The sequence below is a fragment of the Bidens hawaiensis genome, unplaced genomic scaffold, assembly GCF_021521415.1.
Source record: "Bidens hawaiensis isolate Kalapana, Puna unplaced genomic scaffold, B.hawaiensis_p1.1 tig00002438_1, whole genome shotgun sequence".
NCBI lineage: Eukaryota > Viridiplantae > Streptophyta > Magnoliopsida > Asterales > Asteraceae > Bidens > Bidens hawaiensis.
In genome coordinates, this window is record NW_027491134.1 from 2910650 (window position 1) to 2982738 (window position 72089).

Consider the following 72089-nt stretch of genomic DNA (forward strand, 5'->3'; position numbering starts at 1 on the left):
GTAAGTTCTTTGAAAATTTTGATTTTTAGGCCTAAGCCTTGGACTTGTATGCGTGTGTACTTGTGTTCATGAGACGTCAATGAAATCAGCAGTATAGTAATACAACAATAGTAAGTGCATTTAAACAATCAAGTAAAGGCTCACATAATTTTACTAATCATGCAACCTAAACAAATTAAGCAATTAAACTATAGCTACCTAGGACACTACGTCTAATGTCCTATCTTATAGCCACGGCTCTGATACCAATCTGTAACACCCTGGCTAAAGCGGAAACGCCTGAGTGTGATGTACAGATTGCTCAAATACATGTGACACTATTGGGTGACCATAATAACATTTTTTCATTTAAATCTTCATGTAACACAAGTTTTGCAAGTCATACAAGGTGTAACAAATAAATAAACAATGATAAGTTGTTCTTTGAATATCCTATAGGCATACTATGTGTCTTCTAACTTTCATCCTCGTATCTTTACACCTATAACATATGTATAAAATAAAGTCAGCTATGAACATAGCTGGTGAGAATCCCACAGTTTGATATACTACGTAAAAATCATACAATTCCATGAAACTTGTGAAATGAGCATATAAGGGTTCTTTACACTTTATGCAACGGACCTGAGTGTAAAGAACAAACGAAGGTCCTTTCCAGTTGGGGCTACCAACGTACTCGGACATGAGGTCCCTTTTCCACTCGATACAAATGGACCTGAGTGCAAAGGGGGGCGTATGATCATACTTATTGAGGCAACCACTTGAAATCCACGTATATAACAAATAAGCAAGTAATCAAGTGAACACACAAGTCCATGTAACGAATTGTAGTTTGTATATGACTCGATAAATCATTGAATAAGTAGGATACATATGCTACCCCAAAACATTAAAACATTAAAAAGGGGTGTTGAGAAACTCACCTCGAAATCGAAGGCAAACTTGTAATAAAGCCGAAAGCACAATAACAAAACTGAAGCAACCGAATGTGTGTTAAAGAATCCGAACAAGCGATCCACACGAACTATAAATAAGTAAATGCGAGACTCATTCGATAATCTACGGGATGGTTTTATTGTATAACTTGTAATGAATATTTTATATTATTTTACATTCTTTGGTTGTAATATTACCATTTATGTTTTAACGGAAAATCGATTATTAATTGGTTATAATCATTTTAACGGCATAGGCACAAAGTTTATACTTTTTGATTTTTAATTGATTAAGAAGATTAACTAAACATTAATAAACTGAAATTAATTAATACAAAAAAAAGTGTGACTGACCAGGGTTTTGAGCCCGGGTCCTTATGTTTCTAACTCAGAATGTTAACCAACAGCTCTGGGTTTCATACTCGTTAAGACATGGTTTTTATTACTTAAATATATTAACAGTTTATGATATATTGATTTTAATATATAACAAAAAAAAATGTTTAAGAAAACCGTCTGACCCGGGTTTCAAACCCGGGTCTCACGCGTAATATGAGCAGGCTCTAACCAGTGGACCAACAACGTAATTCAGTTATATTAAGAAATCAATTTATATATACACTAGTCCAGATTCATCTTCTTCCCTAAAACCCTAATTTATCAATCGTTTGAATCCAGCCATGTTCGACTAAATTTTGATATGGGTTTTGTTTATTAGCTAACTACAGCAAAAAAACATATGGCGAATTACCTGGATTGATGCCAGAGAGACAACGAACGACAGTGGCCGGAAAGCGGTTCTTTGAAGACCAATTACGGCTTGTTTAGAGTGTTGTAGTGACAATATAGTTTGTGAATGAGTTTGGTTTGATGAGGCCGTCCTATTTATACTACTAACTGGAGCGTATACGCGTTAATTGCTTTAATTGCGTTGGCCAGAAAATCCGGCGAATGTTACGGGATTCGTTGACGTGATTAACGGCCGTCAAAATACAATTGATTCGTTAATTTAAGTATGATATCGACGTTTAAATGTTTTACTATAATTTATTTGGTTAATAATCGTGGTTAACGGCCAAATTAAGGTCATCGGAAACTGGGTGTCGTCGCCGGCGGCGGCTTTGTCGGGAAACTGGGGTCACATGGGCGGCTGGGTTGGGTTTAATATTAATTAATATAATAATTTAAAAATGTTACACTTAAGCCTTCCATGTTTTAAGTGGTTTTAAAACAAAATTTAACTATAAATTACCAAAAGGTCCTTACACTTTTGAATGTGATAAAAAGTAATAAGAAGGTATAATAACTTGGATATTTCGTACTATACCCGTATTTTTTTGAAGATCTTTTAATTAACAATTTATATCCCGAATTTTTTGTCAATAGATAAAAAGGAATAGCAACGAACGAATGAAAAATGTAAGTTCTCGTGAATATTATATTAGTAATAACAATGAACGTTGAACACGAATAAATTGAAACGACGAATGTGTTGATTTAACGAACGTGAATACGAATACAAATCCAAATACAAATGACACATGAAATATACGCAACAAAACTTGTAATATATATATATATATAAACAAAACCGGAAAATTTTAAAATGGGTCGGGTTTTTCGGTTTGAAAAGTAACGAATGTACACACAATACTACAAATTTTCTGCTATATTTACCTGCTCCGACATCTGACGTTATCCCCTGTTTTGCACCCAGCTTCCTTTCCTACTAGTGTGTTTTACCGACTGCAAATTTCAATAAAACGAGTACATTATCGTGACTGTACACATACGTACATGCGTAAATGTTATATTTACCTATATTAACATACGCTTCATCATCTAACGTCCTCCCCTGTTTCACACCCTGCTTTTTTTCCTTTCTGCGCGTTTTCCTACCTGCAGTTTTAGAAATATATATATATATATATATATATATATATATATATATATATATATATATACTAGGTTATAACCCGTGCATTGCACAGGACTGTTTACCAAAAATTTTGAATTTAAGAATAATTTACAATAAATAAATACATATATATTTAACAATGTTTCATTACAATTACATATTAATTTCCTTTAGTAACAATGTAAGCCTTATTTACTTCTAAGCACTCATTCAAGACCTAATAACTCCAGTAGGCTAAGTCTATATACTACAATAGATGACAACAAATGTCCACATAACATTAAATTATATACAACACAAATATGCATACATTATACACGGGCTGATGTCCCTATATTTCCACATATTCACCAATTGAGAATTGTAGTAACAAACGAAGTACACATACTTAGAGAAAAAAAAATACAAAATGCATCCAAGGGTGAAAATACAAATGCCAGCAACAACCAACTTGCTGGTCCGAAGATTACCCCTAAAAAATAAATAAATAAAAACACCTACTGATGTTGTCCAAGGCGAGTTCATCATTGAACAACTTGGCAGCACCAACATTTCATCACTCGAAGCACGTCCACCATGCCTCACACAACATGGATACAACTTAGTACTTCCTCTAAAAGTGAGCATGATAACCATAACAAAGACAGCTGTGTGTTGGTAATTAAGCTTGCATGTTGCAGGATTTCCATATTATGCGGTTTTGCCATTTTGTTGGTCTTTAATTGCCACCGTTCAAATCTCACCCCACAGTAAATGACAGATGGATGACTAATCATGATAACTAAATATCATTTTCAAGATTTTTATCAAGAGCAAAAGCTAAAGATCTCCCATCAATTATCAAAGCAAACAAACAGTGTTACTTTTATTTTTGGCTAGTTCAAGCTGTGATATTCCTCCCCCAACTGCTTCTCTAGATGCCTACAAAGAATCAAATATCTAAAATATTTATTAAGTGAATAACACAATTGATAATTAAGTTTTCTATTGAAATTCATAGAGAACCTTTACCTTGGCAATGGTCTCCCTAAATGGCCAAATCTTAGCTCTTTTAAGGCATTAACATCGGAAGAATATAATGTGATCACAATCTGTTTCATTCCTTGGACTAGTAAACATATAGAAACCAGAAATACTAAACGTATACATTTTTAAACTTGGTTACTATTCTACAAGGTTACCTATTTTTCAATTGTTTTAGTAAACATCACATTGCTTATTAAACCATAGAAAATTCAAAACTCAAAATATTAACGATTAATTTTAGGTTTTGCTTCATTATGTGATGGTTTCATTTTGACATTTAAGAACATGAACATGATAATAGTTCTAAACAAAGACAATATGAAAATGAGGTTGACTAAGTTGATATAATAGAAACCAATCAAGGTTTCCGTGGAATAAATTGTCTTGAAACTATCTCTATGTTGAATTTCGAATTAAAGCTTCACCTTTTAAGAGTCAATTTGTTTGACTTTAATTTCAAAAATAAGAATAAATTACTTAAATTAGAATATATTGGAATCTAATAGATTTTTAATCAAACTTGGTGTTTGGAGAAATGTCTGATGAATATACTTTTTAAGGTGAAAAGATCAAATTTTAAGAAACACAAATTAACTACGTATAGTCTATTAAAATTCATACCATCTTAAATGTAATTATATCTGCCCACTATGTCTTTGAAACCAAAATTTAAAATAGCATACAATTATTGAGAAATTAATGATGATTGATGATCGAATTCGATGTGAGAAAACGTTCTTACGAGCCAAGATCTAGTCACAAATCGATACGTTAAGTCGTGTTCAATACGTTAAACATTGATACATTAATATGATGGATGAATACATTAGGAGAGGAGAAAATCTGGCAGCATAACGTTACAATGGATAAATATTGTACAGATCTCTATGCAACTATACTATGGAAGGCCTATTTTTAGGCATGGACTCATTCGTTATATTGTATTAACGAATGAGGCCTCTCATTCATTAACTGTACTAACGAATAAGTCATTCCATAACCCATTCGCTAAACAACCTTAGAGAATGGGTGCACCTTAATGAATGAGCCACCATTTGTTACACTGTAGTAACGAATGGGCTCCTACATTAACGAATATGCCTAGCCTTTAACGAATGAGGCCCGTTCGCTAAACATCCTTAGCGAATGTGCCTTTATACATTAATATAAAGACTAAACTACACCTAGCCTATTCGAACAGCTGCGGACACCAAATCCGTGCACTTACAGACTCCCCCTTGTCCGTAGCTGTCGAATGCTTTCCAATACTTTAGCATCTTATACTTTAGTCTTCAATACTTTAGCGTCGAATACTTTTGCGAAGAATATGTTAATGACGAATACGTTAAAGTTGAATACTTTAACCGTGAATACTTTAACTGCATATCATCAGCCGTAATACCAACCTGTAACATCGCGAAAATACCCCATCTAGTTTTGGGCCAAAATTGTAAATTTTAGAAGTTAAAGGGACTGAAAATGAAAATTTTGAGTTTTAAGAATCATCGTGCTACGTGATGATCCCTTAATTAACTTCGTCGCGCTACGCGACAGAGCATCACACAGTTCAAGAAAAGGGGGGGCGCCGCGCTACGCGACGGCCAAACCCAACTGGTCCATCGCGCTACGCGATGACCAGGTTAAGTAACCCGGGACACGTGGCTAACCACGTGTCAACACGTGGCACAATCTGGTTAATTGTGACGTCGCGCTACGCGACAGCCTTGGGGAAAGGCCATCGCGCTACGCGACGGTTCCCAAAATTCAAGTATAAAAGGGCAGCTACGAGTTCAGCCGTTCTCATCCCATTTTCACCTTCATTTCACACACATAACCTAGGTAATTGTGCCAAGGGTGTTCCGAGGTGTCGAGGGCTGATTTCGCGAAGAAACGAGGTTGTTACGTTGTTAAACGAGCTGTTGATCCCGTAGACGAAGCACGAGCTGAACTGCTGCTATTTTCTTAGTTCGTACCTCCCGACTAGCTGTTTAAGGTAGGATTATGGTTAAGTTACTTTGCTATATAGTTATTAGAACCTAAATGTGATTATAGTCGTTAAACTGAAAATGTTTTCTAACTAATGTTTTACAAAGTAAGACGTTACTTCCATGTGAAGTAATGTGACCAAAACTATTATTTTGACGGGCACGTAGTAACCGGAAGGGGGATATCATTAGTAGACTCTTCTTGCCTAAGGAAAGTAATTCGTACACATCCCAATCAACCGCGGGACTCATTTGCTTACCTGGAGAAGTTTGACAAATGATATCCTTTATTAGGCCAAAACGTGCTATTCCAAACGTCATATGTAAATCCAAAGTATTTTCATAAAACGACTATAACTATACTAACATTAGGTCAGACCTAAAAGTCTGCTAAACTGAATCAGACTTCAAGTCTGCTGATCAGACCTCGAGTCTGCTAAACTGAAACAGACTTAAAGTCTGCTGAATATTATCAACTAGGTACTTATGCAGGCCTATTATAATATATAGGTTAACAGCATACTGAAGCCAATGAGTCTGATATTACCTACTGATTTTACGAGGTGAACACGTTAACCTTTTATGGTCTGAACTGATTTTACTCTTGTAGTAAACAGGTTGTTTATTGCAAAGAGTCTGATAAATGTTTGCATGAAATTTTATCTCTAAAATAGTTATAATACAAAATAGATAATAAAAAGCAACTCAAACCGGATACACATTGTGACATTTGAGCCAAAACAAGGTACACCTCAGTACGTATTTATCGATTAAGCAAATAAACGCCTTTTGCGTAACAAACGAACGATTAACCGAGCGGGTCGGGTTATGACCCAGAAATCCCGGGGGGGGCATCTATAAGTGTTATACGTTTAATATAAGCTAAAATATTAGTAATATGGCCTTAGTTCGATAGCAAACAAGTTAAACGAAAACATGCTGGTTTAACTACCCGCTATAGATTTAAACGCGAAAGATAGTTACAAATCAAGCATTGTATCATCCGTTAAGCCGAAAAAGACTTACCAAACACTTCTTTGAAATGTTTTAAATGATCCGTGAAAATATTTTCAATTTTTACAAACAAATACTATGTTTTTATAAATTTACACAAAAATAGCCAAAAAACACTCGTTTTCGCACTGTTTGTCGTACCCGATATATTTTTCGCACTAAAAACCAAACCCGAAACAAATTTGGACTTGGAATTTCACGTTCGGGCACGTAAATCAAGAAAAGTGGGCCAAATGGGCCCAAAAGGGGACCTAACGAGCCCAGCCCGCCAAAGAAGACTTTTCCTCCCTTGGTTTTTCCTTTAAATATAAAAACAAATCCAAGATATTTTAAAGCCATTTTCTTGTGGAAAACTCTGGATATCAACCTGGTCCTCTCAAAACTCAGCAAGAACAAGGTAAAAAGCTTCATTTTTGGCTAAGTTTAACTCGTTTAAACTCGATTAATACCATATAAACATAGCTTGATTGCCAAAAATCATTCCTAACCATGTAAAAACCCTAAAAATGGTCCATAAACATTTTTTGATCATACACATGGTAAGGAACCTGGTTTGATCGTTTTTTTGGCCATAAACATGGATTAAAGGGTTGAAACGGCGTTTTTTACGGTTCAAAAGTTCGTTTTTGTGCACTAGCTGAAACCCTAAGTTAAAGGGCTGTTCTATTGATGAAATTTGCTTGGTTTGTGATATAGAACCTTTATCTAGCCTACATAGGAGCACAAGGGCTTGAAAAGTTGATTAGAAAGACGGAAACGAACCAAAACCGCTAAGGTAATACCGAAACACTTGCTTACGGGCTGTTTAGGTTAAGGTTGTGATGTGCATATTATTAGGACTTGAAATTTTTCAGGGACATCAGGTACCATGTCATTGAGTCCCTGTTCAAATTTGGTAATGTTTTGACCATCCGAGAATATTTGGCGAATTTATTACCGAATTGGAACGTTTATTTGGGAAAAATAGCTAAAATACTTCAAAAATTACAAAATTTTTCTGGGAACTCAGATTTGATGTTTTTTGATCACATATGAATTTTGAGATCATTTGGATAAGTCTAAAGGTGTTTTGTACATATGCGTTCGTGCGAATTTTTATAGCCGAATTTGGGCCGAAAAGAATATTGAACAAGCTTTTTACATTCTAGAATTAATACAGGTTGTTTTGGGACATGATTTGAGTATTCAGGAATTTTGGTGGAATTTTTGGAAATTTTTTAGGATAAACGGACGATTTTCAGGCGAAATATAGCTGATAAAATGAATTTTTATAAATTAATAAATCAGTAAAAAATTCCAGAAATATTTTTATAAACATATTCATATTTTAATTGATAAGTGGCTAAATTTTCATAATTTAATGATTAACGGTTAATTAATTATGTTAATTTAATTATTAAACAAATTTAGTTTTCATAAAAACCGGCAAGTTCGCGATTAACGAACCTGCGGGAATATCAAAACACCAAGAGTGATCAAAAATCATATTTTTGGATTAAATAAGTAAAAACGAACTTTTCTATGAGAAACCTGGACAATCCGAATAGATTGTGCGCGTTTCTTCTTAAATCAAACTGAATAAACGGAAACGGGCCCCGAGGCTAATCCGGTACCCCAGTATGTGATCCTTCTTTATAACTTAATCATTTTATTAACCAATACATTTACCCAAGCTTATTTCCCCATAACTATTTTATGAACACGTAAACAAACAACTTAGCCCGGCTGGGAAAACGGGAATCTGAGCCAAGTTCGGTTTTAAGTATTTGACATTGAACAACATCACAACCTAAGCTTATTGCCACTTTCTGGGTGTTCCAGCTATACCTAGATTAGTTATACAGCCCAGTTTAGTACTGAGATTATAATAATATTAAAATATTAATATTATTATAATATGGACTATAGGGACTAAGTGATAGCAAGGGAAACGAACCCCGAGCTGATCTCGCACTGAGTGCCTACAAAACCGTGAGTTTCATGACCCCTCTTTTCAAACTGTTTACAAACCTTTGGGGTGAAAAGCGTGTTTATATACATTATCTATCAGAAAACGGTTCAGGATATAGATTATCTGAACATGTATATATGAAAAGTCCCTACAACCATAATGATAAACTACGTGCTGAGGAAAGGTGATTATTATCGTGATTGATATATTAAATGGAAACACTACGAATTCCAAAACATAATGAAATCATACGTGACTACCTGTTTATACAAATACACTATATAATGCTAAACACAACGGGTTGAGGAAATAACGTGGTCTGTAATGGCCATTGGTGAATAACGTGGTCTGTAATGACCATGGGACTATTATGGGTGAAAGGAGGGCCACAATAGTACTAAACTAAAGTTGAGTATGGCATATGAGCCAAGTTCTGCTGCAACTCATAAACTAAAGTTGAGTATGGCCTATGAGCCAAGTTCTGCTGCAACTTATAAACTAAAGTTGAGTATGGCCTATGAGCTAAATTCTGCTGCAACTTATTAAACGAACTAACTTGATTATGACATGAATGTTAAGAAAATAATGTGATTATGCGTATTATGGGCGGATGGGGAGCCACAGTAGTTGATGATACGTGATAAATACTATATGTGTAAATGTGTCTATATACATGCTATGTGATTAGCCATAGGAAATACTATGTGTAGAATATACAAATTATTTGCGTGTACACTATATAATGTTTGAGTTTACGTGGAATCATTGTGGGTGGAAGGGGGACCACAGTGGTTGATGTTAACGCGGAACCATTGTAGGCGGAAGGGGGGTCACAGTGGTTGAGTTTATGTGGAACCGTTGTGGGAGCAAGGGGGTCCACAGTGGTTGGTTAAACACGGAAATTGGAAACAGGTAGTACGAACAAACAATCACGATTTTCCCGAAATTTCGAATTCATATTATAAACTTACATGTGTGCATATGCACACACAAGGATATGGCTGTACATATTTATACAAACGTAAATACATATTTTTACATACGCGCGTACATACAAACTATGACTGTGTGATACGCAGAACTGATTTCGTTAAACTTATGAAACTCACCAACTATTCGTAGTTGACCTGTTTTAACATGCTTTACAGGTAATCAGATATGAGAAGTAATTTCCTGTGCATTACGTGTCTGACTGATGATTGATGTCGTGGGCATTTGAATTAGAAGTAAAGTAGATGAAGAACCGGTTTGATTGTATCACCTAGTTTATAAAAAAGATTAGAACGATGTAATATATTGTAAATTAGTTAGTAATGTTACTTTATGAACAATGTATTTGATACCAGTTGTATCTGTTGCATTTCCGTTTTACGCTTCCGCAAATTCGCTTAACGGGGTGTGACACACATGTATCTGGATCCAAACATAACTGATAATTGGCATACAAAACCAAGTCAGTCATAACCGGTTCTCCAACAGGGTTACATAGCCTAGGAAAAGGTTATCTCCGAACAGGGCCTATGTTCACGGGGAACTTTTGAATTGTGTGTGTAGGGCAGTGGTATAAATCCCGAGAATGACAGGCGTTCCCGCTGAATTTGTGAAACAGAAAACTATCTTTGTATTTAACGACTGTTATAAACTGTTTTATCGAGTCAACGTTTCACCAGCATATAGGTGACGTGTTTTTCCCACCCGTGCAGGTAACTAAATGACAATAGATGGTATACAAGGATTGGAGTCATTAGAAGATCGCTATGGATGGCTCGATTTTGATAATTATAAATCCTTGTATTATTAATATCACTGTTTTTGTAAAACTGAAACTCGGGTATTTAATTCCCGAGTAATTTTGATAATGTAAATTAATATTTTATTCTATAAGACTTCCGCTAAAATGAACCCGCTACTCTGATATATTTACAAAACATGTACCAACTGTTGGTCACACTCCTAGGCCCTGGATCAGGGTGTGACACAACCTCCCCCTTGGCTGATGATTCTCGGGTTTGTGCCAACAGACAAAATATAACTCTTTGTAAGCAAACCAACAACTTGTAGCTACTCGTATTAGATATCCCCCTCAAATAAGCATCTCCAGGTGATCATTCCGTTCATCCAACTGGCATATGATATGGATCAATCTAACGAGTCCATCAGCAGCAAGTCATCGACTATCTGTCGCACTAGTAAATTAAAAATGTCTTTACGTTTAACCTCGTCACATATCTTTATGAACAACTCGATCATTCCGCATCTTTCACATCGGTCTTCACTCTCTCGATAACGTCTATCCCAAATCATCACTCGTTGAAGCTCTTCGGCAACCAATACGCTTGGATGCACTATTGTTTTGGGCATATGATTCAGAGTTCCAACCTTCGTTAATCAATCCCGAACGATCAGATTCTTCAATCCAATAACAAGACTCGTATATTCCTCAATCAAATCAATCCATTCAAGAATTGTCCCCTCCAACAGAACTAATCCGCCGAATACTCATAGCCAACATAGCCAGGATCAAAGTCCCTCAGAAAGAAGTAAACGGACAGACACTCGTATCCCACATAGTCAGGTTTCAATCCCGAACAAATCAATCCACAATCGAAGAACAAGAGCAGTCTTGAACTCAGTCAAACGTAGCTTTGCAATCATGAATTACCACCCAAATTGCAGTAATTTTTCAAGAAATCCTTGCAAACGTAGGATGATACCAATCGAATAAATTCTTTGAAATTTTTATCTCCCCCATTTCTTGACAAATTCGGAAATATAACAAATCTTTGAAAATCTTCAATGTTAACTTAATCAGCTACTCCCTCCTTGGCCCCTCGATATGCGTGAAAAGTCGGCCAGAAAATATATCACCAAAATCTGTCAGAAGAGTATCCCGCATATTCAGAATATCCCCGAAAAAATTCGTTTAAGAAAAATTTCCGAAAATACTCTTTTTTTTTTAAGATCCTCATGCGTTATCTGGTCTTCATTCGCTAGAATAGTGTCACATTCGTCCAACAACCATTCATATTCGTTACATATGAATGAATAGGTCTCATTCGTTAATCCCCATAACGAATGTCCACATATGTTATGTGACATCTGCCCCGATCCGACCCGACCCAGGTACCCGTTTCTCTGACCCGATCTCTCTTTTATTATTTAATATTTATGCTTGTATTTTATTTTTTAATGTATTTTCCTTCCCGCCTTTCGTTTCCTTCCCGCTGTCCCGTCCCTCTCCTTTTCTCTCTTTCCGCCTTGTTTCCCTCTTTTTCTTCTAACTCTTTGCTGTCCTTTGTTCCTTCCCGCCTAAGGTTGTCTGCGCAGCTCCACGCGCCAGACCCCTTACAAGGAATCCTGCGTGAAGACCATCTGTTCCTGCGTTACGCGAGACGAACGCTTCCCGCGACGCGCTAAGGATTTGTAGTTCCCTCGACGCGCGAAGAATTATAGTTCTTCCCGCGGCGCGCTAGGAATCTTAGTTCCTCCCGCGGCGCGCTAAGAAATGTGGTTCTTCCCGCAGTGCGCATGGAAATATAGTTCTTTCCGCGACGCGTTAAGGTTGTTTTTGTCTACCTTCGCGCTCGCGCTCTCTTGACCTTTTGTGTCAGCCTTCTCGCGCTGAACCCTTTGAGTTTTCTTCTGTTTAATCTAGCCGTTTGCTTTTGTGTTGTCTTATCTTCTGTGCTGTTGACCTAACCTATCTAATGTCTGAATAGTTACTTTCGGCGCAGCATGCGTACCAACCCCCATTGGTTGACAGAAAAAGTGACTGACATTATCTTTTGAGATCTGCTTTTGCCATGCTTGACCAGTACCTTTATCTGACCCGCCCATGCCTGTTACTGTTCCCTGTCAGCTTTATCTTGCCCCCTGCAGCTGCCATATCTTTTGATATCTTTACTTTTCAGAACTTTTTACCGTTGATATCTTTTCTTTTACTTTTTGAGATCTTTTCCCCTTTTTCTAGGGTTTATGTCTCCTAGGGTTTTCCTATAAATAATAATAATATTTTCATAACACATCACACACCAACACTTAATCTCTCCTGTTCTCTTCCTCCCTTTTTGCTCTCTGCCGTTGTCCTCCTGCCATCTCCTCTCTGCCTCCGTCGTCCTCCCTGTTCTGCCCTGTTTTCCGGTAATATATTATATATAATAACTTACTTATTAATTATGCTAACTTATAATCAAGACTTAAATCAAATCATTAAAACAATAATCTTTAATTATAGGCTAACTTGTGCTTGTTTAAAGTTGGTTCTTGCTTTATCTTACACCGCATCGTTTATCAAGTGAGTAATCTCGTACCTAATCCCTTTTTGCTTTTAATGTTTTGGGATGTTCATGTGTTCATACAAACTTAGAGTCTTAAACTTGTTTATGAACTTTAGTCGCGCAGTATCCCATGTGTTGAGGACGTAGACTTGGCTGTTTATTTGTATGTGTGGATCATTAACCGTCTTGTCGGTCTATTCCGCAGTTTTCATGGTACCATTAGATGAACACGGGAGAACTATCGTTTATGATTTTCTCTTTTGTTACACTTGCACAGTTAGTCTTGTTTGTGAGCGCAATTGTGAGCACTGGCAGTCTTGTCTCTTAGAGTTGGTCCCGATCAGATTACACCCTTGTTGAAAACCAGACATACACATGTTGCGCGCAGATTTATTGTTATCTATGTATTGTATTAAACTTGATTTCTCACCAACACGAAAGTGTTTGACGTTTATTTTAACACATGTTCAGGTTTGCAGTAGCCGTTTTGGGAGCTTAAGGACACGTAGGAAGTTCTTTATTTTGGACCTAGATTAAAATGTATCAAGACAAGTTTTTGCTGTTCGAATATTTTGATTTATAATATATTGATTTAAGTTGGTTTATTTATATCTTATGTATACGTTGCGCTTGCGTGAATGAATATATTTATTAAATATTGACACCCAATAGTGTCACGAGTAATGAAACAATATGTGGCGCCCCGATGTATAATCCGCCTTTGGTCGGGGTGTTACAGATTGGTATCAGAGCTCGTTGACTTAGGATAGGTGGTTAGACGTAACGGCCTAGAATACCTAAGAGTCCCTTCTCGCGCATGAGAGAAATCTCATGTTTGCGCGCTTATTGTTAATTACTCGTTATTTATGAATATGCTCGCGCTTGCGCAGTATATGATTTTATGTTTTATTTCGCGATATTTCGATTTTTGTCGAATTTCGATTTTTATTACATATTCGTTTGTTGGGTTTGAAAATCCGAAAAGTCATGGTGATACATGAATAGTTGATTTTCAATTTCCATTTACGATTATGTTCTGAGGTTGGAGACTTGAAAAGTCATGGTGATACATGAATTGTCAACCTCCAATACTCATTTTCTTGTATATTTTATATTGAAGATTGGAAAGTCATGGTGATACATGAATCGTCAATCTCCAATACTCGTTTACTAGTCATTTTAAATTGGGAATTCGGAAAGTCATGGTGATACATGAATTGTCGATTCTTGATTCGAATTTGTTACCTTTATTAAGTCTGCATTTAGGATCATTTATTTTACTTTAACTTTTGATAGTATCTAACTCCGTGAAACCAAGCTTTATAAGATTAAAACTTTGCGCTAAAACCAAGATATTAACTAAAATTAAAATTTTTATAGAATGCCTCCGCTATCTCGCCGATTTCAGAGAAGAGAAGCCTCGCGCATGCGTAGACAGCAACGTTCCCAGGAAATGGCCGCCGCAATAGCCCAAGCCTTGAGCCAAAACAATACCTCCAGTTATAACATTAAGTCCTTTAACGCGGGTAACCCTCCGAAGTTCACAGGTCTTGAAGGAGCCACCGTGATGCTCCAATGGCTCGAAAAGATTGAAAACACTTTCCTCCATACCCAATGCCCCTCAGACAGACGAACCCTATATGCTTCCAGTGTCCTGGAATCCAGAGCGCTTACATGGTGGAATGGAGTAGCTCATGCGCGTGGCGCAGAGGCTGCTTCTAGCATGACATGGGAGGAATTCAAGGAAATTCTTACGCGAGAATTCTGCCCTCCCAACGAAGTTAAGCGCCTGGAGGAAGAATTCTGGAACTTGAAGCAATACAGCGGTGAAGCGCGCGAGTACGCGACGCGCTTCCACGAGCTAAGCTTACTGGTCCCTCACCTTGTTACCCCTTCCCGCCGAGCCATAGAGAAATTCCTTGGGGGTCTCCCCATGGAAATTCAAGATTCTGTATGGGCCAGGAACCCAGTAACCCTCTCTGACGCCATTGAGTTGGCCGCTGTGCTCAGCGACAACCATGTCAGAGCAGGAACCCTGTTCCTGCGGGGAACTGAGAAGACCAAACCCACCAAAACTGCCCCTGAACCCGCAGAAACCAAACCTGAACCCTCAAACCATAACCAGAAACGTAGGCGCAGACAAGCTTACGCGCTTACCAACCCGCCCATAGTCCAGCAACCCGCTTACCAGCCTCTAGCATACGCCCCTCAACCACTGTCAACCTACCCAACACCTCCTGTAGTCCATAACTATGCCTTAACCAATCCAGCACTCCCTGCCCCGCCAACTAAGAAACCTTACACAGGAAACCATCCCTTTTGCCCAACCTGTAGATTTCACCACCCAACCCAAACCCCGTGTCGACTTTGTACCCGATGTGGCCGTACTGGCCACCTTGCAGAAAACTGTAGAGTCCCTCTCGCCAATCCAATTGCGCCAACACCACCAGTCTACCCGCAGAACCCACAACCAACCTACCAAAACCCACGACCCAGGTCGTGCTATAACTGCGGTGATCCCAGTCATTTCCGGAACGCGTGCCCGAGACTACAAGTTCAGATTACTCAAGCGAATCCGGTGAACCAAATTTCGAACCAAGTGACGCGTGGCCGAGCTTTTAACATAACCGCGCACCAAGCGCAAGCGAATAACGACGTAGTTAATGGTACATTTTTGCTTAACGGATTTTATGCTTCTATACTTTTTGATACTGGCGCCGATCGAAGTTTTATCTCTCGCGCCTTCGAGCAGAAGCTTGCGCGACCGCGCAGCGATTTAAAAGAAGATTTTTCAGTTGAATTGGCTAATGGCGAAACTGTTTTAATAAACTCGGTAATTAAAGATTGCACGCTTAACCTTAACGAAAACGATTTTCTGATCGACCTCATCCCTATGCCTCTTGGAAGCTTTGATGTTATCATTGGTATGGACTGGCTCTCGAAGAATCGCGCCGAAGTTATTTGCGCCAAGAAATTGATTCGCATACCTCGAGAAAATGGTGATCTTCATATCTACGGCGAAAAACCCTCCAGTGGTCTTAAGCTTATGTCTTGCGCCGAAGCCCAAAGACTCATGCGGAAGAAGTGTGTTGCATTTCTAGCCCATGTGGTTAAACCTGCTGAAGAAAAGAAGCTTCGCGATATCCCTGTCGTGCGTGATTTCCCTGAAGTTTTTCCTGATGATCTTCCTGGTATCCCTCCCGCTCGTGAAGTCGAGTTTCGTATTGATCTTGTCCCTGGTGCTTCCCCCGTGGCTAAATCTCCTTATCGTCTTGCACCCGCTGAGATGTAAGAATTGGCCAGCCAACTTCAAGAGTTGACTGCTAAAGGATTCATCCGCCCTAGCTCTTCGCCCTGGGGTGCTCCGGTGTTGTTCGTTAAAAAGAAAGATGGATCGTTTCGCATGTGTATTGATTACCGCGAGTTGAACAAACTCACCATTAAAAACCGGTATCCCTTACCGCGTATTGACGACCTCTTTGATCAACTCCAAGGTGCCTCTTGTTTCTCGAAGATTGATCTCCGCTCTGGCTATCACCAGTTGCGCATCCGCGATGAAGATGTTCCGAAGACTGCTTTTCGAACTCGTTATGGCCATTTTGAATTCTTGGTCATGTCCTTCGGTTTAACCAACGCACCCGCCGTTTTCATGGATCTAATGAATCGGGTGTGTAGGCCTTTCTTGGATAAATTCGTGATTGTGTTTATCGATGATGTTCTGGTGTATTCTAAGACCAAGGTCGAGCATGAGCAACATCTCCAATTGGTATTGCAAAAGCTTAAAGCTGAGCAACTCTATGCTAAGCTTTCCAAGTGTGAATTCTGGTCTGATGAAGTACAGTTTCTTGGTCATGTTGTAAACAAGATGGGTATTCATGTTGACCCATCCAAGATTGAAGCAATCAAGAACTGGATTACGCCATCCTCTCCTTCTGAGATCCGTTCCTTTCTGGGCTTAGCTGGTTATTACCGGCGTTTCATTTCGAACTTCTCAAAGATCGCTTTGCCTTTAACAGCTCTGACGCACAAAGGTAAACCGTATATTTGGGGCTCGAAGCAAGAAGAAGCCTTTCTAACGCTCAAGCGTTTGTTGTGTGAAGCTCCTGTTCTTGCGCTACCTGAGGGTAATGATGATTTTGTCGTGTATTGCGATGCATCCAACCAAGGTCTCGGTTGTGTTCTTATGCAACGAGGCAAGGTTATCGCTTACGCATCAAGGCAACTTAAGGTTCATGAAAAGAATTATACAACTCACGACCTCGAGCTTGGTGCAGTTGTTTTTGCCTTGAAGATCTGGAGACACTACCTTTATGGTACTAAGTGTATCCTTTACACTGACCATAAAAGCCTTCAGCATATCTTTGATCAAAAGGAACTTAACATGAGGCAACGCCGATGGAACGAACTCATCAGCGATTACGATTGTGAGATCCGGTATCATCCTGGTAAGGCTAATGTGGTAGCCGATGCGCTCAGCCGAAAACCCTGCCAACTTAACTGTATCTTGCCGAGCACCCAGCTTCACTTCGCGCCGATTCAAAGCAACCTTGAATCGCGTATTCGTGACGCGCAGCGCGCATCCATCAGTAACGGTAACCTTCGCGCCGAGTTAGCGTGTGGCGCGGAAGCACTCTTTGTCCCTAATCTGAGTGGAATTCTCTGCTATCTCAATCGCATCTGGATCCCTTGTGATGAGAATCTTCGCGCTGATATCCTGAGTGAAGCGCACAAATCTCGGTATTCTATTCATCCTGGCGCTGATAAGATGTACAAGGATTTGCGCATTACTTATTGGTGGCCTGGCATGAAAAAGGATATTGCTGTGTTCGTAGCTAAGTGCCTGATTTGTTCTAAAGTTAAAGCTGAACACCAACGCCCATCTGGTTTGCTCGAACAACCAGAAATTCCTACGTGGAAATGGGAATGTGTAGCGATGGACTTTATTACCAAGTTACCTTTGACAGCAAGCAAACATGATAGCATTTGGGTAATAGTGGATCGTTTGACTAAATCTGCTCACTTTCTGCCCATTCGTGAAAACTACCGTGTTGAGCAGCTCGCGCAGCTTTATGTCAAGGAAATTGTCTGCCGCCATGGTACTCCTTTGAGCATCATATCCGATCGCGATGGCCGTTTTATATCTCGCTTTTGGAAATCTCTCCAATCTGCGCTAGGAACTCGCTTGGACATGAGTACGGCATATCATCCCCAGACTGACGGTCAGTCTGAGCGAACTATTCAGACTCTTGAGGATATGCTCCGATCTTGTGTTCTTGATTTTGGAGGTAATTGGGATTCACACCTGCCTTTGATCGAGTTCTCTTATAATAACAGCTATCATTCCAGTATTGGTATGGCCCCATTTGAAGCACTTTACGGTCGTAAGTGCCGCTCCCCGATTTGTTGGAGCGAAGTGGGTGAAGCTCAAATCACAGGACCCGAACTTGTTCAAGAGACAACCGATAAAATCGCCAAGATCCGTGATCATCTGCTGACTGCCAGAAGCCGACAGAAGAGTTACGCAGATCGTAGACGGAAGCCTCTCGAATTTCAAGTTGGTGATCTTGTTCTCCTCAAAGTGTCGCCTTGGAAAGGTGTTATCCGCTTTGGGAAGAAAGGTAAGCTTGCTCCTCGTTATGTTGGTCCATTCAAGATTCTCGCGCGTGTGGGAAAAGTTGCCTACAGACTTGACCTGCCGCCCGCGCTCAGTAATGTGCATCCAACGTTCCATGTATCCAATCTCAAGAAGTGTTTAGCTGACGAGAACCTTCACATTCCACTTGATGAAGTTCAAGTTGATGAATCCATGCATTTCATTGAGAAGCCTGTTGAGATTATGGATCGCGAGGTTAAGCAAACCAAGCGCAGTCGTATCCCTATCATGAAAGTTCGCTGGGAGTCCAAGCGCGGAGCCGAGTTTACATGGGAAAGGGAAGATCAAATGAAGATCAAGTACCCGCACCTGTTCTCTGCGCAACCTACTTCGAGATAAATTTCGGGACGAAATTTCTTAAAGTAGGGGAGACTGTGACATCTGCCCCGATCCGACCCGACCCAGGTACCCGTTTCTCTGACCCGATCTCTCTTTTATTATTTAATATTTATGCTTGTATTTTATTTTTTAATGTATTTTCCTTCCCGCCTTTCGTTTCCTTCCCGCTGTCCCGTCCCTCTCCTTTTCTCTCTTTCCGCCTTGTTTCCCTCTTTTTCTTCTAACTCTTTGCTGTCCTTTGTTCCTTCCCGCCTAAGGTTGTCTGCGCAGCTCCACGCGCCAGACCCCTTACAAGGAATCCTGCGTGAAGACCATCTGTTCCTGCGTTACGCGAGACGAACGCTTCCCGCGACGCGCTAAGGATTTGTAGTTCCCTCGACGCGCGAAGAATTATAGTTCTTCCCGCGGCGCGCTAGGAATCTTAGTTCCTCCCGCGGCGCGCTAAGAAATGTGGTTCTTCCCGCAGTGCGCATGGAAATATAGTTCTTTCCGCGACGCGTTAAGGTTGTTTTTGTCTACCTTCGCGCTCGCGCTCTCTTGACCTTTTGTGTCAGCCTTCTCGCGCTGAACCCTTTGAGTTTTCTTCTGTTTAATCTAGCCGTTTGCTTTTGTGTTGTCTTATCTTCTGTGCTGTTGACCTAACCTATCTAATGTCTGAATAGTTACTTTCGGCGCAGCATGCGTACCAACCCCCATTGGTTGACAGAAAAAGTGACTGACATTATCTTTTGAGATCTGCTTTTGCCATGCTTGACCAGTACCTTTATCTGACCCGCCCATGCCTGTTACTGTTCCCTGTCAGCTTTATCTTGCCCCCTGCAGCTGCCATATCTTTTGATATCTTTACTTTTCAGAACTTTTTACCGTTGATATCTTTTCTTTTACTTTTTGAGATCTTTTCCCCTTTTTCTAGGGTTTATGTCTCCTAGGGTTTTCCTATAAATAATAATAATATTTTCATAACACATCACACACCAACACTTAATCTCTCCTGTTCTCTTCCTCCCTTTTTGCTCTCTGCCGTTGTCCTCCTGCCATCTCCTCTCTGCCTCCGTCGTCCTCCCTGTTCTGCCCTGTTTTCCGGTAATATATTATATATAATAACTTACTTATTAATTATGCTAACTTATAATCAAGACTTAAATCAAATCATTAAAACAATAATCTTTAATTATAGGCTAACTTGTGCTTGTTTAAAGTTGGTTCTTGCTTTATCTTACACCGCATCGTTTATCAAGTGAGTAATCTCGTACCTAATCCCTTTTTGCTTTTAATGTTTTGGGATGTTCATGTGTTCATACAAACTTAGAGTCTTAAACTTGTTTATGAACTTTAGTCGCGCAGTATCCCATGTGTTGAGGACGTAGACTTGGCTGTTTATTTGTATGTGTGGATCATTAACCGTCTTGTCGGTCTATTCCGCAGTTTTCATGGTACCATTAGATGAACACGGGAGAACTATCGTTTATGATTTTCTCTTTTGTTACACTTGCACAGTTAGTCTTGTTTGTGAGCGCAATTGTGAGCACTGGCAGTCTTGTCTCTTAGAGTTGGTCCCGATCAGATTACACCCTTGTTGAAAACCAGACATACACATGTTGCGCGCAGATTTATTGTTATCTATGTATTGTATTAAACTTGATTTCTCACCAACACGAAAGTGTTTGACGTTTATTTTAACACATGTTCAGGTTTGCAGTAGCCGTTTTGGGAGCTTAAGGACACGTAGGAAGTTCTTTATTTTGGACCTAGATTAAAATGTATCAAGACAAGTTTTTGCTGTTCGAATATTTTGATTTATAATATATTGATTTAAGTTGGTTTATTTATATCTTATGTATACGTTGCGCTTGCGTGAATGAATATATTTATTAAATATTGACACCCAATAGTGTCACGAGTAATGAAACAATATGTGGCGCCCCGATGTATAATCCGCCTTTGGTCGGGGTGTTACATGTTAACTCCCTCATTCGTATGAACAGTACACGAATGAGTCTTCATACGTTAAACATCTCATTCGTATGAACAATGTACGAATGAAGTCCACATTCGTTAAATTCCAACGAATGTACTCATTCGTAAATCCTCCGTAATGAATGAGTTTAAAATTAACGAATGGGTTGTTATCAATTACTGTAGACGCCGGATAAGCGCGAATGGCCGGAAAATTCCGTTATCTTCATCGGAAAAATGGTTATTACGCTGGAAAACGCATATCTTCAAGTTCCTTTCATGGCAGAATCATCAAACCTTCATAATTTACCACCAAAATACATCCGTATGCTTGAATTTTGATAGAGAGCACGAATTTATCAATCAATTCATTATTTAAGCACTGAATCTGGTCTAATTAGAATCAAACCATAACTTAATCATCCATGGTGAATTCTTCAATTCATCATGATTAACCATCAGATTATCACTAAAGACTCGGATTTCAATCACGAACATGAATTCATCATCAAATTCATCAATCAATTCATGAATCTAGTCCAATCCAATACAACTCGATGAACACGAAGAACACGTATCACGAGCAATCGTCGGCTCTGATACCAATTGAGAAAATGTTCTTACAAGCCAAGATCTAGTCGCAAATCGATACATTAAGTCGTGTTCTATACGTTAAACATTGATACATTAATATGATGGATGAATACATTAGGTGAGGAGAGAATCCGGCAGCATAACATTACAATGGATAAATATGGCACAGATTTCTATGCAAGTATACTATGGAAGGCCTATTTATAGGCATGGACTCATTCGTTATATTGTATTAACGAATGAGGCCTCGCATTCGTTAACTGTACTAACGAATAAGTTATTCCATAGCCCATTCGCTAAACAACCTTAGAGAATGGGTATACCTTAATGAATGAGCCACCATTCGTTACACTACAGTAACGAATGGGCTCCTACATTGACGAATATGCATAGTCTTTAACGAATGAGGCCCATCCGCTAAACATCCTTAGCGAATGTGCCTTTATACATTAATATAAAGACTAAACTACCCATAGCCTATTCGAACAGCTGCGGACACCAAATCCGTGCACTTACACGATGTTTACCCAAATGCAATATTAGATTCAGAGAGATGAAGTCAATTATTTGAACAACAATAAGCTGCATAAAGGCACTAATATTATTGAGTTAGCTTAACAAAATCAATATTTTGTCACAGGAAATATGTGTTTACCTTTTGATCAAACGTTCTAGTCACAATATTATATACATGTCATATCTACTAATACCTTGCATGTCATACTACACTAACAGTCTGTGTTGTCAATAATCGAAAGAAACTAGGCTTTTTTCCCACTATCAACAAACTTGTCATAAACATCTAAACATACACAAATAAATTGTAAGGCCCCGAACCCGGTGGCCCTACTTTAGCGTCGGATTTACTCATAAACACAGTTCTTCAAATCAGAGTTTATTAAAACTTTTCGCGGAATATAAAACATCAATCATTTGTTACAAAACATTAAATCTTTTCTTTGATACCATAACACAAAACTTTATATTTAAAACATCTTTACTTCTTTCTTCAGATGCCAGCCGTTCAATCCATGCCGTGTGTCATCCTCATGCTAACTCTATAATCAGCTCACCTGCGTGCATACTAAAAGTCAGCTACGCTGAGTGAGTTCTAGTTAATCGAACGCCATACAATACATACACATACACACATTTCCGTAGATACATATCCATACTTCACTAGTTACCCTTCTGTTCTACATACATACTTGCTACCATACATATATACATATCTACAATCACTAACCTCAGTCTACCGAGAGTACGTTCATAGTTCACCGTCTATACCTGTACTCAAGGTCGTGAACACGTACAAGGTTCGCAGTCCTTACCTATGTTCACCATTTATGGTACGTACAAGGATCGCGGTCCTTCCCTATACCATAGTACATCCACAAAACGTACAAGGTTCGCAGTCCTTCCCTATGTTGCAACCTAATTCATAGCACGTACGAGGTTCGCAGTCCTCCCCTCTGCTACAAAATCAGCACGTATAAGGTTCACAGTCCTTTCCTATGCTGAAATACATCCACAACACGTACAAGGTTCGCAGTCCTTCCCTATGTTGCAACCTAATTCATAGCACGTACGAGGTTCGCAGTCCTCCCCTATGCTACAAATACAGCACGTATAAGGTTCACAGTCCTTTCCTATGCTGAAATACATCCACAACACGTACAAGGTTCGCAGTCCTTCCCTATATTGCAACCTAATTCATAGCACGTACGAGGTTCGCAGTCCTCCCCTATGCTACAAATACAGCACGTATAAGGTTCACAGTCCTTTCCTATGCTGACGCCTATCTACATTACGTATAAGGTTCGCAGTCCTTATCTACGTTTACATATATCATCTACTTCACGTATAAGGCTCGCAGTCCTTAACTACGCCATTACAAGCCGAGTCTATGTCCGACAGAAGCTAGAGGGATTTGCCATCCTAACTTACTATGTCGAACGTAGAACTCACATGCCATTCGTGTACCTATATACACATACTTACATTATAACATAAGAACACTCTAGGCATTCTTTACCTCATTCATTTAACAACCATACCCCTTGTCGTTACGTGCAATATCCGAAGATCGTTCACGCCCCGACAAGTATTCATTTGAAATATTCATACATCTTCGATATATAATATTCGTACCTTTATTTTTAACCTGACAGTACGCGCAATATCCGAAGATCGTTCGCGTACCGACAAACAATCATTCATATCTATCACACATATGACATACACTTATCACTTAGGATAAATGTATTAACAACACATCGAGTATGCACACAGCCCCGAAAACATAACAAGGAATGGGGCTAGAAACTCACCTGAACACGGTTACGTTCACCGTTAATCGTAATCCCTTTCTTCAGCTGTGCACGGCTGACTGTATAACAAGTACACGTATCAAACAACTATCACTACTCATATCATCTTTCCAGTCTTAACTACTACCCACAACGAACGGGGGTCCGGGGGCAGCGCCCCTGGCAGAGGGGTCTAGGGGCGGCAGCCCCTAGCAGGGTCCAAGGGGCAGAGCCCCTGGCTGGGGTCGAGCTGCCAGGTCAGCTTGGAAAAATTTTATTTCCATTAACTGTCTTAACACATGTTTCATTAGATTTTTAATTTATTTTCTAATCGAACTTGACTTTAGGCGAAGTTAACCCTCGGGCGAACTTAGCTCTAGGCGAAGTTACCAGCTAGGCGAACTTAGCTTTACAGCGAAGTTGCCATCAGGCGAACTTGGCTTCAGGCGAAGTTTTCATCAGGCGAACTTGGCCTCAGGCGAAGTTACCAGTTAGGCGAACTTAACTTTACAGCGAAGTTGCCATCAGGCGAACTTAGCTTGCAGGCGAAGTTCATCAGGCGAACTTAGCTTGCAGGCGAAGTTCATCGCTTTGAAGGCGAAGTTGCCCAGTTGCAGGCGAAGTTGTCCAGATCAGCCGCTGTTCGGTTTCTGTCCAGCATTTTGAGCGATTTTAACACCCTTGCTATGGTTCAATATCACCCACTACGCTTCCCGGCCATTTTCGGTCGCTTATACACTAAAAAGCTTGGATCTTTAAACTTCAAAGATCAAGAATCATACCTTTTTGAGCTTGTTTGGATCTCGTTTAACTTGTTAACACACTAATCGCTCTCTCTCTCTCTCTCTCTCTCTCGGATCTGTCCGTTCCTCTCCTCGGCCCGGCGGCGGTGTAGATGGTGTGTGTGTTTTTGGAGTGTGTGTGTAGAAAGTAAGGAAATGAAAATATTTTTGGGTTTAGGGGATATTTATATCCCTGAAATCCCATGGACCTAAGGCCCATTCTCATTTAACCCGTCTCCATTAATCCAACACTAGCCCGACTCATACCAACTCCTACTCTATTATTTATTTCCTGACAACCCGAGTAATTTTCCCTCTATTAGTAAGTAATATAATTAATATCACTTTGAAATTTCGGGATGTTACATAAATAAATATATACATTATATGTAAGCACATAGTATGTAAAAATGAGAAAATTAATCAAACTCACAATGTCTAAGCCATATGCTAGCATGTATATTCATACTTATAGTATATTCATATATTCTTATATTATTAGTTAATAAAGATGAATACAAGACATATACAATCATGTTTGCAATAGCTTTTGAGATGGATTGAAAAGGAATGGTGTGTTACTGCAAACATATATAGGAGGTAAAAAAAGTACATTTTGCGAAAGTTTGATTAATATGGAAAGTATTAACAATATTTTTTCATTCTATTCATAAAAGTTGTAGTTGTATTATGCGCAAATATATCATTTGTAAAGTAAATTGGTCCGAGATTTAAGCCATATTAAGTGAAAGTTGAAAAATGATTGTATTTCTTAAATAGATATAAAAAACATTTGAAAATGTCAAACCAATATTTTAATATAATGATGTTTTAAAGCAAAATAGTCCATCTAATAACTTACAATTAGTGATAGATAGATATCCTAATCATTAACATTAATAACATTAATATATGGATTAAAAAGGGTGGTAATAAAAAAAATATTATTTACTTTTTAATTATTTAATTACCAAAAAAATTTGAGAAGCTTTAGTATGTATGGAAACTATAGTGATTAACCAATAGAAATATCACATTTGTCTAAAAAGCTTATTACTTTAATAGTATATATGTATATATAAGTGGGGAGATTTATTTTGAGAACCACTTTAAGTTTTAAGAACTCGAAAGAACTCAATGTAACAATTTTTTTTAATTTTTTTACATATACGTAATATATGTATGTTGCATGTACGTAAAAAAATTACAGAATTTTTTACGCACCGAATCGACTTATTACATAGGTGTAACGGTCGTTTAAATTAGTGTAACCACTTAGTGTAACCACTGTGAATCTTTATTCTCCCTCATACTTTAATTTTTTAATCACATTTAATCTCAACCACATAATTTAATCTATTTAATTAAATGTGTGATCAAGAATGAAGTTCTTAAAACTCAACAAGGTTCTCAAATTATCCCTCCCGGCCCTCCCCTATATATATACATACATACATACATATATATATATATATGAGATCAAATGAAAACTCATCTTAAAAAGAAAACTTAAAAACTCTTAAAGAATTATTTTTAACTTTAAAAAAAAAATTGTAGTTTATTTTTTTCCATTATTCTTATATGCTAGCGCTGTTATTGTTTCAAAAAAAAAATGTCGGTAACCTCGTCGGTTTAGTGCACGTGTGTAACAGTGTGCATTGCATATATGCAAAAGTGTTGTATTGCATAGAATACAACACTATTGCACGTATTTGATATACACTACTGTATATATGCAATATGAGACTAATACGCACATCGAATACATATTAGTACGCATGTGTAATACAGCATTAACGCACATGTGCACTACATCAACTTTTATTTTTTACTACATAATTGTTTCTTAATTATAAATAATATCTTTAAAGAAAATCGGATATTGATTTTTAGTATATCCCTATTTTATAGGATTTTCATATTAAATTATTTGATGAGATTAATTTAAATATAATGAGATGTTATAACCCGTTTAAGAGCTATCTGGGTTTGGTGAGACCCATACCCGTGAATTCGGGTCAAATGTATGAGAAACCTTCATTTACAAAGAAAGCAATCTGGTGGCTTAAGAGAATTTAAGAATGTTTCGTATATATATATATGTATGCATATATATATATGTGTGTGTGTGTGTGTGATTAGTATCATTACAGAACTCTTAAATTATTTAAGAACTTGAAATAACTCTTAATAACTAACGTTTTTATAAACTTTTTTTGTATATTAACGTTATTTAATTGTAGTTTTATCACTTTTTATATCTATATTTATAATTACAATTATTAACATTAGTTTTTACACATATCTAAATTTTTTATACATATATGTAAGTTTGTTATTACATAAATTTTACACATATGTAAACTTGTAATTTATATATGTAATCAAAAATTTATATATAAAATATGGTAAAACAAGTCTTAAACAATGTTAATATATGAAAAAAATCTAAAAAATGTTTGGTTGTAATGAATTCCTAGAAGTTCTTAACTTTTTTAAAGTTCTGAAATGATACTAATCCTATATATATATATATATATATATCTACCTATTCTAATAAAGTAAAATAATTGTGGACATTTGTCATGTTTTAGTTAATTCTTATAATTTTTTCCCTCCAAAACTAATATACCCTAATATATATGTAATAAATCAATAATTATTCACTTTCCCTTTACACTATATTTATATAATATGTATATATTTTTATAAATATAAATATTAACATATTATTTTACTATATATTTAAAAATACTTGGTGAATTCCAAAAATTAACAACAAATCATGTTTCTCAAATGAAAATTGTTTTCGTTTTTTTTTGTGGAACTTAAATTTGATTTTTATGAGTCAAAAGTTGGTAAATATATTGTTTGGCACAAGTTAACTATATTTTGGTCAAAATTTGTTACGGGTCAAAAATAAAAATTTTGAGTATTTTTAAAAGTTTGAGAATGCAAAATAGATTTATCATCAAATTTGTTATGGGTTCAAAGTGTTGACTTTAAAATATTAAAAGTATGAAAGTTAGAATTTTACACATGATTCTGGTTTCAAATTTATTGTTAAGGGCATTTTTTTGAAATAATCAAAAGGTTTGGGATTTGGCAAACTGACTACTTTTCCCTCAGCTATTAAAATTTAAGAAAAGATTGCGAATACATTCGACATGCCACCCACATGCCTATTAATGCATAACTTTTGTCAAATTTGAAATATTTATATCAACACTAATTTTTCCTTCAATGATGATCAGAACGTTGTATGGGAAGCATGTCATGCAAAACTATACTCAAATGAAACAAAATATTCACAATATTGAATGGATTAACATGTTATTTTTTATGTTGTTATTATGACAAAGTCGAGAAGCCCTCTGAAACTTATCAAAATCTTTTTCATGGTGTAGCTCAGAAAAACATAATTTTTGAAGAACATCCATTGTTACAATTCTACTTTTGTATTTGATGTGTGGTAAATTAATAAATATAACAATACAGGTAACACCCATTTTGTATTTAAGCTGAGTGATTAGAACTACTATCGTATGAGAAGTCTTATTTCTGAAATTGGTTCCTAACCAAAATTCTTTCAATTATACATATATGATACCGAGAATGAATTTTTCAATACAAAGAAGCATTCTCGGGTACGTTTTTGCACGGACATTTTTTTATTAAGTTCATTTTAAAAAATCATTGTACGATATAAATAAAATCAGTTTATGTACACATTGTATAGATACAAGCATAGATGTAATACATTTTTTTCATATACGCTATGTAATTATTTGCTTTACTTATAATTTATAATTTGAATTATCCCGTGTGTTACACGGACTCTAAAACTAGTATATATATATGGTTAGGTTAAAATAAAAACCCACTTGAGTTGTGAAAACTCTAGAAATCCATTCTCAACCACATGTTTTTAATTAAAGATTAAATCTTGTGGTCCATAATTAAAGTTAATAAAAAATGTTAACATAAATATAACTTTTTCTCTCTCCTAAAAACATATAAAAAAATTAGTAAAAAAATGTTAAAAAGTAGCAAAACAATTTTTTTTTAATGTTTCGATGTTTTGTATTAAATGTTACAACATATATTACATGTAACAAAAAAAACGATGTTACATAGGGCTTTCGCGGGTTTTCACAGCTCAAATGGGTTTTCATTCTATACTTTGCCTATATATATATATATAGGGGTGGGATCAAGAGAAAACTCATATTTAAAGAGAAAACTTAAAAACTCCTAAAGAATTATTTTTAATTAAAAATAAAAAAAATTTCAAAATTCTGTTTTTGCCATTATTCTTATATTTTCTTACCATTCACTCGAAAAAAATAAAAAAATAAAAAAAAAACCGTTGTAATGCACATAGATATTACTGTGCGATACCGTTGTATCACACATGTGTATTACTATTTATTTTTAAGTTCAATATTGTTTAATTGTATATATTCAATATTTGTGTATTGTATATGCTTAGTAGTGTTGTATTATATGGAAAAAAATAATAATAAAATAAAAGTCGATATAGTGCACATGTGCGTATTAGTCTTATATTACACATATACAATAGTGTGTATCAAATATGTGCAATGGTGTTGTATTCTATGCAATACAACACTTTTGCATATATGCAATGCACACTATTACACATGTGCACTACGCCGACAAGATTGCCGACAATTATTTATTTATTTATTATTTTTTAACCAATAACAACATATAAGAATAATGGAAAAAAAAGAAACTTCAAAAAAAAAATTAAAAAAAAGTTAAAAATAGTTTTTTAGGAGTTTTTAAGTTTTATTTTTAAGAGAAGTTTTCACTTGATCCCACTCTCTACATATATATATATATGTGTGTGTGTGTGTGTGTGTGTGTGTGTGTGTGTGTTGAGAGAGAGATAGAGAGAATCAAGAGAAAACTCATCGTTAAAGAGAAAACTTAAAAACTGCCAAAGAATTATTTTTAATTAAAAATAAAAAGTATTTTCAAAATTTCGTTTCTTCCATTCTTCTTATATTTTGTTACTCTTCACCGGAAAAAAAATAAAAAAAAAGACGCTGTAATGCACATACGTATTACCGTGCGATACCGTTATATTACGCATGTGTAATACTGTGTATTTTTATGTTCAAAAGTTTAGTTGCATATATTCAATCTTTGTGTATTATTTATGTGCACTAGTGTTCTTATATTTTGTCACTCTTCACCGGAAAAAAAAATAAAAAAAAGACGCTGTAATGCACATACGTATTACCGTGCGATACCGTTATATTACACATGTGTAATACTGTGTATTTTTATGTTCAAAAGTGTTTAGTTGCATATATTCAATATTTGTGTATTGTTTACGTGCACTAGGGTTGTATTTTATACAAAAAATAAATAAAAGTCGATGTAGTACATGTGCATTAGTTTTGTATTATACATACGTATTACTGTATGTTCGATGTGTACATTAGTCTTTTATTAATTACATATATAAAATAGTGTGTATCAAATATGTGTAATAGTTTGGGATTGCTTATTTTCACCAACTTATAACCTATTAACTTTTTGAAAAGTAATAAGGTGTTTGAGATTGTTTATATTATGAGAGGAAAAGTTACATAAGTTACACTTTCGTAACTTATTAATTTAATGAAAAGCTATAAGTAGTTAAAACAAGGAATCATGAGAGGCCCCACCTAAATAAGGAATCATAAAGAATCCAAGGAGAATGTTCATATACATTTTAATCTTAACATAAGAACGTAGGAAATGATATCAATTTATAAAAAAAAAATGAAAACGTAAGAAACAATACCAACTACAATACCAATCTACATAAACAATGATCTATAATAACAAAGAAAAAAAACCTAAAAATTAAAACAAAAGAATCAATATCAATAACAAAATAATAACAGCAAAAGAAAACATTTAATAATAACAACAAAATATAAATCAGTAAGCACTTATGACGTCTTATAATAAAAAATTAACTAACGCAAACAAAAATTAACAACAAACACCTATAAAAATAAACCTAATAATAACACTAACTTGATTTGTGTTTATGAAATACATAGCACCCCATAAATAAGCGGACCTTCCCTCTCACCAGCCACCTCACCACAACTTTACCCTTCAATTCCAAATTTTCGAAAGCGGGAAACTAAAATTAAAATTAACTTGCCCGGAATCATGAGAGGCCCCACCGGCCGCCGCCCTCAACAGCCACCCACCGCCGCCCCTCCCACACCAATCGACCCCTGGCAGTTCTCCGCCGGAGGCCGTCGAGACTCCGACGCAAGCTTCTGCAGCAGCCGTCCCTCCTCCGCCGGCCACCACCGCAACGCCTCCGCCATCACCGAACGCTCCTACCAAAGCCACGCCGTGAACACCATCAACTCCTACCTCGCCGCATCCTCTTTCCCAGTCCAATTCAAACTCAAACCCTTGCCTTCCAACAAGGACATCACCGAAACCCTCAAATTCGTCCTCACGCGCCTCGACTACCCGCCCGGTAATAAGATTGAGGACGATCTCTTCGCCGTCTTGAAATACCTCAATTGCCCCGTTAAGATGAACAAGTCAGCCTTGAAAGCCCCCGGAACGCCTCACTCGTTCCCTAGTGTCCTCGCTGTGCTGCATTGGCTTGTGCAGGCTGCCATCTACAACGACCACTTTGCGAATTCGACTCAGTCGCAGTCCGTTTATGCGGATGGGATGTTCAACTATAATTTGAATTGTTACTTGCATTATATTAGGGGAGATGATGATGCTGTCGAACGCGAAGATGAAAATTTCATGGGGAAGTTACAACAGGTATTGTTTATTTAGTGTAATTAGTAGTTTCATTATTGTTAATTTTATTATTCATATATTTAGTGTAATTAGTTGATTCTTTTGAAAGGAGCTGATTAGAAACAAGGGTTATAGGAAATTATACGTCCTGTTTGTGGTGCGTATATGTATGGACCATTGGGTGGGCAAACCACAAAAGTGAAGTTGCTCTAATTTTGACGTTATTTTACTAATTTCGTGAAAATAGTGTTAAAAGTGGCGAAAGGTTTATCAGGCATCATGTGGTAGCATTGATAGCCGAAAGACAATGGTACATTCACCAATCGGCTGGGGTCCTGATGGTTGAGTGTTATGTGCCTTATGTCCAAGGCTTGATGCAAAACCACTATCGAGCCAAGGGTCTCACTGGAAGCAGCCTCTCTATTCGTATGGAGTAGAGGTAAGGCCGTCTACGTCTTACCCTCCTCAGACCCTACCATAGCTTTGCTATTGGTGGGATATACTGAGTACGATGATGATGATGATGATATTTAGTGTAATTAGTTGTTTTGAATTCGAATCTAGCTCGTAATTTGATTGATACAAGTATTTGTAATTCGATTCGTTGAACACCCATAGTCAAAATTGTGTTTAATATGAATTTCTGATAATAGGAGAAGAATTCGCTGTTGGAGGATGTGAACGTGTTATCAGCACAAGCTAAGGATTTGGAGGTCAACCTTGAGGTTATGAAGAGCGCGCCGTCTTTGAAGGAGTCAAGGGAAAATGTAAAAAATGAGTCAGAAAAGGATATTGACAAGTTTAATAATTTGATCGATCGGTTGCAGCAGATGGATGCTAAGATGCAAATGGAATTGGAGGAAAAAGAGAAGGAATTGAGGTTAAAAGTGGATGAGAGGAATAAGATTTGTGAGGAGAATGAGGAGTTGAAGAAGAAGGTGGAAGAACAGGCGATTAATATGCGGGATGCGGAGAGGATGAAGAGGGAGTTGCAGTTGGTGGAGAGAGATATAGCAGATGCTGAGATTGAGAGGAGCAAGTGGGAAGACAAGTGTTGGGATATTAATGCTGTTATTGGATCAAAGTTTAAGGAGCTCGAGGCACTTCAGACCGAATGTAACCAAGCTATCAGAAGGTACCTTTTATTTCATGTAAATATTAGTATTTTTTATACTGGTATATGATTGACAGTGTAATTGATGATATTTTAGGTTGAAGTTTGGAAATGATATTCAGTATGAGTTGAATACAAAGGGTACAACACCTGCAGAGGTGCTTGGGATGGATTACAAATCAAGACTGGATCCTGTACTAAGCTCCTCGTCTGATGAAGTAAAGAGAAGCTCAATGGAAAATCTTGAAACTTTGATGTCTCTCCAGCAACAGTCCCGTGACATTGCTGCAAAGGTCGATGCAAAAAGGAATCGTATCGCGTTACTTCAATCACGAATTGATGAAGTAAGTCTCGTTTACCTCTATCTCCCTAAATGCGTGTATTTTCTTGCAAAAGCTTATGCACACATCTTAGTCATTTTTGTAATTCCATAATTATGATAAGTATGTAGCTAGAAATAAAGGTTAGGTTCTATTTAATAAAACTGAAAGAATACACACACACCAAAAAAAAAAAAAGTTAGAACACATCTCAACTTTCAGGAGAACAAGACCATTAATCTGTCATCCAGTCAGCTCATTTTTCTGGTTGACTTTTGACTTGAAACCTAATATCTTATGTTAAACATGTACACAACACTTTATAATGACTAAACCAACAATTGCCATTAGTAGTACTATCCACTAATTGTAAACTTCAACCTAGTTTTTCACAAATACCAATCTATTCCTACTTGACCCAAAGTTAAAATGTTTTTGACTTATAAAATCAAAGGTGGACTTTACTTTGAAACTAGACTTGATTATCAACAATATATATACACCTTAGGTAATAGTAGCTTATAGCTTTAGACAATTTGTCAAGTATACATGTCTTTGAGATATTCGCCTGAAATTCTGCACTCAAATGTTGTTTCTAGTAAATTCTAGAATGTATATTTGTCAAAATGGTTAATCTTTGCTTTTATTAGTCAAATTGGAGGATTATGGATGACACGTTATAAAACAAAATGAAGTTACATTAGCAACTCAGGAAATCACAGATCCAGCTTAAAGACTTTGACTTTTAAAGTCTGAACATCTCTGATTTCATCTCACATTCAAATATGTCTCAAATGCTCTCACCTAAATTTCTCAATTCTCATGAATCTTTAGGGGGGGCGTTTGACATTGTGTTTTAATAACGTTATGTTGCATTTGGCATTTGGCCTAATGCCCCTCAAACTCAAGAAACTAATATATAGGAGCCGGACTCAACTCACTTGTAATCCATTCCCCTAAACACACACATTTCACAACCAATTAGTACTAGCAATCATGAACATCTAATCATTTTAAAACTAAGAGTCTGGGGCAACTTCATAGAATAGTAACCAGCTTTCAAAAGTGTTCTAATTAGGTCACTCAACTTTAAAAATTGTTTCAATTAAGTCACTCAACTTTCATGTTTGATTAAATTAAAGGTTTTAACATGTTTTTTTAACCTTTTTCTTTTTTGTTTCACATAGGAAATCTTTTTATCTTTTTCTTGAAGTTGACGTTGAGTGGCGGCGTGAATTTAATTTTTTATTTTTAAATTTTAATATAATTAACGTTTTTTAAAATTTTTTAAATTTAACTACATATATTGCAAATTCCGACCCCCACATCTAATCCTTCATTTCTTTCTTGAAGCACAAAAAAATCGGTGAGACTTGATTTGAAGATTTGGTGACCCGATTTGAGGAAAATATGCATCAGTGACCTAATTGGAAGTTGGAACACTTTTGAAAGTTGGTTACTATTCTATGAGATTTTCCCTTTCTCTTTCTTACAAAATGATAGTGTTATTAAATTTAGTTTTTTACATTCATAATTCTATTATAGAGTTAAACAAGCATATAAATATGTTAATATTGTTTTTGTCTATTTGACTGGTGTGGCAGATGTGAGTAGGCTTTTCTTTCATGTCTTTTAACACAGCATGCGAAGTAAAATAGTGTTTAGGTATAATGTTGCCATGCTGGAATTCCATAGTTTATAATTATTAGGTGCCTAAATACCTGCTTTAGTTTTTTCATAACTAAAAGGTTTGCTACGCTATTATTAGCTAGTGTTTTGGTAAATAGATAGATAGTTTTGCACAATCAATCATTTATTATTGTTTAAAATTTAAATGATGTCATGCTGATTATTTGACCAGGTGGATCATCAGTTAAACTCGATAAAGAATGAAACACAAGATTACACCTCCAGATGTGCAATGGAGGCTAGGCAGTTGGTTCACAACTTTGAGGTCGAGTCTAGTAAAGTTGACCTTGTTGAAAAAGAAGCTCGTGAATTTGTTGAGGTACCATTTTTATAAGTATAAGTTCAATTCTAAACCAAATTTAATCATTTTTCTTGACCAAACTAAACATGGCGGCAAAATGAGTGGTTTCAGTCAAGTTGGGTAACGGGTCAAAAACGGGTAATATATTTGGTTCGGATTGGGCTTAAAACACTTTTATCCAAATTTCATTTTTGTTTGTTAAATGACTAGTTTGCCAATTATGATCAAATATTATATTTATTTCAACAGTTTTTTAATCTTTTATTGAATAAAATGATTTTAGTGTTTTAATAAACTATTTTATAATTTGTTGTGACTGAGTTGGATAAATACATAAAATCTCTATTTTACCTTTTTCTTTTTCAAAAAATCTCATTTTTAATGAAATTTTTATAAAACAAATTTATTTTTGTAGAAACTCATATGGCAACTTTAAAATCTCTGGTTTTCTAATCCGTTGTTCTGTATTTTGACAATATTATATTATTTCAACAATTATTAAATCTTTTATTCATCAATATTATTTACGCTTTTTGAAAACTATTTTATTATTTGCTTGTGATTGAGTTTGGTAAAATTTGAAATCTTTATTTTACCATATTTCTTTTTTCAAAAAACTCAATTATGGACTTTCCAAATAAGGAATTTAGTATTAGAAATTCGTTGAAAAATTTTAAACTTGTTTTACTAATTTGTTCTTAGGTGTTTTGACAGAGTTTCTTAAAATCAAATATTTTACCAAAACATTTTCTAGCATGCAAAGATTTCATATTTTCAACCATGCAAAGATAAATGTTAAATAAATTTGTGCATTTTTTAGACATGACTATAAGCTGTTATTATTGATTGTTTATATTGTGATACAAGTAACTAACTTTTATGTGTGTACTTGTGCAGAGTTCGAAGGCGAAGTTGCATGAGACAACTATGCAATGTGAAAAGGAAGTTGAGATGTGTGCACGCGAGCTGTTGGCATTGATTGATATGGTATCGAAGCACAAAGAGTTTACTTCATGTAAAATATCAGAAATGAACAATGCGGTTTCAGAAACGGTTGCTGCTGTAGCACAAGTTCATAAGGACGCCTCAACATCCTCTCTTGGATTTAGTCCTTTCTAACACTAACATGTTGTATTTCGTTGTATTTCAAAGCATGTGTTTGATTCTCTCGTGTTATTGGTTTCCCTCATACATGGTTTAAGGTTGATGTTCGGTTTCCCCAAACTTTTGTTCTTGTCGACATAGTTTTAAATTCTATTTCAATCTGTCTAATCCTATCATAAAACATAAGGTTAACTGCGCATTTACATTATAATGATACATGCTTGCTAGTAATTTGAAGTCCTCTGGAAATTTTAATTCCTAAATACATTCACACCATTCAGGAACAAAAGAACTTTCTAAACATATGTAAAAACTGCTAATATATTTTTTGGCCCACAAAGAATCTCCTTAGTTGATAATCAACAAAACCTTTTGGTTTTAAAACATCATTTTTGGGTGCAAACGAGACGAGCTTGACTAGGTTTGAGTTACAGCTCGGCTCATTTCAATCTTTATACTTAAAGCTCGAGCTTGGCTAATGAGTAGTTTTTCAATCTCAAGCTTGATAAGTGAAGTTCAGGCTCGTTTAGAAAAGACAAAATGCCAAAATTAGACTAGAAGAGTTACATTCCCAAAATTAGACTTATTTTTGGTTTATCATATCTACTTACGACAATTGCCATCAACATCTTACCCTCCTCAGACCCTACCATAGCTTTGCTATTGGTGGGATATACTGAGTACGATGATGATGATGATATACTAAAAAGCAGAATAAGCACATCTTTTATAGACTAAACATAAAATGAAAAGTAATTTTTATTTTTTTCAATGTCAATTTCTAACAAGGTGTAAGATTCTTATTTTATTTTCTAGGGGTTTGTTTTAATCCATATACAGTTTTTATCAATTTGCAAACTTAAATATCCTTTAAGAATATATTTTTAGTATAAAAACGCATTGTCAAACATCAAATTGGTACAGCAACTAGTTCTTTGCTTGAGTAATGTCACCCTTAGAGTATTTGACTCGATAAATACATCATCATGAGATGTGATGTTCATGTGATTTTGTCCATTAGAAACTTAACATGATTCATCTTCTCATAATGCCTTTGCTAATTAACATCTCTTTCTTTTCAAAAGACTGATACAACCATTCAAGGTCTTCAAGATTTCGAGGCGTTCAAAACAAGTAGTTAAAAATGGCCTTTACATAAAAAGAGTTCCCAAAAGATCGACGATAGTTGTAACACATCAGCATAGACTTTATTAGAATTGTTTAATGTTTAATAGACTTGTTCAAAATTTTTTGGTTCTTACTGATTTCTTTTCAGCCAACTAAGATTAAAAATAATTATATATGTAATCTTTGTTTAAAAATTTGGGCCCTTACCGAGATCGTGTCCTAGACGCCGATCAGGTCCTACATGGGGCCTGACCGGCCCTACATGGGGTCAGGTCCTATATGGGTCTGAGACGACCCTGTAAACTATTCAAATCATTGACCCTCAGTTGACTAGTTTTAGTTTTAAACTAAAAAACAAATTCATGAGAAAGTAAATAGTCAAAATGAAAATAAAAGTTCAAAAATATTTGCAGATTTGGATCATCTGATATCTAAGAGATTCTTAACAACTTATGTTCACCCTCTATACTTGTCCACAAAATTCTTGCTTGACACATGATCAACTATTGAACTACACTTGTCAGCAAACCATGATTAAAAAGGTAACAATGCCAGTATGCCACATAATAATACAATGACTGTATAAGAAAAGCCACTTTAGGATTATTTCTTTTGTGTATGCTATCTTTATATCTCTTCAAAAGAAAATGCACTAAAATGTTATTTACACTTGATCTTACAACACTGATCTACCTATGACTACAAAACTTACAAAAACACCATGAAACTTACATTATTAGACCGCGTATGCCACCACAAAGTGGAGAAACCGGGCTTGAGTTCGTGGAAATCGGTGTCTGCATAAATGGGTGGTCCAATAATTGGGCTGCAGTGGGCCGCTCGTTCGGGTTAACTTGTAAGCATGTAAGTATGAAATCACGGGCCTCAACCGACAATGTTTTAGGAATACTAGGGAGTTCACCGTTTCCTATTCTGAATAATGCTTGCATCTAACAAAACCAACGACGACTTAGTATCAAAATTAGTAAATATAAATTAATAAAATGATAAACATTATGTGTACCCCTTCTAAGTTGGAGTATGGAACTTGGCCCGTTAGCATCTCCAACACGGTGCAACCGAGGCTCCATATATCAGCTGCGGGCCCATACCCCTTGTTCTTCCTGTTATTAACAACCTCGGGTGCCATCCAATATGGAGTCCCCTTGCAAGATTTGATGTCGTTTAATTTGGTTGCCTGTCGATACAGATGGAGTTAGTTTTTTTTTTTCAGATTGTAAAAGAAAAAGAAAACAGGTAAAGCAGCTGCTGCTACCTTTGCCAACCCAAAATCTGCAAGCTTCACAGACCCGCTCACATCAACCAATATATTAGCACATTTAATATCCCTGAAAGATGAATATGAATTGCTCATGAGACACTCCATGACTATATAATAATCAAACAGCTAAAGCTCACTAGATCCACCAATACCCTGTTGACCAAGGGGATTAGGTAAAACACAATTTGCACCGAAGGTGGCCTTCAAGTAGGGGTGTTTAATAAGCTCGTGGCTCGCTCGATAAAAGCTCGCTTGTAAATGAGCTGAGCTGAGCTGAGCCGAGCCGGAGCCAGGGCTGGCTTGGCTCATGGCTCGCTCGATTGGCTAGTTTTTGAAACAAACCCTAAATTTTAGTATATAATAATAAAAATAACAACAACAATAATAACAGCATATAAATCAAAAGAAACAAAAATAATACACATATTTAAACCTGCCGATCTTTAAAAGCATATAAAAAAACAATTATAAAACATATGTTACAAAATGCTCTAGTTCATAAGTTTTGTATTATGAGTATGTTAAAAAAATCTTCTTTTTTTTTTGTTTTTTTATGTATCAATATGTGCAAAAAAGAAAAAAAGTTAACTAGTCGAGCCGGCTTGTTTAAGTTCGAGCTTGAGCCTGATTCCAACCTGGCTTGGCTCGTTTACAGCCCTATCCTCAAGAGGGTAAAAGGCAGAAAACCAGATACCTCTGCTTAAGGGACTCCATCCCTTTAGGGCTGTTCATGAGCCAAGCCCAGGGGAGCTCAGGCTCAAGCTTGAACTTAAACGAGCCGATTTGGGCTAAGCTTATTTGTTTTAACAGGCTGAAAATTCAAGCTTGAGCTTGGCCCGTTTTAAGCTCGTTACTTTTTATTTTACTTTTTTTACAAATATAAAAAGACAAAAACAAATATTTGTTAACACGTGATACAGAATTTATGAACAAGAGAAGTATAACATATATGTATTAAGTTTGTTCTTTTAAAAGTTTCTTAAAGATCAAGATTCATATAATATGTATTATTTTTGTTATCTTTTCATATTTTTATATGTTATTATTATTACATATATTAAAAATTGGGGTATCATCCAAACGAGCCCACGAACTCGTTTTTGATCGAGCCATGAGCCGAGCCAACCTTGGCTCGGGCTCGGCTCGTTTAAAAGCGAGCTTTTTTTGATTGAACACCGAGCAAGCCACGAGCCATGAACTTTTTGAAACCAATAATTGCTTACCACTTTGCCACCCACCCCTTAATAGTTCAAACTGCTCAAAACTTTATAAATGAAAAGAACAGGAAAAACTGTTACGTGGCTCATGTAACCACTTCATATTAAAACTATTATATTTAAAAATTGTATACTTTTTCAAAGAAAAGAAGAAGAAAATAGCATTTCTTTAGTTTTGCTGTGAGGAGGGTGGGCTTAAAAAGAAGAAACAAATCTTTGTTTGTACCTATGAACCACGTTTCGGTCATGCAGATAAGTCAAACCACTCAAAATCTGCCTTGTGTATGTGGACACTTGGGAGTCCTGTAAGTGATACTTCTGATAAAGATTTGCTAATGAGCCTTTGGGAACAAGCTCAAGAAAGATATATAGTTTGCCATCATCCTGAAACACCATTTCATTACTCTTTTATCGCCTTATTATTATATGAAACCAGTTACGTGGACACACATGTGTGTGTATATACATATATAAGAGGAAATAACTAATCGTAGGATCTATTTTCACATTAAGAAGAATCATACCTTATCTGTCCCAAGATACCGAACTATGTTATCGTGTTGGAACTGACTTAATAAAAAGATCTCCTGAAACAATGAGCAACGTGATAAGTTGATAACATCTTAATGTTAATCAAAACAGAACTCGATCAACGATGAATGCGAGATTAATAATAATAAGATCACCTGTTCAAGTTGAAGAATGCTCTGCTTTCCTTGGCTTCCTTGATCAAGCAAAGAAACCTCCTTCACAGCAAAAAAGAACCCATATCTGCAAATCAAACAATATGATTGAAGATGATGACAGAAGTGGATCAAATCAAACAATTAGCCAAACCAAAACGAATCTGTGCTTTGGATCTTCATCGTTTTGCCATAAATAACTAAATATGATGTTTTGGCACAATGCAACTAGGCCGGGCAATTTTAACTCACCATCTCAAAAATGGATTGATCTGGGTGGTTTTTCAAAAAAATTGGGTTCATATGTGTGGCTGTTACTCATAGAACAAGTCCGAGTGGGTTGATTGAGACAACCGTTTATAATGATATGGGTCAGAATGAGTTGGTGTTATTTGTCAGGTGAGTGAAATTTTGTATTCTTTCTGTTAAATCAATGAATAAGTTGAGATAAAAGATATAAACTTTTGAAAATATCCAATGCCGCAACCCAGAAGCCGGAGCCGGACGCAAAACCCGGCGTCCGTATTGGATGCGCCATCTGGGCTGTTTCCAGGCCCGGTACGCGTAACCGGTATTTAAGCATGCTTAATCGACGCCACACACGTAACCTACGCCGAAAACCAAAAACAAAGTTGAAACGTACAATAATTTCAAAGGAACCCCGATTTGACTCCCAAACCTGTTCTATCCCTAAAACCGTTCCGACCCGACCCCTTTTAACCTGAACCCAAACCAAAGAGACATCTTTTTGAGGCGACCCTAACCCGTTCTACCTAATCCCATTTGCCAGTCAGTCCTAACCGTAACGTATATAAACGGGTAAAAAGTATATGAAGATGATGATAACTTACTCATTAAAGCCTTCATAAACAGTTCCAAAGGAGCCACTCCCAAGAAAATCCCCCTTCTGCCAGTTGCTGATACTACACCTAACCGACCCATTCGGCGAAACTAAATACTCCAATTCATCCTCTTCCTCTTCAACAACAACACTCGTACTCGCCGGAGCAAACCCCCGAATCAAATCCCAATTCGAACCCAAATCATCCACCATCACTACTGACATCACCGGCGGACGAGCAAGCACCGGCGGCGGCCGTACTCCCTTAATACCGCTCTTCCCCTCTTCCAAAACCCTAATTCCCCTGCTGACGTCATCGCCAACCCTAATAATCAAAGACTCGACTTTCTCCGGCGTAACAGAGCCCACCTCATCCAAACCCCTGCTGACAGAGCAACAGGCTTTATGGGCTTCCCACTCGGCCACCGGAATTGCAAAATCTTCCGTCCCGGAGAGACCTAAGGACCGGCAAACTGACTCCACCTCGCCGTCGGCGCCTTCAATCCGGTGACTGATTTGATCGGGGGTGTCGAGTCGTGATGAGGAAGAGAATGATGATGAGGTGGAGGCGTCGTAATCGACGTTTTTGAAGGCGTTTTTCCGTTCAAGTTTCCGGCTTGGTCGCTTCTGTTTCGTGAACATGTTTACGACGGATGGATGGATAACGTCTGCGCTTTTATGATTGACGCTTTTTTTAATAGTCAAAAGTGTATATATCCAAACGAAACTTACAGGAATAGTCCCTCTACTTTATAACTATCCATCCGTCCGTCTATTCTCCGTTATTAACACCGTTAGTTTTAAGAGACAATACAGTCTTTCACCCCTTAAAGCACCTCCTCCACCCTCCCACCGCCACCACCACTTCTAATCGCCTCCTTCGACCACTGACCACCGCCAACTGTCATTCAATTACCCCATACCAAACAGACCCCTAATATATAAAATACTAATATTTAGAGGATATTAATAATTTTCCTTCTTGTTTTTTGAAAGAATACAATTCAATCAATTTTGTAATTTCACAATATCTCATTCACTCTTTCTCCAAAACTCTCCTCAATAACTATTCGATGTGGAGCATGGGCTGGACATTTTAAGAAACGTAAATGAACCAACCACCACCGATCCTCAATAATTGTTCTATATTTGAACTGTTTAAACAATGCTACGATGGAGTAACAGTATACGATGTAGTTGTTGTGTCCATGTCAGATACAAAAAAAATTTGGTATTGCTAAAGACATTGTTATTGCTTTACCATGACATGATGGATTACAATTCAATTCTTTATGTGTGTCATTTTTTGTCATGAATTTTCGATCTTTGATTTGTCACATGGTGATTGGTGGAAACATGATTATTCTTCTTTGGCTACATTAGTCTTTGATTTTGAGCCAACTTAAGCTTTCAATGAGTCATAATTCAAACTCCAAATTTAGTTAAAGTTTTCAACGCGAATTGACTCATTTAGTTTTGGGTATAAGCTGAAGCTAGCTAGGGTATTCTAATAATTGAATCAATTAAGACTTTAAGATGTGAATTATTATAATGGAACAATTTATTAATTTAACGTAAAGTGGAGAATACTTGATATTCACATGCATGGTCATTCAACCTCAGAAATATTGCCGGTAATACTAAAATCGGCAATGTAAGGTGTAATCAAAATTTTACTTCATTAAAACAATAATCCGATTTTTATAACCCATTCGAAATAATAATATTTTTCTTTCATAAATTTCATTTATTATAAAATTTAGTTTTCTCTAATTACTTTAAATATAAATCTAAATATATATCTCTATATAATCAACCAATTAGTTTTTTTTTATAACTCACATTTCATTCATAAAAATGTAATGTTTATTACATCGAATACATAAAGTAATCGGACTATTGTCTTGATCAAAATTTAATATTTGGATTTATATTAAATATTAAAGATGACAAGCTATAAAGAAACTAAGAGTACCACTACTAAAACCGTAAGTATAGATTATTATTGTTGAATACCTATAAATTGGGTCGTTAAATTAAAAAACACACGAAATAACTTGGTGACTTACGAAAACATGGGTAACCTGTAGGGACTTGAATGCAAAAATTAATTCATACGAAAACCATGATGTTTGTTTAAGGTAAAACAACTGGCTTGAAAGCGACTAAAGTTTTTCTTCAAAAAATCAAGTAAAATAAGGAGGAGCTGCCACGTGGAGGCTGAGCCTAGTGGTTCAAGAATACTGCCAAATGCCAACAGCCAAAATATATATTTTTTACATTAGGCCATGTTTTGGGCTTTGTCGGCGTAGCCCGGTAATATTGGACACACACTAGGTAGATTAAAAAAATGCAATATGACTGGGCCGCCACTTTTACTCAAAACGTTATTTGAGAAAATCTGAATTTGAACCCAAACTAACTTGATCAAAGAAACCCAAATTCGAGAAAAATGCCAATTTGAACCTAAACCGAAGTAATTCAGGTTGGTTGTTAGATTTGATTTCTAGGTTTCAGGTCAACCTGAATAAACTATTTGTTTAAAAACATAATATTATTATTAGGTATGTATATCGTATACGGAACACTCTACACACTCCACTTGTTCATATTCTACCTATTGTAGTTGATTGATTAATATTTTTTATTTAGGGCTAATAACAACCGTAATCGAAGATTGTGTTGTTTTATCGAGTTATGTTTATTTATTATTTGGTTATTTACGTAACGAATAAAGAAGAATATGTTGCTTTAGTTTTCACGTTGTAGCTTTTCGTTACTTTTTTTTTTGTTTTCTTAGATACTCAAAACCTCTTAACCCAACCAAAAAAACCCGAACCCCTACAGTTTTTCTTTTTCTTTTTTAATTAGATCCACTAGGGCGGGAGCCCGTTGATTCTTTCGTTGACCAGGATCAATTGATCCAATACGATGTGTTCAAAGGCTTCTATCTTCGGAAGATCTATTCGGTGGATAGGTGATAGGAATTCGCTTCTCCATTAATTTTATATTTATAATAGAAAATTATTTTGATTTCATATCAAAAGTTATAGAAGTTGTATGGATTTTTATAAAATAAATACAATTGTTTTCGAAATTACGCAATTTCAAGATTGCTCCATGAGTGAATAGACTTTTTTTAAGTTTTAATAATGATTAAATATATGCTCAAACCTTAAATTGAATAATCTAAAGTATAAACTTCACACAAATCAAAGTGTTTTTATTTTGTGCTTAGATGACCATTTTTTTAACGACTAATTTGATCATTGAGGGACTACTGGTTTACCCATTCATCTCATTCCCCTAGTACCGAAAACCACCCTCAGAAAGAAACCCACAATAGATGAGATAGCCCATTGACCCAACCTAAAACCCCTTATTTTTTTGTCACATGTGGGACTTAAACCTGCTCATCTCCATTCCCTTTATAAACGAACACTTAAGTTAATGAATTATATATAGCTAAGAAAATATAATCATATATTATTTACAAATACAAATACACAATCAGTTAATTATTATATTTACAACAAACAAAACTTCAAGATGTATTTGTCAAAATAAAAGTTGTTGGTACAAAACATGAACATTACCAATTGGTTGTCTAAGGGGTGAGTCGAGCCATCTTTAGTTCATATCATACTGGAATAAAAAAAATTTTGAACGACAAACAAAATCATTTTATTAAAACATACCATCCAAGGTCACAAACAGACCAGCATAACAAGAGGCTAAAAAAAACATAGTTAAATACAACTACCTCCACTACACTGAAAATCTAACCCAATCCGTCCATGAGATCGAAGAATCATCCAATCTATTTTTTAACCAAAGAAAAACTAAGCGCTTTAACGTCCCCCATAATGTTTTCTACCGTAACCATCGAACTGTTATACACCATATTATTCCTTGTTTCCACAAGCACCATAACGTAACGAGACAAACAATGGAGTACAGATTCTTCCTTTCTGCAGTGTTGTGTCTCAAATTCATTTTGTTGATTAGCGATTCATCATCCACCTTCACCGTTCCATATAATGGCCATGTCACTAAATTATCTAGTTACGGAGTATTTAAATTCAAACAATCTCCAACCGTATTTACATAAGCTTTAGGTTATGAGTAAGAAGCTTCAACCATGCAAAGTAAATATTTTAATCAGCCCGTGTTAACTCAAAATTCAAAAACAAAATTGCTTTTGACCCATTGGCTAAAGTGGTTTATTTCAACCATTTTAACCCTATGGTCCTGTTTGTTTCAAGGATTTGGAAGGAATTCTAAGGAATGAGATTTTAAATCCCATGAATTGATATGTTCGTTTCATTAAATGAAAGAATGAGAATGAAAACTAAATCCCATCAAATCTCACATTTCATGGGATTTTAAAATCTCACCTATTTTAAAGGATTGTTAAGGATTTTCTTATTAACAATAAAAACCCTTCCAAAAAAAATTCAAAAAAATTAATAAAAAAATCATAACTTAAAATACAAATAAAAAACGAAAAATGTAAAAAAACTAAAACGTTTCCGCCTTTGCCCTCGTTCTTAAATTAAAAATAATAATAAAAAAAACCGAGAAATGAACCAAAACCGAGAGTCAACGAAAACGAAACACAAACCAAAACTGAACCAAATTGATGGAAACCGAAAAAATCGATCAAAACGAAACAAAAAAACTGCACCGAATTGATGGAAACCAAAAAAATCGATCAAAACGAAACAAAAAAATTGAAACCGAACATAAATGAAACTGAAAAAACCGAACACAACGAAACAAAAGGCCAAAACCGAATCCATAACCAACCAAAAACAAACAAAAGAAACTGAAACCAAACCCGTCCAGTGCTCCGAAACCGACCAAAAAGAAACAAAGGAAACCGAAACCCAACCCGTCCAGTGCGAAAACTCGTGTCAGCTCGAAACCAATTCCAATTCCAATTCCAATTCCAATACATATTAACCAACCAAACACATGATAGGGATTCTCAAACATTCCATTCCATTCCATTCCAATTCCAATTCCAATTCCAAAATCCAAATCCTTTAAAAAAAGTCTGTGAAACGAACGCGCCCTAAGTTTACACCCTTAGTAACAAATTTATGTTTGCTTTTCTTAAATTAGCCCATTAAACAGTAGCAAAACCTTTATCTAAAAACTGATACTATTGACACCAATTTGACCCATAATCCTTCTGATTTCTAAATGAACTATTGACACCCGACTATTGATCATGTCAACAACTTTTAGTATTAAAAAAAAGTATTTGTGTATAATACCTGAGATGGGTTTCATGTATCTTTGTTAATGGCATCCATAGCATGCTCCTTGAACCGTTCAATTGCATAATAAAATAAGGGTAACACACATCAGTGGAAAAGCAAAATACAGAGCTCGACTTGTTTCATGTTTCAGAACAGTGGTTCCATCAGTTGAAAACAACTGGCGACATCAGCAGTTCTAGTAAAAAGTAAACGAAATAAAAAAGTAAACGCGCGTTGCACTGCCTATGTAACAAAGAAAAAAAATTCGTAAACGTTTTAAGACTCAGATATCCGATATTTACTTTGACTAAAATGCCTGAGCACTACATAGAACTGTAATGATACATGGAAAGAGGTACCCAACTATGAGAGCAGCTTCATCAGATTTTGAAATCTGATGATATAAAAGTTCTTATATCCAATATGCAGCATTGCAGCCAGTTGACCTATACCAACATCTTTCAATGCTCACTCAATACATCTATAACATAATCATTTTACTTCCACAAATGGATTTTGAAAAAAAAAAAAATCAATGAACACCAATAAACCTCAAAACATATTCATGTGAAAACCACATGTGCAGATCAGTGTCAAAGGATCATCATAGCACAAAAAAAAATGAACCAGGATAGCTTCTGAGGCTCAGATGAAGCCAAATTCGATCATCTTAGCCTTTATCAACCCGAAAACGTCAAGTGTTTTAATTACCAACATTTTCAAGCTACCGACCATCAAGTAAACATGTGCATAGGTAGAAACAAAGTGTAGAAACACTATTAAAAAGTCAAAAATAGCCATACTTCGGCAGCAAACGCATAAACGCCACATAATGGACAAAGCAAATGGATTCGATCACAACTTCAAACACCAATATTCAAACCATAAACATCTTAAAATTGCCACTATAATGAAAAATAATCTCCTCAATTCATCCCGTAATTACATAAAGAAACAGGCTCGCCAGCGGCCCATCATCCCTGCTACCTAGGGTTTCAAAAAAAACCCGGCAGCAGCTATCATCATTTCAGCCTCTAACAAGATAAAGTCAAGAGACTCACCACCGGCAAACACCGACGGACCACCACCTAGGTTTCCAAACATAACCCGCCAGCAATAGGTTAGCCGTGAACACCCAATCCACCACATCATATCTGCAACAACAAATCCGATCACAACCTTGAACACGATTCAAGCCATTAACACCCAAAAAACGCCACTATATAAGAATAATATCATCATTTCCGCCTCTAATCAGAATAACTCCAAGACATTTCAAAACAAACAAACATTGCATTTATCATATGACAAACCAAGAAAACAAAGAATCCAACCATACATAAGCAAAACAGAAAAATTAATACACAATTTTTAAACCTTAACTGCTCACCGAAGCAAATTATTGTAAAGGGAAGCCGCCAAAGTTAGGCCATAGTAGGTCAGCCGGCTCCCCCACCCCTTCGACCGTCTCACCACACCACCACAAACTATGGCCCGAAATGGCGTCGGCACAGATGCAAAACACCACCACGCTACCATAACCGGACCCTCGTCATCACCACACCCACCCTCTTCCGACTGTCTCCCCACCAAAAAGCCATCGGACCACCACCGCCACCAAGGGGCTTCCAAATGGAACCCGACAACGGTAGATGGGACAGTGGTGACGACCATGGTGGTTAGAGAGGTTGAAGACGATGGTGGCCGGAAAAGATCTGTTGATGAAAAGAAAGCACAACGATGCATATGAAACGGTGGGATGCAAGTAAGAGAGAGAGTCCCTCATGACTCAGCTAATGAGAATAATCAAACACTCATAAGTCAGCTTCTGATCACAGGTGTCATCACACAAAGCTTAAGAAGTTTGTACAACTAAATCAGCCAAGAGTACGTACAACAGTTAATGCATTAGAATGTTGTCTTTTATATATATACAAGATGCCTAAAAGAGAAGCGGAGGTTCGCACCAAACAGCTCCAAGCAATCGCCTGTGTGCGAACATGCAGCAGAAGTGAGTAAAGATAAGATGTGAAAGACAGGGAAGAGCACATGCAGCGTGAACCACTGCCACAACACCGTCACCTAGGGTTCCATTAGCCCGTGTAGGTAGTAGTCATCGGAAATCGGCCCCGTCGTTTATCGCTTTAAAGCCAGTGTTGTGTTTAGAAAGCATACCTATTTTTTAGGTATAAACAGGGGTGCAAACAAGCCGAGCTGCTCGTGAGCTACTCGGGATCGGCTCGTTAAAAAACTCGATCGAGCCGAGCTTAAGCGAGCCCGAGCCTAAAAGTAAGCTCATTTAATAATCAAGCTCGAGCTCAAGCTTCACTTATCGAGCTAAACGAGCTTGTCATTTATATAATTTTTTAAAATATATATTCAATAATAATTAATTAATATATATAATGTTATGAAAAAATAAATAAAAATAACTAAATAATATATATATATATATATATATATATTGTACATAAAATTATAATAAAAAAAAATATAAAAATAATTATAATTTTATAAAAAATAATTAATAAATAATAAATGAGTCGAGCTCGAGCTTGAGAATCTACTCACAAGCTCGAGCTCTCTAAATAGAGCTTGAAACGAGCCAAGCTCGAGCTCGAGCTCTGTTAAATGAGCCGAGCTCAGGCTCAACTCGCTTGCACCCCTAGGTATAAAGACAGAAAAATACACGTGTCACAACTCCATCACACGTGTAAAGAGCATATATTAAGATTTCATATTACAAACAAAGAAGCTAAAAGTATATACAAAAAAAGCCTAAAGTCAAACAAACAGTAACTTTAACTTTGTGAGTGAAGGAATAGTTGTAATTTAATATATATAATAATAATTAGTTTTTTCTGACTATCTACAACGAAAGAAACCTGTTGTGTTTTCATGGGCATTTGGACAACTGTTACAACTTACAACACACAAAAGCATCCACAACGACTACTACGACTGTCATTCTCATATTAACCCTTTAAAATTTAACCTTTCAAATATAATTCAAAACCCACATTCACTTCACATCCACACATTTTTTGCTCCTACACCCTGGGCTTTTTGACTTTTCTTTTCTGGCTTTTTCCTTTGAATGAGGCTGCAGTGTTCAGAATCGGGCAATGTCCAAGTCAAATAATTAATTTGAAAATGACAAAAATTTGCTTTTAGTAAACCCAACCCACAACAAAATTACAGGTAAGTTTTCAAACTGATCTCATAATCATGAGGTGGACAGTTGAAATAAAAACTTTTACCTAGGCAATTCAACCATACTGATTTTAAGATGCGTGAAGTAAGACACGCAGATGGTTGAGGACATGATCTTTTCCACTGAGTTGTTTAACAACTGTTTTCAAATATGCATTAAAGAATGTTTTGGAATAAATTAAAAAAAATATAAAATAAAACAAAATAAACATGGTATCAACATTTACCTAATATCCCCTGTAATCCTGTACACTTGAGACTTGAGCGAGCCATTCGCATCATCAATGCAATATAAGTGAGGACCCTAACAAATAATGATTATAATTCAAATTCATATACTAATTTATATCCAAATACTAATAAACAATAATGTTTCCTTAAAAGAAGCACGGTATTCCATATGCAACAAACCGTATAATTTTCCTTTGCAACAATTACTCAGGATCATCAAGAAGCAACAGAACCATGTTCAGTCTTGACATTGATCTGGATAAAATGCATTATATCATTAGAATTAGAGAACTAATGATATGCTAATGATATGCAATTTTCATGTTAAGTAATTGTAATATTTTACCTAACTATAGCCCATTCTGTTTTAAACAGAATCTGGTTGAACTGAATTGGTCTTAGGTTTAAGATTTTGATCCAGTTTTGGTTTTTAGTTTTACTTGGTTTGTAAGAGCTAATGGGCTATGGCTTTGTATAAACTTATATCCAATATCAATGCTAGTAGCTTTTGCTAAATTGACTCGGGACTCGGTTTCAATTGCTCAACCAACGATTCATGTTGGTAGCTGAATATTATGATTACGTAAAACGTTTGGCCAGCTCATAGGTTAGTTAAGCTGAAAATGGGTTGTTATATGAGGCGAGTAAATACTTAACTTTGAGCACCTCATTTACCTATTGGCTATGTTGCAATGACAAATCCAGCTAGTTATTGCACAATTGCAAATCCTAACACACGTAATCACAAATAGAAATTGTGAAATTCAACTTTTTAACCCAACAAAACTGAAGAAATCAACTTTTAGTTTAATCAAAATCGATAGCTAAAACTAAATGGCGTTTTTAGTTTCACATATTAAGTACCTAAGGCTTGAAATCAGGGTAAAAGAAGCCTTACGATGGATGAAGGGGGAAAGGAAGCTCCCATGATTTGCAGCAGCACCAATCATGCAACCACTATTGGAATCCTAATAACACAAAAACACATATTAATTCGCTAATTTCTCAAATCGGACTAGAGTTTTATCACACTGCAATTTCATCACAGATCAAGCAATCACATAATTACCATCCAAGTAGTGGTTGAAGAAGCATATCCATGATAGTGAGGAACGACCATAAGATACAGAAAGAAAGATCCTATCGATCGTCTTCTTCTAGCGCGCTCTCAATAGCCACCACCGATGAATGAAGCATAAAGCGGATACAACAACATAGCTAATGGTCTGCAAGTAACAATTGACATTAGAAAGGGAACATGAATTTGAATTGGAAACAAATGTGAAAAAGAGATGGAGGAGGGAGAAACATGGTGATATGGCATGCCCTTTTGAGTCAAAACTGTAGAGCGCTTTCACTGCACAAAAGAAATCCGTTTAAAAATTGATTGTGTAGCACGTAAATTGTAGATATATACGGGCCGAAAACTCGACTTACTCGGTGATCGACACTGGTTGAACAGATTCAACCTTCAAGCATCTCATACACCTAGTGTCTATTCTTATCAAATAAAGTAGTATATTTGGCACTAATCCATAGCCGGCTACCTTCTCAGACGCCTCATTTGCTGCAAAAAGATCCAAGATGTAAGAAAACCATCAAAAACCCAGATCAAATCAAACATCCGAATTATTAAATAACGGCAATAATAATAATAGCGTACGACTAACAGACAAAGGAAAATCCCACAGTTCCCATATCTTCAATCTGATCCCCTAGCAAGCAAAGTAACGAACAGTTAACACATGGATGGAGCAGATACATGTTCAGGTTCTCATATCGTTGTCATTTAGGATGCCTATATTGTGTGTGGGATGGTTTCATTTCTTTTTTGTTTATCATTATTCCCACTAGATTGGTTTTTCTTTCCTCAAAAGTAAATTTGAGTTTTCTTCAAAACTATGAGACTGGTTTGCTGTCTATGAGTTTGGAATTGTAATTTACAATTTTACAGGATACACCAATTTCTGAGGGTGTTGATATGAAGGCAACGTCGTACACCAAGGTTAATGGGCATGCAATGCACGTTTCTATATTACAAAGAATTGAATCACAGTGATACACACTATCGAATTTTTTATGCTTGCATATTTAAAGCTTGATTTGTTAGTACTAAATTATATTAAGTTTATTTTGTTTCTTTTTCTTTTTCTTTTTCCTGCATTAGGCTTGGTATTTGGGTAATGATGCTATCATAAAGGCTACTATTGAAGGATAGTAGTGATCTCAATAAATAGGTGCTATTTTTTTTTTTGGTCATGTAATGCTTATATGTATGTATCTTGTACTATCTTAATGGTATTATCATTTAGGATTTGTAATCTATTTATCCAGTTCATTTAAAAGGACAAAGATTTAAGATGCCGTCATGCGAAGCATATATGTTTCTTGGAACTTAAAGCTTTTTGTGCAAAGAATCATTTTATGTGCACATTTTGAGTTTTTTTCTTCTATTTTGAAGCTTAATTGTTTAAATATTACAAGTTTCACCAGATTAATTTGTTATTACTTACCAGGCAGCTTCAATTCCAAGTTTAAACATATATATATGGTCATTTTATGGTAATAAATTCCCTTTATTTCCTATTATATTGTAGTCTAGTATATCAAAAATATCTAAACAATTTATTTGATATCAACTGCTCAGGTTTGTAGTTGTTTTTGTACCTACATTTTTGAATTTATAAGTGGATTATATTTTAATTAACAATTTCATAATACAGAAATCTCTATATAATGTGTGTAAAAGTGCAGCAGAACTACATGATCGGTAGCTACTAAGAGAATTGAACTCAATCATTTGAGACCGGCATTATAAAGCTTTACTCGGATTTAAATAATCAAGTAAGACATTTTATTATAACTTATTTTGTTCTTTTAGTTAAAATATTTAATTTTGGCATCTCTGGTTCAGATGGGCTACCTTAATGAATGGACTAAAATTGAAAAGAGCATAATTTTGCTTTATCTGGTGCTATTGAAGATCTAAAGTCAAGCATTCGTAGACTTCTTGTAACCGGAGGTGCATTGGTTACACCATTTGTTGAAAAGGTGTTTATATATTATGTAGCATTTTTTTAATAAATTCATGGTTGAATTTTATTAATTTCTAGGTGGATAATAAGTCTGTGAAGTCGTCTATTCGATCAACACTCAAAGTAATGCAAACAATGTGGTAAACTATGCAATCTACTTTATCAAGGGTATACAAGTTTATATGTGAATTTTGTTTGGTGGTAGTATAAATAATATTAATTAACAATTCTTAATATCTTTATACAGTTGCAGCAAGTGGAAAGTAATTGTCTCACATCTGAACTTGCTGACGTAGTGGCACATGGAAGAGCTCTTTTGAAGAATGTGAAGCACTCTTGAATTCTGTAGCTTCTTTACAGGTAAAATATATTAATTGTTTTAAACTATGAATATAAATTGGGCTAATTCTATAAAATCCAACAATGTTTAATTTCTTGAAGAGGCTCAAGTCTGAACTTGATGGTGATGTGTGGTTTGGATATAATTTTGTTCTCAATGTATAATCCATTTTAAAATTTTCAAACTTTCTTCCTGTTTTATTTATTTATTTTTACTTTTTTATTTAAATGCTCAATAGGGTAAACCGGTGGTTGGTGCAAATTCTTGAACATAAGCATGTCAGTTTTCAAAAATTTTTATACGAGTCAAATTTGTGCAAAAGGACATTTTAGGAATTTAGTTATTCAGAATCAAAGTTTTATATTTTTAAACTGCAAAAGTCTGATTGGGGATATTTTATGATTGTTTTTGTATTTATCTGAATATTTGCATGTGAAATAAGATGTTTTGAAAAATCAGTTTGAAATTGACAAATTTGAAATATGAATGTTACGCTGCTAGGGGAAAGCTTTTTTGCTCTAGTTTTACATAGTAAGGATGTTGAGAGTGTGCCTGAGGATGCTGAAACAAAGAATGGGGTAATAACCTGAATAACCTTGAAAGTGCATAAGAAATCACGATGGATCTGAAGTTGAATGATCTTTTTTTTTCACATAATACAATTACTGGTAATTTTAGCAACTTATGCTAATATTCTTTCTTCACATTTTAATATTTTCTTTTTTTATTGGCTTTGTCTTAATATTCTTTTCCCTGTAGTTATACGTTTATAAATTGTTTTTTCCGATTTGTGTGTTTCGCGCCTCCGTGGTCCCGTTGAACTGGACCGAGGACCCTCTTTTGTTTTGAACCTCAACAATGACAATTAAAATACTTACTCCTTGTAAGTCATTGGTTTGACTTTGTTGATACACGTTTTGTACGTCTCAGTCTTAATCAGGGCATTAATGTAATTAGTTTAAAGTATAGGGATCTTAATGTAAATATGGCTAAATGGGCCATTCGCTCTAATGTAAGTTACATTCGTTACCCCGTAACGAATGTAACACATTCGTCTAATCTGTAAGCTCATTCGTTAACCCAGATTAACGAATGAGATAACGAATGAGGGCTACTCGTTATATGTTAAATGTATTAACGAATGAAGAGTTCATTCGTATGGTTTAATGTAACGAATGTGGTCATCCCCTATTTATATGCTGTAACTTATTTATTAATATAAGTTTTTCCAAGTTTGTTTATCAATTCTCTCTCGTTACTCTTTCAATTCATTCTCTCACATCATTCATATCAATCATAACGTATATCGACCTTAATCGAATACCTAAACATCATGTATCGTCGTAATCATAAGTTCTAGATCCTGTCCAAGCTCTTTCAAGTGGTATCAGAGCCTTGGAACTGATCTTCGATACATAATCGAGTTAAAACCGTAATCCATTGATCAATTTCGAATATGAATTGATTGATTTTGTGATTTAATTGAAGTTCAAAACCATAGACTGGTTATTCGTTAAATTGAATATGATTGAAGAATGTTTGTGACTTCGGACATGGCTAGATAGGTTCGGATTTGGTGTTGGATTGTTTTGATATAAGATTTAAGTAGTTTCAGTAAGATTCGGACGAGTTTGAAGTTGAAATTGAAAGTTTGAATCGTTGAAGACTGATTCGTTAAGATGAAGTCTTATTCGTTAGGATGACGACTGATTCGCTACACTCATTCACTAAGACCTAACCGCTCATTCGTTACAATTTCAATCTCATTCGTCACGCTAAGATCAAACCTTATTCGTTCAACCTTCTTCGTTAAGCCTGATTCGTTAAGCCATATTCGTTAACTTTCATTCGTTAACGAATATCTTAGACATTTGCTAAAGTAATCAACTTTTAACGAATATCCCATTCGTTAAAGTATCTCAGTTTTAACGAATATTCTATTCGTTAAAACCCATTCGTTACTAGCTCATTCGTTAAAGGTTCGTTACTGGTTCATTCGTTACTGACTCATTCGTGTGAACAGTAAATTTTTTTTAATACCTGAAGTTTATCAGTTGGTTTATCATGGCTGCTCAGAATTCATCTTATTATGCGTTAGCATCACAGAACGTCTTATTGCAACAGATGCTGACGATGGATAATGAGATAGGCAATCATAATAAATGTCCCAAGCTGTTGAAACTATCGGACTTTGCCCGTTGGGAACCAAGATTCCGTGCACATATGGGATCCGTGCATCCTAGCAGTGTTCGTTTTCTTGATGATGTTTATGCTGCACCACTGATCGGTAATGACAACACGAGTTGGACTCCGAAACCTTTTAAAGAGTATGAGACACATGAGTTGAAGGACTTTGAAAGTGAGACAAAAGCATATTCTACACTCACTATGGCTTTACCGGAACATATTTTTCATCAATGTAGTACAATCAAAGTCTGTGCTTCATTGTTTACTACCTTGAAAACGAGAAGTTTGGGCAATACTCTCGAAAGCAAGAAGACTTTAGTGAAATTCCAATTCAGAAACTTTATTCTGATGAAAAATGAAACTGTAGAAGAAATGATCAACCGTTTTAGCCACTTAATTGTTGAGATGTCTTCTGTTGATCTTGAGCCAACAGAACAAGACAAGATTGATACTTTGAAGAATGCTTTACCTACAGACTATTCGACTTTCCTGTTTGTGCTTAGAGAGAACGGATTCTTTCAGAAACCTGAACTGACTGCTGTACAATTCATTAATAAGATCGAAGAAAGGGAATTCGATCTTAAATGTCAATCTACTTTGAAAGAAAATCAACATCAGCAGTCGTCAACTCAAAATCCGTTACTTTATGGTGGTGCATTACGGGCAAATAATTCGACAAGCTCAGTGCCTATTAATGCATTCTTTGCTCAATCCCAAGAGGATACTAACGTAAACAGTCCCCATAATGTATGTTTCATGGCGAGTGGTGCAATTGGCAATTCAAATGCTCATACTTCAAGCTTACCAAAGGTCAATTTACAAGAAGCTGAACAACAGTTCGCTTTTGTATGTGCGTTCATGACTTCATATGAACGACTGGTGGGAAGTAAAATTGCTACGAGCGATCTCACTGATGAGGACTATGATCAAATCGATCCAGATGATCTTGAGCTTATGGATTTGAAGTGGAACATGGCCATGATTGTTCTAAAGGTTAAAAGATTCATGCAACGAACGGGAAAAGATCTTCCCACGTTGAACAAAAGGGTTGGGTTTGATAAGTTAAAAGTCAAGTGTTATAATTGCAGTGAATTTGGCCACTTTGCCAAAGAGTGTGACAAGCCGAAGAAAGAGTATTCTGGCTCACGCAATTCTGACCGTGCTTCTACAAAGTCTTCATCTGGAGGAGATAAAAGTAACAATGCTGGCTCGGGTGATCAAGACAAATCTCCCGTTACTCAAGCTTTATTGGTAAATGATGGAGTTGATTGGTCTCAGCATTTATTGGGAAACCAGGCAAATGTTGTTATCGTTGAGCCTGTGGAGAATTTTGAGGATGCCAGTAGCGATAAAGTATTGGAGAGTAGTGATTCCTCTGACTCGGAGACTGACAGTGATCAATCTCTGCCATATCAACCAGAATCAACTCCTGAGAAAACTGAATCTTATGCCTGCATGGCTAAGATTGATGAGGTATGTCCTACACCTCAAATTAATGTAAATAAACATGCATCAATAATGGTGGATTGTTCTGAGTGTGCTGTGTTAAAAACCAAACTTGAAATAGCATTAACTTAAAACAATACATTTACTAATGATTACTTTACGATCAAGGAATGCTATAAGCAAAAGACAAAATTGCTTGAGCAAGCTAATCTGAAAATTCAGAAATTATCAGATAGTAATCATGATCTTAAAGCAAAGGTTCATTGTAAAATTATTGAAGTGAATCAACATTTAAAGGAGATTCTTCGTCTCCGAACTTGCATTTCCAATCTTGAACAAGAAAAAATGGAATTAAATCATAAACTTAGTAAATTCAGAGATTCTTCTTTCTTGTTGAATGAAATAATCGAGGTTAATCATTCACATAAAAAGAACGGAAAAGCAGGTTTGGGATACGTCGAAATTCCTCCTCCATTTAATCAGGATTACAGTAGCATTCCTAAGGCAGAAAATTCTTTAAATATGCCTACTGATAAACCTGAAAATGTTGAGTCATCTGAACCGACTCGTGAACCAGTTAATATTGAAAGCAAAAAGGTGTTTACCAAAAATGAAATGGACGGTTCAATTGAGGAGCTGACTGAAACAGATGTGATTGTTAAAAATAAGGACATTCCAATTGACAATCACATTCTGTGTGAACCAGAAGATTTTGAAAAAGCTGTTTATGGTGCAAAATCCTCAAGTGCTTTTTCAAACAATTCACGTGTTCCTAAGAATATTCCTAAAGTAATTCCAAAGGAACATGTTAATGTAACTTCCACAGACAAGTTTTCAGTGTCTGATGAGGAATTAATGCGATTCATTAATCCTCCACTAAAAACTTCAACTGGAAAAGTATTTAAATTAAAAGGTGTCTCAAAAGTGTTCTCAGACAAAGAAGTTCCATTGAATCTTCTTAAACCAGAATTGATTGAAAGTGTATTTCAAGATGAAACTACTAAAATGACTGAACTTGAGAAGAAATTCTTTCAATCAAAAACTAGTAATGTTCAAAAACAAAAAACAAATGTTTTCAAACCTATAAAATTCATAAAATTGTCAGGTTTGGAAAATTCATCAACTTTGACAAATCTTGAATTTTATAAAATGAAGAAGGGTTTAAAACATGAGTCATCAAAGAAGGCCACTTTTGAAACACCTAAATCTGTTGATCTTAAAACTTTGATATCACAACCGACCTGTACATCATCACAACAAAATTTAGACTCTCGACTGTGTTTCAAGTGTGGTGAACCGGGTCATGTTTCAAGACGATGCAAAGCAAAGATTAAAGACTATTCAACTTGCAAGACTAAATCTTTTTCAAACACAAAGGAAAATCAAGTTGATGATTCTATAATAATGTATTCAAACATCAATCCGAGGAAAGTAATTCGGGTTGATGCACTTAAAGTATTAAACACATGTGTTGATCGTGCTCAACCCATCTGTTGAAACACAGATTCGGAAAGAATCCGTGATGGTTATCTTAAGAAGAAAACTAAGAAAACTACCACTTATTCTCAAATACCGAATACGTGTGTTAAATTATTAAGTTCTCCAAAAGTTTCAAAGGGAGAGCCCAAGACTGAGGCTTGGGCTGCCTTTTTGGACTAATCATTTTACTTGTTTGTGCAGGGTACATCTAGGTCCGTATCAAGTCAAAAATTGATATTGGATAGCTGATGTTCTCGGCATATAACCGGCAACCTAGACCTTCTGAACAACATTAAAGATATTCAAGGGGGTTATGTGGCGTTTGCTGGTAATCAAGGAGGAATGATTACAAAAGAAGGGGAAGTTTCAAACGGTATAATAACGTTTGAAAAAGTTAATTATTGTGAAAAGGTGGATCACAATCTGTTGAGTGTTTCACAGATTTGCGATAAGAAGTTCACCACCATATTCACCGACAAGGAATGTGTTATTCTTCAACCGGGATACACAATTCCAGAAGACATGGTTGTCATGAGATCACCTCGATCAAATGATATTTATGTACTTGACATGAGTTACGATGTCAAAGTTTCTCCCTCATCTACTTGCTTCGTGTCTAAAGCAACAGAGAAAGATTCTATTCTTTGGCATAGACGCATGGGACACATTCACTTAAGAAAAATGAACTTTTTGATGACTAATGATTTAGTGAATGGAGTGTCCCTCAAGAACTTCAAATTTAATGATCATTGCGTCGCATGCAAGAAGGGGAAACAAAAGAAGAAATCTCACCCGACCAAATCACTAAACGATATCGTTACTCCTCTGGAACGACTTCATATGGATCTCTTTGGTCTAGTGAACCGTGCGAGCATTGCTGGAGATTTTTATTGTTTGGTTGTGACGGATGATTTTTCTCGTTACTCGTGGGTATTATTTATGGGATCGAAAGATCAAACTCCTGTGCTAATTCATAACCTTATTACAAAGATCGAATCACTGTACAAACTGAAAGTGAGACGAATTCGTAGTGACAATGGAACTGAGTTCAGGAATAATGTATTGGATTTCTTCTGTATTCAGAAAGGAATTCATCGGGAATTCAGTGCACCTTATGTTCCTCAACAGAATGGGGTGTCTGAACGAAAGAACCGTACGCTGATTGAAGCTGCACGTACAATGCTGGCTGATTCAAAGCTACCTGTTCAATTCTGGAACGAAGCTGTGAATACCGCTTGCTACACATTGAATCGCGTACTAACGGTAAAGAAGCTCAAGAAGACATGTTACAAGCTTCTACATAATTGTAAGCCGAACTTAAAGTATTTGGAACCATTTGGGTGTCCATGTACTGTGTTGAAGAAAGACGTTGGAAAGTTCGATGAGAAAGCTTTTGAGGGTTATTTCTTGGGTTATAACTCTCCGAAGAAGCGGATTTTCAATCTTTCTTCTGGTTGCGTGGAAGAATGGTATCACGTTGATTGTCAAAGTTATACGACTCCACCAACTGGTACAGGTCCCGATTGGATGTTCGACTACGATCGATTATTTAATTCATTTACATCAACAGTTAATGACATACCTGAAGATCTCGTTAGATCGTATTTGGAGGACCAATGTCTTCCAAGTCCAAGATTTTCTTCGGTTGACGCAAATGACTCTCCTAATGTATCTGAAACGTCAACGATGTTTTTGAATTCTCCAATGATGCTGAGTTTGTTGATTCATCATCTGTAATGGTAGATGAAGCTCAAGAAACTACCGAGCCTATTCTAATCAGTGATGATTCATCATCTGTCTCTTTAGACACTGCGGAGGAGAATATCACCAATTTGGGTGATAATGTATCTGTTCCTGCGAATCCTACTTTGCGGATTCATTCGCAACATCCACAGGATCAGATAATTGGTGATGTGAACGACGGGGTTCGCACAAGGCCCAAATTGGCTAACATATGTGATGATCAATCTGATCATAATGTATCTCCTACTGAGGATTCAATTGTTTGTGCTTATGTGGATTTGCACTCTTCGGGTATCCTTAGTATCGCACAATACACCTGCTTTCTATCATAGATAGAACCGACAAGTGTCGCAATGGCACTCAAGGAACCATCATGGGTTGAAGCTATGCAGGAGGAGTTGCAACAGTTTGTTAGACTGGGTGTTTGGGACCTAATCGACAAACCCGATCGCGTTAAAAAGGCGATTCCTACAAAATGGGTTTTTAAGTGCAAGAAGGATGACCGTGGGGTTATCGTGCGAAATAAGGCGCGATTGGTCGTTCTTGGTTACAATCAACAGGAAGGCATAGATTATATAGAAGTGTATGCTTCGGTGGCACGACTGGAGGCTATACGAATCTTTCTTGCCTATGCAGCCTACAAAAACTTCAAAATTTATCAAATGGATGTGAAATCGGCATTCTTGAACAGAGCAATTCATGAAGAAGTGTACGTGAAACAGCCTCCTGGCTTCGAGGATCCAGACTTTCCTGAGCGTGTTTACCGTTTAAACAAAGCTCTGTATGGTTTGCATCAGGCCCCGAGAGCCTGGTACAGCACGTTGGCTGACCATCTGATTGTAAATGGATTCAAGAGGGGAACTGTGGATTGTACGTTATTTTACAAGAATTTGGGTGATGATCTGCTCCTCGTCCAAATTTACGTGGACGATATTATTTTTGGTTTGACAAACGATAGTTTATGCAAATAATTCGAGAAAACGATGCAGACAAAATTCGAGATGAGTTCGATGGGAGAAATGTGTTTCTTTCTGGGTTTGCAAGTTCACCAGTCTGATGTCGGGATCTTTATCCATCAGACAAAATATGTGAACGATGTCCTGAGCCGATTCAGGATATCCGATGGCAAAATTCCCTCTACTCCTTTTCCCGTGGGTCACAATTTATCACCGGATGAATTGGAGGATACCATAGATCCGACCCTATATCGAGCCATGATTGGATCACTCATGTATTTGACTGCTTCTCGACCGGACATTATGTTTGCTGTCTGTTTGTGCGCTAGGTATCAATTGAGTCCCCGAGTGACTCATCTGGCGGCAGTAAGGCGTATCTTACATTATCTGAGGGGAACTCCAGACATCGGGTTATGGTACTCCAAAGACGATAAGTTCGATCTCACCGCCTTTACTGATTCGGACTATGGAGGTTGCAAGATCAATTTCAAATCAACAACGGCGGGATGTCAATTCTTAGGAAACCGGCTTGTTTCCTGGCAGTGTAAGAAGCAGACAACGGTCTCAACTTCAATAGCCAAAGCGGAGTATGTGGCGGCCTCGAGTTACTGTTCACAGGTTCTCTGAATCCAGCAACATCTACGGGATTATGGTTTGAAGTTTCTTACTACTCCTATTTTTATTGATAATTCTGCTGCAATCTCTATCACCAAAAATCCGGTTCAACATTCAAAAACAAAACATATTGAAATCCGTTATCACTTTATACGTGATTGCTATGAAAAGAAATTAATATCAATTGATAAAATTCATACGGATTTTCAAAAGGCTGACCTTTATACCAAAGCTTTTGACAAAACGCGTTTTCAATACTTGCTTGGTATAAATGGTTTAAAATCTTTCACAAAAATTCAAAAGCTTGGTTAGATCATTTTTTTTATTTTGTTATTTCAATTTTTACTGTTTTTAGGGGGGGGGGATAGAAAAATACAAAAATATTATGTTTTTGTTTGTACAGAAAAATTCTATAAACTCCAAAAACATTCAAATATTGAAAAATCCAAACACATTGAAAAATGCGTCTCAAAATTGAGTTTTGAAGCAAAAAGGGAAAAAGATAGTACATTGACTTAGCGGACCTAACACATGAATAAAGTAGTCTAAAAAGTGCCGTAAGATCAATTGCATGATGTGGATGATAGGCTTAACAGATCGTATAAGTGCTGAAAAGATAGAAACCTAAATGAATGCCAAATCTAGTGGTGTTATATCTTGATGCATAGTTAATATCTGTTTTAAGTATCAAAAAGCTTTTAAGATTGCTGTGTGTGCATACGTTCATTTTTGAAGAAAATTCTGCTTTGTTTTATCTTTAATTTTGAAAAGAAATTCAACTTTATTTTTTTTCTTTATTTTTATTCAAATATTGGATCCTCTCCTGCGCGATAAGATTATCCGACCTGAGGGTTAATATTTGGGTATTCTGCTTTATTTTCTTGGTGTTTCGTATAAATTCTTGGACTTTCTCCGCGCGATAATACGGGATTATCCAAATTGAGAGTTAAGATTTTATGAAACTTCAACTTATTTTCTCTTTTTATTTTTGTTAAAATGGAACCTTATCTGCGTGTAGCAATACCGATCTTAAGGGAAAATTTTAACTTTCTGCTTTATTTTCTTTTTATTTTTTTTTGTATGAGTCACAGCTAATCAATTCAAAGAAAACTAAAAAACGTACATGTGAAATTCACTGTATAAGAGATATGAAACTGTGTCTGACAGGTGGGTTCCACATAAGATTTGTGCTTAATTAAACCTTAAAATGTATCGTAAAGTTACGGACGGATCTGTCAAAAGTTTAAAGTGGACAATTATATCTACAATCATCTTTGGACTATGTGCATAATAATGTCAAAATTGAAGTGTAGTCTAGGACGTTATTAGTCAATATGATTCCCTGTTTAACTCATAAAAATATGTACTGCTTTTCATTTACTGTGTTTAGTTCTTTGTTACTTGAAAATTTTCAAAATATACAAGAAGATTTTATGTTCTTTTTATTTTTTCTGCTTTAGTTTCGATTTGCCAAGCTAGTGAATTAATCATTGAGAAAAGGAAAAAGAATTAAACCTTGGAAAAAGTTTAAGTTAAATCGTGCTTAACGTATTTTCAATTGGTAACAATTGATGTTTTAACGTAAAAATCCGTCTAAGTTAAGTATTACCGATCCACGGTGATCGGGTATTTTAATGTATGCAATTAAAACCTAACTTGGATTTAATTGATTATTTCATTCATTGATTAAAACCCTAATTGGTTTTAATGATTATTTAATTCCTTAAAATGAGAATTTTGTCTCATTCGCTAAGGAAAATGGTGATTCGTTAAAATGGTTAACGAATGTAAAGCCATTCGTTATTTAAACATAACGAATGAGTTTCTCATTCGTTATAAAGACATTCGCTTCCGTTGTGCATAACGAATGGAAGACATTCGTTTAAACATTTAACGAATAAGAATGGTTAATGTATTATTCGTTAAAATTTAACGAATGAATTGTTGATTCGTTAAAAGATTAACAAATGACTTAGTTATTCGTTAACAATTTAACAAATAAGAGAAGATTCGTTAAAAATTTTAACGAATGAGATTCAACAGTTAACGAATGAGGCCATTCGTTAGTTCAAATTTTGAACGAATGACCTTGATTCGCGTGAAATTATTGGATATAATCCCAAAATTAGACGAATGACGGTTCATTCGCCTAATTCCTCTTCCATTGTCTTCTCTAAACGAAACTCTGCCAAAATTTCTTCAAAATCCATTACTTGCATATTTGCCTAATTGATTGTTATCTTTGTGATCAGCAGGTAAATACGATACTCATCATATGTGTTTCACGAAGATTCATCGGTGGTTTAAGTGTTAAACTGATTCATTATATACGTAAAAATTGAATAGTTAAAGTCGATAATCTTCATATATGAGTTTACTTTGAATAAATAATGGATGGATTCTTACATGCATTTGGTTTTCGAACACAAACTAAATGGTTAATTGTATATATTGTTTGGAATTTCAACAGATTCTAACTTGAACACGACGATTTTGACTATAAATAGTCAAACTTGTTTGTATTTTGACTCTCAGTTTAGTCAAACAGACACTCTTGAATGATTCGTTAATTTTATAACGAATGAAGCATGATTCATTATCGTTATAACGAATGTAGCTTGATTCTTTAAGACAGTTAACGAATTACTGTATGATTCGTTAAAGTAACGAATGGATTGTTTAAAGTCATAACGAATTAGATTGGATTCGTTAAGAATGATTCGTTAAATATAATTCGTTAAATATAACGAATGAACCTTTTCATGTATAACGAATGTCCCATTCGTTTACAGTTTGTAACGAATGTGATTATCATTTGTTAAACAGTTTGATTATTTTGGAATATTTTACTAATGTATGTTTGTTCTAAACAGATATGGCACTGTCTTGGAATAAAAGCCACAACATATGTGCATTTTTAGAGCCGAACTTTGAAGATACTCCTATCTTTGGGGGTATGATTAGTTTTCTCAACCGATCAAGAATCTACAAGGCCATTTCTACCCGTACAGTTGTTTATCAGAAGATAATACAAGATTTTTGGAATACTGCTACGTTCAATGAAGAAGATAATCATATAGAAGTAGTTATTCAAGGAAAGCAGGTGGTGATTGATATTGGCGTGATCAGAGACTCACTGGGATTTAATGACATAGTTGATGATAGATGTGAGTTCGATCGAGCATTGATCAGAGGGTTATTTGGTCGTGTAAAGTATAATGGTGATTTGGGCAGATCTATGTACAACAAAGCGAACTTGTGTGAACAATACAAGTATTTGCTTCACGTATTGATTCATTGTCTCGGTGGACGTAAGGGTGGATTTGACGAGTGCCGAGTGATGCTTCAATCTGCGTTTGTTGCTCTTGTTCTTAATAAACCATTCAATTTCTCCGAATTGGTTTATTATCATTTGAAAGAAAATATCACCAGCAGACATAAGTTCTTAATGTATCCCAGATTTTTGCAAATGATGATAAATGATCTGGTGCCTGACTTGGAAAAAGATCAAGCAGACGTGATGAAGCTCGATCATATGAATGAAGAGACGATGCGACGTTTGAGATCGTACAGATGTCAGAGTTTGGCAGATCGACCAAGGTTAAAACGTTTGATTGGTCATCTAGCAAATATTGATTATGTCGCACCACCTAATGATCGTTGGGCTCATGACGATTCAGATTCAGAACGTGAAGGTGGTGATGGTGATAATGGTGGAGATGATGGTGGTGATGGTGGTCCAGGACCACAAGCCGAGTTAACTTATGAACAGAAGCGTAAGCGTAAAGGTAAAGAACCGATGACGGACAAAGGGGAGAAAATCAAGAAACAACGAGTTAGAAGGGGTTCGGGTATTGAGATACCGAGTCAACCATTTGTGCCTATTGCTGCTTCTACTCCTATTATTCCTCTACTGCTTCTCCAATTCCAGTTCCACAGATTCCGCGATCTCCTACTCCTACTACATTGACAGATTTTCCTCGTTCTCCAACACCTGTGCAGATGCCTACGTCTCCACTGCCTCCATCTTTGACTTTGGCTACTGCTGTGAGGCCTGATCCTCATTTTGGAGACATATTACATACTGTATTGGTACAGATGCCTTCACCACAGCCAACGACATCTGTTACTCCTGTTACTCCAACACCGTTGCCAAGGCCTGAGCACTCTTTTATGACATTCAGTGGTCCTCAGGGTCCTATGCAACCAGTGCATCCTAATTTCTATCACATGGCTCCTCATGCTCAATGGTTTCACATGATGAATCTGCTGCATTTACAACACACACAAATGCAAGCAGATCGAGCTGCAAATGAGCTAGCACCGAGGCATCTTCTATCGGCTCAGCGTGATAATAAGGAACTTCGAGCCCTAGTTGCTGCTCAGGGGGAGAGGTTAGACAAACAGGATGAGATTATTCTTCAAATGACATGCAAAGAAGATGAAGTAAAGAAGTTGAAGAATAATGAAGACGATCAGGATGGTGCAGGGGGTGGGGTAGATCAGCAACCGGGCGGAAGTTCCACACCGTTGGTGGGTAATAAGACTGATGCGAGTGTTGGTGGTGGATCAGAAGCTAGTAATCTACAGATTGTTCCATATAAAGATTACACGAGAGCCAAGCCAATAGACGTTATTCCGGTTAACATGCTTCTGTTTGTAGGAATGGATGGGATTATATACAGTATGGTGAATGCTGATGAGATCGAAGAAGGTGAATTTGTTGATCATTCATTAACGAAAGAACAAATTTCCTTGCTTCTGGATCTAAATGATGATGAGATTGAGGAATTGGGTAAAAATATGGATGTGGAGATGGAAGATAGTACTGATACAGGTATTCCTCACGGGAATGTACCTGATTTTGAAAAAGTGGAAGTGGAAGATGTTACTGCTGAAGAATATCCAGAGTTTTACACAGATAATATCAATGACTCGGGTATTCCGTTCTTTACAACTGAGCATTTCAATGAGGCAGAACGTCAATTACAGGAAGAAAAAGATAAGTTAAAAGATGCAGAATCGAGTCGTGTGTCCACTACAGAGAAAAAGCGGAAACGTGCTTTTGATGGTATGTTTGAGCATAACGTTGAGAAGATGAATAAGATGATCAAGACTTTCAGATATCATGACCGAGAAGATGTGAAAGTTGAGAAAGCTTGGGAATCTGTATACCAGATGAAGAAGTACAAGCCTGCTAAGGACGTTAAAGGTGATATGGTGGCCTGGCTGTACGATTCAGATCTTAAGGTATATATCGTGAAGTGGGAGCATGGTATTTATTATTTCAGACGCCCACACGATATTTTATCTATGCCTCGATGGGATGTACGAACCTTAGCTAATCGTCCGTTTGTTAATCGTGGAGACGATAAATGGGCTAGCTGGTTCTACAGGCAGTTATTACATGAAACCCGCTTTGGTTTCAAATTCTTCCAGCCTCAGGTGCCGACACACAAATATATTGACGAGATAGATACACGCACGGGATGGAGGAAGTTAATTTTAATAGTGAAGCCGCCGAAGACAATGAAGAGGGTTCCGATGAAGATATTCCCTCAGAGTCTATTCACCTCATTTAATTACTGGTATTATGATAATCGTACAGGTGAAGCGGTTATTGTTTATGGCCAGGGTTCACGCACGAAGAAGTTACGTGTTTTTGATCCGATGTGGATGGTCAATCTATCTGAGTCTGACAACGACGTGTTATTCACAAGTCAGATCAGATTCGCTAATGTAAAGGATTATGATCTTGCAATGCAGTTTCAGAGGGTTGTTCGTGTCTGCTACGCATACAAGATTCATAGCTGCGTTGATTGGAAGACAAAGGTGTTTCAACGCTAAAGTATGATAAAGAGCTCGAGACGAGGGGGAGTTTGTTGATACACGTTTTGTACGTCTCAGTCTTTATCAGGGCATTAATGTAATTAGTTTAAAGTATAGGGATCTTAATGTAAATATGGCTAAATGGGCCATTCGCTCTAATGTAAGTTACATTCGTTACCCCGTAACGAATGTAACATATTCGTCTAATCTGTAAGCTCATTCGTTAACCCAGATTAACGAATGAGATAACGAATGAGGGCTACTCGTTATATGTTAAATGTATTAACGAATGAAGAGTTCATTCGTATGGTTTAATGTAACGAATGACACATTCGTTAACTGTTAAGTTAACGAATGTGGTCATCCCCTATTTATATGCTGTAACTTATTCATTAATGTAAGTTTTTCCAAGTTTGTTTATCAATTCTCTCTCATTACTCTGCTAATTCATTCTCTCACATCATTCATATCAATAATAACGTATATCGACCTTAATCGAATACCTAAACATCATGTATCGTCGTAATCATAAGTTCTAGATCCTGTCCAAGCTCTTTCAGACTTCCGTTTTTCATTATGGCATTGGGGTGTGTAGATATGTTTGCAAAAGGATTCTTGAATTATTGGAGAATTGCCCACGCTATTAAAATGGTTTTATTTATATCATCCAACTTTTAATTACATATTATTCGATCATGTTATTTGATGATGGTATTTTTATCAATGCATGTTAAACATGATTAATCATGTCAAGATTAGCATTTTTTGTACCTAACCCCGTGTAGTACACAGGTTTATAATCTAGTTGGAATATAAACAAGGGCTTCTCACTCATCCGGTATGTCTTTCAAACTCCACTAGTCACCATATGCTTTACATCTGTCTCACCGACTTCCACTTTTAAGACTCATCAGAAAACTTTACCAAATACTTCTAAGGTGTTTATGTAGAGCTACCAAAAAGTAAATTTCTTGCAACAGTCATTTAAACTTTTTATGTGCGTGTGTTACAACATAGGCCTTCAAATGATAAATTGTCTTTTATTGAGGCAAATGTTTGTTGGCAATCTGACAAGACTTTCTAATATATAGTTGGTGTTACAACTTACAACAGAAGCTTTATAACCAATTAGGGCAATTCTGGCTATTTAAGCTACTTGACATTACAGGTTGACTCGAAAGCTATCTTTGATATGTATGCATATTAAGCTTTGTAACAGATTCTGTTTAATTCTTAATTAGTAAACGTCATGTTAAATCTACACTTATTCGTCCTCAAAACTTTCAAAATACCGTATTTACTCTCTGCCATAGTATTTGAAGAGGTAGGTCCCAGCAGAGCCCAGTTGGACCCACAGGACTCACCTTAAAGAGAGACGTCTGCGCAGAAACCAACTGGATCCGCATGAACCACCATGCTCAGAGACGTGACGTCCTTACGCGCAGTACGCAAGCTGTTCCCGCAGGAAATGCCTCCCAATGGTGAAGTACTCCGCCTGTTCCGGCAGCTGCGGATACAAGCCATCAGGGAAGGCCACCCGCGCAGCAAGGCTACACGCACAAGGCACTTAGCTCTCAAAATAATTCAGTAATGTCCCTGAAGAAGGAATGAGCAAAGCCGGGAACAATCCCGCACAAAGGCGGGAGGGGGAATACTCCCGCCCAAATGAGCCAGTCCGTATGATACTGGAGGATCTTTTGTACTGTACCTGACGAGGTATGGGCAAAAGATCTGACCAGAGATACGACAGCTCATTAACAGTATGGCGAGCAGCATGCTCTTGTACTGTATGTCACTATTAGCCGCTGCCTACTCACCAACTCCTGTCATACCACGTGCATAGCCTGCAGTTGGTGGAAAAGTAATAGTACACAGCAGGCCTGGTCACTGTCAGCCGCTGCCTACCCACCAACTACCAGCATGGCACGTGCGTAGGCCACAGTTGGTAGAACAGGAATACTATTCAGCCGGCTACACCTTCTTGGAAACCTACCTTTGGCTATAAATACCCCAAATGGTATGATCATCTTATCATCTCATCTTATCTTATATCTTATACCTGATATCTGCTCTAGCAATCTCTTAATATACACTTATATTCAAGAGCAATCTAGTCTGATTCTCACGCCGAAGGGTGGTCACAAGGAGGTACCCCCCCCCCTTCTCAGTGACGAGCTCACGGTGTCTGTTTTGCAGGTTATCAGAAGAACCATCTTTGCCGGGTCTAACCCCTCGTGGGAAACATCTATTTAACCCCCAGATTATCCGTAATCTGCCCGGGGTCAATTAGTGTTTCTTCATTGGCGCCATCCGTGCATAAAAGCTAGAACTTAATCCTTTTCAGTTTTCTCAAAACTTCTGGAAAGATGGTTAAAGAAACTCCGGTAACCACAACCCCAGCTACTGGGGGGAATACCGGCGACTACACAGTTTTTACGAACACTACCCCGGTTACCCAAACCGGGGCAAGTGCAGTAAAATTTACGAACACTACCCCAGTTAACCAAGCTGGGGCAAGTACAGTAAATAATCTCTCACTGGGATTCACCAATACCCAGTTAGAGAGACAACGAACGAGGCTCCCCCGCCAAACACTCGATGAAGTTAAAGCATGGGCGGAAGCACGTCAAAAAGAATTCCAAGCTGAGTTGGATGAACGCTTACGTTCACTCCAACAGGCTGATGAATTCGAAGAGCACTTGTACGATGATTCGGAGGAATCCGATAGTGATGTAAACCCTCGTCATAGGGCGAAAGGGAAGCGTAAGGAAACGGACTCCCAACCGAGAAGGCGTTTTGGAGAAACCTTCAAACCAAAAAGCGCGGGTGGAAACCCACGTGACTTCTCCAAAACATTTACACCAACTGCTGCAAAGGCGGGAACGTCCAAATTTGCAAGGGACATTGCGGAAGCAATCGCCCCGAAAAGTGCCAAACAGATGTCCAACATCGGCACTTACGATGGTATATCTGATCCAGACGATCATTTGAACAGGTTCATAGCGGGGGCAACCGTCAGTAGTTGGACGGAACCTACGTGGTGTTACATGTTCCAAATGACGCTTGTTGGGGCAGCTAGAGCGTGGTTCGATCGTCTACCGGTCCACCACATCTACGATTGGGAAGACTTCCAGCAGAAGTTTAGCCAACACTTCAGCCAACAAAGAAAGTATACCGAAGAGCAATGGACAATCCTCAATTGCATTCGAGAGAGAGATGAATCCCTGCCAGACTTCATCACTCGCTTCAACTCAAAGAAGCTAAGTCTGGGTAATATCAGCGAAGATCTTGTTCGCGCTGCTTTCATCCAGGGCGCGAATGACCCAGAGCTCATCCGCACCTTAACGGGTAAAGATGGCATGCCATCCACATGGGATGCCATCATGACAGCAGCTAAACGCTTTGCGGAAATGGAGAAGCAACTGGGTAGAGATCTCCCCCAGAGCACAAACCTCTACACCCAGAAAACAAGAGAAGACAACGTCCTTACCGCCCGACTAAACAAAAAGCGGAAGCTAGGCATTTGGCAGTCAAGGGTAAACTTTGACACCTCATCCGGCTTGCAACATCGGTTAGGCGGAAGGGATAACGTACAGTCGAACCAGAACTCCAGATGGACGCCACTCACCAAAAGCGTCACCGAGATACTCGCCACTGAGGAGCTCCCATGGCCAAAGGCTCCAATAATCCGACATCGTCACAATGCTGATCGGAGCAAATACTGTGACTTTCACAGGACAAAAGGCCACAACACTGAAGAATGCACAGACGTGAAGGACATCGTCGAAGCATTTGTCAGAGATGGGACGCTCGCGCACCTCGTGGCGTAACGAACGCTGAGCAGGCTGATGCGTGTAGAACCCCAGCTGGGGAAAACACGAATAAAATTGCAGCTTCAATGTTGGAGACTACATACTGCGCAAACAACGAGATCCCGAACCAGGTGCATATCGGCTCGATGGCACTCCCATCCCAACAACATGGAAGGGAGCTCAATCACACAGTTTGCATGTAGATCAATTCCAAACTTGTAAAGAAAAGGCCCAGAGCCACTTCTAATGGAAATGATTCTCCTTAGAACATTGATGCTGATGATCTTACATTTATACTTATGAACTTTCCACACTAATATGCCGGTCTTCACCGCATACATAAGTGGGGAAGTCGTTGCGTGTGGAAGGCGGCAAAACCCGCATAAACACAAAAAACGGCAAACCTTCACGCAGGTCAGTCATAGGTAAGGTTTGGTCATCCCACTAAATGAAAGTGCCGGTACTAACCGCACAAATCATGATAGAGGAAACCGAACTAACCTATTGACAACCGCGCGTCGAACGGTTAATTTATTCAAAACACTGATGCCGGTTTTCACCGCATAAATAAGTGTAAAGTCGTTGCTTGTGGAAGGCGGCAAAACCCGCATAAACACAAAACGGCAAACCTCCACGCAGGTCAGATATAGGTGAAATTTAGCCATCCTACCAAGTGCAAGTGACGGTTTTACCCGCACAATCACGAAGGAGGAA

The 72089-nt window shown here is 36.7% G+C and overlaps 2 protein-coding genes across 2 annotated transcripts; one reads left to right on the forward strand and one right to left on the reverse strand.

Annotated features, from left to right (window-relative positions):
• The first annotated feature begins 30898 nt into the window (after positions 1-30898).
• On the forward strand, positions 30899-36086 carry LOC143619432 (kinetochore protein NDC80 homolog). Its single transcript, XM_077091365.1, has 5 exons — positions 30899-31564; positions 32197-32678; positions 32755-33001; positions 34839-34985; positions 35865-36086. The coding sequence occupies exons 1-5, from the start codon at positions 30941-30943 to the stop codon at positions 36084-36086; spliced, it is 1722 nt and encodes a 573-aa protein (XP_076947480.1). The 5' UTR covers positions 30899-30940.
• A 1723-nt stretch (positions 36087-37809) lies between these two features.
• Positions 37810-41864, reverse strand: LOC143619419 (mitogen-activated protein kinase kinase kinase 1-like). Its single transcript, XM_077091356.1, has 7 exons — positions 41233-41864; positions 40385-40469; positions 40223-40285; positions 39925-40082; positions 38476-38548; positions 38224-38397; positions 37810-38149 (listed from the first exon to the last, which is right to left on the reverse strand). The coding sequence occupies exons 1-7, from the start codon at positions 41862-41864 to the stop codon at positions 37928-37930; spliced, it is 1407 nt and encodes a 468-aa protein (XP_076947471.1). The 3' UTR covers positions 37810-37927.
• Between the last annotated feature and the right edge of the window lie 30225 nt (positions 41865-72089).

Coding starts and splice junctions, on each gene's coding strand:
- LOC143619419 (XM_077091356.1), bottom strand. CDS start 41,864: ATGTTCACGAAACAGAAGCGACCAAGCCGGAAACTTGAACGGAAAAAC. Junction 40,286..40,384: donor GCATTCTTCAACTTGAACAG/GTGATCTTATTA, acceptor TCATTGTTTCAG/GAGATCTTTTTATTAAGTCA. Junction 38,398..38,475: donor CAGATTTTGGGTTGGCAAAG/GTAGCAGCAGCT, acceptor CTGTATCGACAG/GCAACCAAATTAAACGACAT.
- LOC143619432 (XM_077091365.1), top strand. CDS start 30,941: ATGAGAGGCCCCACCGGCCGCCGCCCTCAACAGCCACCCACCGCCGCC. Junction 32,679..32,754: donor TGTAACCAAGCTATCAGAAG/GTACCTTTTATT, acceptor ATGATATTTTAG/GTTGAAGTTTGGAAATGATA. Junction 34,986..35,864: donor AAGCTCGTGAATTTGTTGAG/GTACCATTTTTA, acceptor GTACTTGTGCAG/AGTTCGAAGGCGAAGTTGCA.